This window comes from Nycticebus coucang, chromosome 4 (genome assembly GCF_027406575.1).
Source record: "Nycticebus coucang isolate mNycCou1 chromosome 4, mNycCou1.pri, whole genome shotgun sequence".
NCBI lineage: Eukaryota > Metazoa > Chordata > Mammalia > Primates > Lorisidae > Nycticebus > Nycticebus coucang.
Window position 1 is genome coordinate 99,420,283 of NC_069783.1, and position 72,089 is coordinate 99,492,371.

The 72,089-nt window shown below is 41.5% G+C and overlaps 1 long non-coding RNA gene and 1 pseudogene across 2 annotated transcripts; both read right to left on the bottom strand.

The window, feature by feature from the left end:
- Window positions 1-32,149: 32,149 nt before the first annotated feature.
- On the bottom strand, window positions 32,150-33,131 carry LOC128584116 (26S proteasome non-ATPase regulatory subunit 7-like; annotated as a pseudogene).
- Window positions 33,132-33,843: 712 nt separating this feature from the next.
- Window positions 33,844-42,890, bottom strand: LOC128583906 (uncharacterized). 2 transcript variants are annotated; one of them, XR_008379584.1, is made up of 3 exons: window positions 42,833-42,890; window positions 35,260-35,404; window positions 33,844-33,887 (listed from the first exon to the last, which is right to left on the bottom strand). It is a non-coding gene; the product is annotated as an uncharacterized LOC128583906 (long non-coding RNA). The 2 variants fall into 2 exon arrangements; XR_008379585.1 differs by lacking the exon at window positions 33,844-33,887 and having other exon boundaries at window positions 34,876-35,404.
- Window positions 42,891-72,089: the final 29,199 nt, after the last annotated feature.

Below are 72,089 nucleotides of genomic sequence, written 5' to 3' on the forward strand. Positions count from 1 at the left end.
AAGAAGATCACCCAGGAAGGCAGACCCAGCCTTTGTGTTGCTTAATCTCACAAATTACCTCTGATTACTTCTACCAAAACCTAGCCAATGAGGCCAGTCCACACACCAACAGAGGGGATTGCACAATAATGTGAGACCCAAGTAGCAAAAATGAGCTGGGGCTATCTCAGAGATTGCCCATCAGAGACAGCAAGTTATACACGGCTGTGAAGGTTAATCTTCTGGGTCAACCTGGTGGGGATAAGGGATGCCCAGATAGCTGGGTATATGTGTGAGGGTGTTTCCAGAAGAGATTTGCATTTGAACTATTAGACTGAGTAAAGCAGATCCCTGTCACCAATGTGGATGGGCCTCATCCCATTTCTGGAGGGTCCAAATAAGACAAAAAGGTAGAATAATGGTGATGTCCGACTCTTTTCTCCAGCTGGAACATCCATCTTCTCCTGCCCTCAGACAACAGAGCTTCTGGTTCTCAGATCTTCAGACTCAGACGGGACTTGCATCATCAGCTCCCCTAGTTTGGGGTGTTTGGATTTGGACCCAGCTTTCCTGGGCCTCTGGCTTGCAGAAGGCAGATCATAGGCAGATCACCCTCTGTAATCCCATGAGCCAATACCTTGAATAAATCTTTTCTTGTATATCTATATACCATATTTTGCTGTGTATAATTTGCCCCTGTGTTTAATACACACCCACATTTTTGGCCCAAGCTTTCAGTAAAAAATATTTTGTTTTAATTATTTAATTCAAACGTTTATTTGCAAATATTTAGGTACTTGTTTTTTGTATTATAAAGGAATTTTAGCATTTATTTTTAACATATTATGGTACAAGAAATTTTATGTAACACATAATTACAAAATACAAGAACAGATATAAGGTACAAAAATTGTATATACTGATACCAAATAGTATTACCCATGTATAGCACACATCATTATTTTTCCCTCAAAAAATTTGGGCAAAGAGGCACATATTATACGCAGCAAAATATATTGTATATCTTATTGGTTCTGTTTCTCTGGAGAACCCTGACTAATACAACTGCCCTCCTCTCAGGAGCTTATGGTATGGTCATAGAGGCAACTATTAATACAGTAATTCTACTTATGTTTGTTTATAATCGATGTATTCACCTGGGTGATGGGTCTGCTCCATGTCCCAGGAGTCAGGTTTCTTCTGTCTGAGCCCTTTCTCACCAGGGTAGTGTTCTTGCCCTCAGAGCTCATAGTGGTTTATCCCTAAATCTGTGTTCTGGGTGGCAGAATTGGGGAATTGGTCAAACAAAGGAATAAAGACATATCTTCTCCCTTTCAGAATATGACCTAGAAGTTGCACACTGGCCCAAATTTAGCTACATAGCCACACCTAGCTGCAAAGGAGGCTGAAAATACAGCCTTTATTCTTGGCAGCTATGTATCTCGATAAAAGCCAGAGACTCTATTCTTATGCAAGCATAATAATTTCTGCTATGTTTTGTTCTTTTGTCCAACCGAAAAGTCTTTACACGACCTTTGAAGGAAAGTACTACCAAATCCAAAAAGGGGGGGGGGACTAGATATGTAGCAGCACCCCTCGCCCCCTACCATAAGAATGTGACCTTTTGTAACTGTCCTAGGAAATAGCCCCAAGCTGAAGCAGATAACCGGTAACTGGTTCTGAAAGAAAAAAGCTAAGCAAATGTTTAACTGCTGATCTTGTCTTAAGACAGATGAGTAATGAACCAGAGTTCTTCTTATCTGGAAAAGCCCCTATGTCTGCTACCCCTCCCTAAAGCCCCTGCTATGTCTGCTACCCCTCCCTACTTTGTGGTTTTTGCCTTTATCAGCTTGTAAAACCTGCTGTTCAGGGCTTGACTCCTCGGCTCCTAAAAGAGTTGCAAGTCAAGCCCCAGCATGCTGGAATAAAATCCTCTTGCTGTATGCATCAAGCGCCATCTCTTGTGGTTGATTGGGGTCGTCATCGCTCAGGGCAGAGTGCGGGGTCCTGCCCCAAGTCTTTCATTTGGGGGCTCGTCCGGGATTTGATGACCACCCCTCACCTGCAGAGTCGACCTTGGAGGTAAGAAAGGGGTACCCCGAAAACTGTCTGGTCTGTGTCTTCAGTCCTTTGTTTGACTTTGTGTGCACGCTTTCGATTTCGCAGCGGTTCGGCACCTCGTGAGAGTGGCCAGACAGTGGTCGGTAGACGTGCCCGGAGGACCACAGGCTGAAATCCTGGGGGACGCCCCAGGAACTGAGGAGAACCAGGGACACCTGGTTGTCTCCTGCTGTAAGGGCGCTGATCGAGTCCAGTTGTTTGATCAAAAATTATGGGAAACGCGCCCGTCTGATTCTCTTGTAGGCTTGTGAGGGACCAAATGTGGTAGGTAGGTCCTTGTATCTGTAATATTTCTGTTATTCCTGTTATTTGTGTTTCTGACATATCTACTGACGATGGGACAGACTGTGACAACCCCTCTGAGTTTGACTCTAGATCATTGGACTGAAGTGAAGAGAAGAGGTCATGACCTGTCAGTAGAGGTTAAAAAAGGCCCATGGCAAACTTTCTGCTCCTCAGAGTGGCCCACTTTTAACGTTGGCTGGAGGAACGTTCCGTCAGGAGGAATCTTTGACTTATCTCTTATTTTTGCTATCAAAGAGATTGTTTTTCAGAGAGGACCGGGAGCCCATCCGGATCAACAACCTTACATCATAGTCTGGCAGGACCTGGTGCAGAATCCGCACCCCTGGGTTCGGCCGTCGACTGCCACATCCAGGCCCCCGTCTAATCCTCGGGTGCTCGCTGTCCAATCTTCCGGTTCCAGAAAAGGGGGCGACAGCTCGGACCCCCCTAAGAAGATCTACCCGGAAATTCAGACTGATCATCTTCTCCTCGACCCTCCGTCCCCCCCTCCCCCATACCCTCCCGTCTTGGCTCCTGTCGGGGGGCAGGGAGGACCAGCATCGCTGGATCCGGCGATTGCCCCCTCTACACCCCCGGGGGAACCTTCACTGGGGCCCGCACAAGGTACCAGGAGTTACCGCCAGGGAGGAATATCTCCCGACACTACTGTTGCCCTGCCCCTGAGGGCATACGGCCCCCCGCCGGTGGCAACAGATGAGGGACCACCTCCTCTCCAGCCCCTCCAGTACTGGCCATTTTCTTCCGCAGACCTGTATAACTGGAAAACTAATCACCCCCCTTTTTCAGAAGACCCCCAACGCCTGACTGGGCTGGTAGAGTCCCTGATGTTCTCTCATCAGCCCACATGGGATGACTGCCAGCAGCTCATACAGACTCTCTTCACTACTGAAGAGAGGGAGAGGATTTTACTAGAAGCTAGGAAGAATGTACTCGGGGCAGACGGGCGTCCTACCCAGCTCCCCAGCATCATCGAGGCTGCCTTTCCCCTCTCCAGACCTGACTGGGACTTCAACATGGCAGAAGGTAAGGAGCGACTGACAGTCTATCGCCAGGCTCTAGTGGCTGGCCTCCGTGGGGCGGCAAGATGCCCCACTAATTTGGCTAAGGTAAGAGAAGTAATACAGGGGGCCACGGAACCCCCCTCAGTGTTTCTTGAGTGCCTAATGGAAGCTTTTAGGCGCTACACCCCATTTGACCCTGCCTCTGAAGGACAGAAGGCTTCCTTGGCTATGACTTTCATAGGGCAGTCAGCTGTAGACATTAAAAGAAAGCTGCAGAGGATTGAAGGATTGCAGGACTATACCTTGCAGGATTTAGTTAAGGAAGCTGAGAAAGTATACCATAAAAGAGAAACTGAGGAAGAAAAAGAGCAGAGAAAGGAGAAAGAGAGAGAGGAAAGGGAAAATAGGAGAGACCAAAGACAGGAGAAAAACTTAACACAGATTTTGGCCGCAGTAGTAGGGGAGAAGAGCCAAGAACAGACCCAAGGTAGAACTAAGAAGTCAGGTAGCCTGGGCAACCGCGTCCCGTTAGATAAGGATCAATGTGCCTACTGTAAGGAGAAGGGGCACTGGGCCAGGGAATGTCCTAAAAAAAAGGAAGCAAGTACTGGCCTTAGAGAAAGAAGAAGATTAGCAGGGACGGGGCTCGGAACCCCTCCCCGAGCCTAGGGTAATACTTAAGGTGGAGGGGAAGCCAGTTGAGTTCCTAGTAGACACCGGAGCTCAACACTCAGTCCTACTCGAACCATCAGGACCCGTCTCCAAGAAAAAATCCTGGGTTGTAGGGGCCACAGGGCATCAGCAGTACTCATGGACTACCCGAAGATCAGTAGATCTGGGAGTGGGACGGGTAACCCACTCATTCTTAATTATCCCTGAGTGCCCTGCGCCCCTCCTTGGGAGAGATTTACTCACCAAAATGGAAGCCCAGATTTTCACTCCTAATGGCCCAGAGGTAACCCAGAATAAGAGAGTAACAGCCCTGACCATGCGTTTGGAGGATGAACATAGGCTCTTTGAAAAGCAACGGGAGAAAGGGACTAGTCTCATACATGACTGGCTAGAAAAATATCCCGGGGCATGGGCCGAAACTGCCGGAATGGGACTGGCCGCAGAAAGGCCGCCTATAGTCATAGAACTCAAAGCTACTTCCACTCCTGTGGCAGTGCGCCAGTAGCCTATGACTAGGGAAGCTCGGGAAGGGATTAGGCCTCACATTCAGCGTCTCCTACAGCTGGGCATCCTAGTAAAGTGCCAGTCACCATGGAACACCCCCTTATTACCCGTCAAGAAACCCGGCACAGGAGACTATCGTCCTGTGCAAGACTTGAGAGAAGTAAACAAGCAGGCACAAGACATCCACCCCACCGTGCCTAACCCTTATAATCTGTTAAGCTCTCTCCCTCTGGACCATATCTGGTACACTGTCCTGGATTTGAAGGATGCCTTCTTCTGCCTCCGACTACACTCCTCTAGCCAGAACATCTTCGCATTTGAATGGAGAGACCCGGACTCTGGAATGACGGGGCAATTGACATAGACCCGACTTCCACAGGGGTTCAAGAACTCCCCAACCATCTTTGATGAAGCCCTCCACCAAGACCTAGCTCACTTTCGCGCCAGCCACCCTCAGGTAACGCTCCTACAATATGTAGATGACTTACTACTAGCTGGAACGACAAAGTAAGAGTACCATCGGGGCACAGAACTGTTACTGGAAGAGCTAGCCCACTTAGGATATCGAGCCTCCGCCAAGAAAGCCCAGATCTGCCAGAAAGAGATAACGTACCTGGGTTACACCCTAAGAGGAGGGCAGAGATGGTTAACAGAAGCCAGGAAGCATACTGTGACTCAGATTCCAGTTCCCCGCTCGCCCCGCCAGGTGCGAGAATTCTTAGGGACTGCGGGGTTCTGCCGCTTATGGATATCCGGGTTTGTTACTCTGGCAGCCCCTCTCTACCCTTTGACCAAGGAAAGCACTCCCTTCGAGTGGGGTGCCAGCCAACAGCGGGCCTTTGACAACATTAAAAAGGCATTATTATCAGCCCCAGCCCTGGCTCTACCAGATGTAACAAAGCCCTTTGTCCTATACGTAGATGAGAAGAGAGGAGTGGCCCGAGGGGTGCTGACGCAGCCTTTAGGGCCATGGAAAAGACCGGTAGCATACCTCTCCAAGAAATTAGACCCCGTCGCTGGTGGTTGGCCAGCCTGTCTGAGGTCTGTGGCGGCAGTGGCGGTACTGGTAAAAGATGCAGACAAATTGACTATGGGGCAGAAGTTGACAGTCATTGCCCCCCATGCCTTAGAAAGCATCATCAGACAGCCCCCTGACCGGTGGCTGTCCAATGCCCGCATGACACACTACCAGAGTCTCCTATTAAATGGAGACAGAGTCCAGTTTGGCCCGCCTGTCATCCTCAACCCGGCTACCCTACTACCTGATACCTCTGTCCGGGAGGATGTATTACACACATGCCAAGAAGTATTGGCTGAGGAGACTGGAACTCGGAGGGACCTCTGTGATCAGCCCCTGCCGGATGCCCAATTGACCTGGTTCACTGATGGGAGCAGCTCCATAATAGAAGGTAAAAGGGTGGCCGGGGCGGCGGTGGTGGACAATAAGCAGACCATCTAGGCAAGTAGTCTGCCTGAAGGGACGTTGGCCCAGAAGGCCGAGCTGGTCGCCTTGACCCAGGCCTTACGTTTGGCAGAAGGAAAAAAAGTTAACATATACACCGATAGCAGGTATGCTTTTGCTACAGCCCATGTCCATGGGGCCATTTACAGACAGCGAGGACTGTTGACTTCAGCAGGAAAAGAAATTAGACACAGGGAAGAAATCCTAAGTCTACTGGAGGCTGTTCACCTCCCTAAGAGAGTGGCCATAATCCACTGCCCTGGACATCAGAAAGGGGGGTCCAGAGTTGCCGAGCGAAACCAAAGAGCCGACCAAGAAGCTAAGCTAGCGTCTCAAGGGCTCAACATCCTACCGCTATATGAAAACACTCTAAGACCTAGCCTTAAAGAAACAGCACCCCCCCTTATCAAAAACTTTAAATATTCGGAGCGGGATCTCGAGAGGATGGACAGATTAGGCCTCCACCTAGAATCCCCAGAGGGGATCCGAGAAACCCCGGAAAGGAAAAACATCCTCCCTGAGCAGCAGGCAATCACCTTTCTCAGGCAACTTCATAAATTAACCCATCTGGGCCCCAAGCATCTGAAAACCATTGTTCAGTCCTCTCCATACTATATTATAGAATTAAGTAAGCTCGTTGATGCAGCTGTAAAACAGTGCAGACCTTGCCAATTAGTAAGCACCCAGCCTAGCACACTACCTCAGGGAAAACGACTCTGAGGGGATCGCCCTGGAAGCTACTGGGAAACAGATTTTACTGAGATTAAGCCGGCTAAGTACGGATACAAGTACTTGCTAGTGTTCATAGACACTTTCTCAAGATGGGTCGAAGCTTTTCCTACAAAGAGGGAGACTGCTCAAGTTGTGGCCAAAATAATATTAGAAGAGATTTTTCCAAGATTTAGGCTACCCAAAGTAATCGGATCTGACAACGGTCCCACTTTTGTTGCCCAGGTTAGTCAGGGTTTGGCCAAAATCCTGGGGCTTGAATGGAAATTACATTGTGCTTATCAGCCCCAGAGCTCAGGGCAGGTAGAGAGGATGAATAGAACCCTAAAAGAGGCCATGACTAAATTATCCTTAGAGACTGGCATTACTGACTGGACAGTCCTCCTGCCCTTTGCCCTGTTCCGTGTGCGCAACACCCCTAGTACTCTCAAGCTGACCCCCTTTGAAATCCTATATGGAGCTCACCCCCCGCTCGTTGCCATGCAGCACCTCCCTTCCCCAGAATCTTACTCCTCTCAATCTCTATACACCAGATTAAAAGCCCTTGAAACTGTGCAAAAGGAAGTGTGGAGCCAGCTGATCGAAGCCTACAAGCCCGGAGATCTGCCTCACCAGTTCCAGGTTGGAGATTCGGTGTACATCCGGCACCACCAGACAGCCAACCTTGAACCACGGTGGAAAGGACCATACCTAGTACTGCTCACAACCCCGACCGCAGTAAAAGTTGATGGCATCGCAGCCTGGATCCATGCATCTCATGTTAAACCAGCACCGCCGCCAGACTCCGGGTGGAAAGTGGAAAAGACGGACAACCCCCTCAAGCTCTGCATCCGCCGCAGTAGCCCTGCTCCTGCTGATACAACTCCCGGTGATAAGTAGCTCTGGTCCCAATCCCCATGCCCCCCAGAGGTTAACCTGGCAGGTTCTCTCTCAGACTGGTGATGTAGTATGGAGTACTACAAAAGAAGACCCTCCTTGGACCTGGTGGCCGTCCCTCACCCCAGATATTTGCGCCTTAATAGCAGGGCTAGATAATTAAGATATCCCCAATGAGACCTTTAAAGAGGTTCCATCGAGCCTTGATCATCATTTGGCAAAGCGCTCGCTTACCCGAGGCTCCACATCCCAAGGCCAGTACATTGCAGATGCCCCTGGCTGTGGCAACTTGCCCGCCCAGCGCCAGATGCGACAAACGGAGTTCTATATCTGTCCCCAGGATGGGAGAACAAGAAGTCAGGCCAACAGATGCGGGGAGATAGAAAATTTCTATTGTAAGCAATAGAAATGTGAAACGACTGGGCAGGCCTCCTGGCACCCCATTTCCTCTTGGAACTTAATAACCGTAAAGAGAAGCAGTACCAGGGCAGGGTCAAACCCCCTAAATATTTCCTTCACGGAGAGAGGGAAGCAAGTCCGAGATTAGTTAAAAGGAAGAACATGAGAATTCCATTTCTATATGTCAGGGTGAGATAAAAGATTTACCTTCTTTATCAAATTAAAAATAGAAACCCCCGTCGCTGTCCAGATAGGACCCAACATCGTACTCTCAGGACAGCAGCCACCAGCCAGGCCGCCTATTTCCCCCCGTATGCCCCAGACCCCAGGGAGCACCCAATTAACTGGGGCCAGCACAGCCCCATCGCCTGCGGAACTGTCTCCCCAGGTAACATCCCCGGAGACTCCAAGCACCGGGCAGAGACTCCTTAACTTAATACAGAGGGCTTTCAATGTCCTCAATACTTCCAACCCTAATCTTACCGAATCTTGCTGGTTGTGTCTAGCCTCAGGCCCGCCCTATTATGAAGGGATCGCCTTCTCAGGTATCTTCCAAAATACCACCTCCCATAATTCCTGTGACTGGGGATCCAAGATCACCCTTACAGCAGTCTCTGGGTGAGGCATTTGCCTAGGCACGATCCCCGAAAATCGCCAGCATCTGTGTAATCAGACCATTAAAAGCCTGTTAACCACTACCAATTATTGTCTAGTGCCCCCTAAAGGAGGATGGCGGGCTTGCAGCACCGGGCTAACCCCGTGCATTTCCTCATCAGTGTTTAACTCCACTGCAGACTACTGTATCCTCGTACAGTTAATACCTAGAGTTATGTACCATGAGGCGAGTTCCTTCGAGGCAGAATTCGATCTCCGACCCCGTAGGCAGAAGAGGGAACCAGTCTCTATTACCCTAGCTGTCCTGATGGGTATAGGGGTGGCGGCCGGAGTAGGAACAGGAACGGCTGCGCTTGTCCAGACCCCACAGTATCTCGAAGAACTGCGAGCAGCCGTAGATGAGGACCTAAAAGCCATAGAACAATCAATCACAAAACTAGAAGAGTTACTGTCCTCCTTGTCTGAAGTAGTATTGCAGAATAGATGGGGACTCGATCTCCTGTTCCTAAAAGATGAAGGGTTATGCACTGCACTGAGAGAAGAATGCTGTCTCTATATAGATCACTCTGGCATGGTAAAAGACTCCATGTCTAAACTCAGGGAGAGACTGGAAAAAAGGCAACGAGACCGGGAGGCCCATCAAGGGTGGTTTGAAAGTTGGTAGAATCAGTCCCCGTGGTTCACCACTCTCGTTTCCAGTTTAATAGGTCCCCTTATCATACTGCTTCTAATTCTTACCTTTGGGCCCTGCATTTTCAACCGTATAGTCACCTTCGTCCGGGAGAGAGTAAGTGCCGTACAAGTGTTAATGCTCAGACCGCATTACCAGTCTCTCCACCGGGACGATAGCCACGAGAATGAATACATAGAGCCAGAAGTTCCATGATTAGAACTTCCCAAAAAAGAAATGGGGGAATGAAGGAAAGTACTACCAAATCCAAAAAGGGGGGGGGGGCCTAGATATGTAGCAGCACCCCTCGCCCCCTACCATAAGAATGTGACCTTTGTAACTGTTCCAGGAAATAGCCCCGAGCTGAAGCAGATAACCGGTAACTGGTTCTGAAAGAAAAAAGCTAAGCAAATGTTTAACTGCTGATCTTGTCTTAAGACAGATGAGTAATGAACCAGAGTTCTTCTTATCTGGAAAAGCCCCTATGTCTGCTACCCCTCCCTAAAGCCCCTTCTATGTCTTCTACCCTTCCCTACTTTGTGGTTTTTACCTTTATAAGCTTGTAAAACCTGCTGTTCAGGGCTTGACTCCTCAGCTCCTAAAAGAGTTGCGAGTCAAGCCCCAGCATGCTGGAATAAAATCCTCTTGCTGTACGCATCAAGCGCCGTCTCTTGCGGTTGATTGGGGTCGTCATCGCTCAGGGCAGAGTGGGGGGTCCTGCCCCAAGTCTTTCACCTTCTTCCACTTGGAATATACTCATTGATTTCCCAAGTGATAAAATCTGGAACTCTTATCTGGACACTCCATCTGGTTCAAAGTTTTAGAGCCCTCAGGGATGCTAAGTTCCCTCCATTGGGTCCAGATGCAGAACTCCTTTCTGGGGGATGCACAAACTAAGAGACAAATTATCTGTCCCTGACAGATTATACATAATTATACAACGGAGGAGAAGAAACAGAGTGTTGTGAGTCAAACGTGTCTTCCCAATACTCATATTTGGAAGTCCTGACCCACAGTCACTCAGAAAGCAAACTTCTTTGGAAGAGTCATTGCAGATGTAATTAGATAAAATGAGGTCATACTGGCGTAGGGTAGGCCCTGATCCAATAAGACTGGTGTTCTTATAACATGGGGACATTTTCATACAGACACACACATAGGGAGAATGCCCCATGAGCAGGAGGATAGACATGATTAGGAGCACAAAAGATTCCCCCCAAACCACCAGAAGCTACAAGAGGCCAGAAAAAGATTCTCCCTCTCAGCCTCTGTAGAAAACCACCCTGCCAACACCTTGATCTCAGACTTCCAGCCTCCACAATTGTGAGATAATAAACCTTTGTTATTTAGCCCATCTTTTTAAGTCAGCTTAATACCCAGAGTAATTGTAAGAATACCCTTTGCCACAGTTTGAAAGAGAAGGATGAAAAATGTATAGTGGTCACTCATTCATAAAAACATGGTAAGCTATCTGCCATTTGTAAAGTAAAATGCCTATGTGTGCACAAGTGTGAGGCTCCGTCTGGCAGCACCAGCTCCTGCTCCTGTCTCTGGTGTGACAGTGTCTGAGATGAGCATCGGCGAGTGTGTTCTTGGTGGCTGCTCAGCTTTCTCAGCCCACTTGCTGCCAGGGTCATTTCAGGGACCCAGCAGTGGCTCTAGGAGTTGAATCATCACAGGTTTGGTGGGTTAAACATCTGACATCTTTAAAAATGCACTTAACCTCAAAACCTCACTCATCTCCTGGTCTAGTTGCTTCTGCTCCGTGCCATATGCAAGTAGCTTCAGCCAGTTATCAAAAGTCTAAACCTGAAGGTTTTTTTTTTTTAATTTATTAGCCCCATGTTCTATCCACACCTTCTTTCAACTTAATGACACCAATTTGAGACCCTCTGAAACATCAGCCTTAAGAAGAATAGCCATACACTATTGATCTAGTGTTTGACACTGGCCTGGCATTTACTCCTCTCCCCTCCCCTGCCCTTCCATCCTTTCTCCTCCCCTCCCCTCATTGTGCCCTCCCCTCTCCAGCCCTTCTCTCCTCTCTTCTCTCCCTTCTCAGTCATCTCTCTCTTTTGCCCCCACCTCTTTCTTCTCTCCCCACCACCCATTATCTGGCAAAAAACAAAAACAAAAACAAAAAAACTCAAAAACCAAAACACAGAGGTGCCTGAAAAAAACTTTGGGTGGCAAACTTATCTCCTCCTCAGCCTGCAGCTTTACTTATAATGGTTTCTTTCTGGGGCACAGGCATGGGTGGCTTTTTAAAGCAGTCTCTCAGTCAACCTACATTTTATGTTACAGATATTGAGCCCTGCCTTTGCAAAGCAAAATCCCCTTCCGTCACTGCTTGCCTGCTGAATGTCTCTAGCCTGAGTTCGTCTGTCCCTTTTAGACCTTTGCAAGAAGCAGCCAACATCCACCAGAATTCTCAGTGTTCCCTAGAGCTAAGGTTTGGTCAGTATGAGATCGGACTCCCAGGTTATTGCAAAGGACAGTTTTACCAGGCATTTTTCTGTACCATAAAAAGGGACACTGGCCTGACAGCCTGTAATTTCTGAGTCTTTAAACTGGCTTACACTGAAAAGTCAATGCCACATATTTTAGGTACTTCCTGTATCAAATTCTGTTTTATTTGGATGTGATACATATATGTAGATGTATGTGAAAGGGATCTAAAATAAATGCTAGTTCAAGTAAATAGACGTTTATTCTCTTATTCTCACTTATGCAACAATCAGTAGGTAGGTGGCCTGGGGCTGTTGTGGGGCTCAGCTCCCTTAAGTTATCACAGTTGTCCAATGTCTTCAGGATGTTGCTTTTGGCCGTATGGTCCAAGAAGGCTTTCTTCACATCCAGGTTATTTGCAGCAGGCTCAGGACGACTTAGGAAGAAGGGCTGGTCTCCTCTCTTTAAGGACTCTGTCTGGAACTTGCATCTACCATTTTTGCATCCATCTTCTTGTCTAGCACTTAGTCAATGCTACCCCTAGTTGCTAGGGAGGCTGAAAAATAGTCTCCACTCCAGGAGATAGCAGACTCAGCTGAGCATGGCGGGGACCATAACTAAGAGAAAGGAGAAGAGACACAATGAGGGTGATCAGCCGTGTAGCTGAATGGTAGTGACAGAGGCAGGGTAGCCATAATAGGAAGCTGATGGTGTAGGCTTCAGAGGTCAGTGCTCAGACTGGCTGCTATGTTCATGAAAAAATGAACAGTGCATAGGTATTTGTGGGCCATCAAAAATCACACCAGGCCCACAAATACCTATACACTCAAGCCACATTTGACTTTTGCAGTTACAAGAAGTGCTCAAACATGACTTGTATTCATCTTTTGTTATTGGTATATATTGAGTACTGTAATTTTAATACAGTTTTCCTTTCTTAAAATGTGTATACATTTTTTTGCATCCTGTGTGTGTGTGTGTGTATCTATATATTGAGAGGGAGAATGAAAAAAATGAAGAATCACATTCACATAGGATTTCTTATCAAAAATTGCAAACCAATAATTGATACATGATTGATTTTTAATTTTTAAGTAAGAATTCTATATCCAGCCAAACCATAAATAAAATATAAAGGAAAACTAAATGCATTTTCTGACTTTCAGGGACATGAGAAGTTTTCTTTTTTGTGAACCTTCCTTTAGGAAGCCATTTCAGGATATACTGTGGCAAAAGAAGAGAATAAACAAGAAAGGGATGAAGATTCATTAAACAATGGACTTAACCAGGAGCGGTATGAAGACAAAGATGACAGTTTTGTACACATTAAGAGATCACTGAGCCTAGATGGAAGCAGAACGATAGAAGTCTTCATGTGGGAAATACGAAAAGCTGAATTATGCACTGAGATTTTGAAAATACAGTAAAACAAACTGACAAAGTCTAAAATGATGAACCTTCTGTATTTCTAGTTATATAAAAAAAAGAAAAAATAGGACCAGGCACAGTGGCTCACGCTTGTAACCCTAGCTTTCTGGGAGGCCGAGAAGGGTGGATTGCCTGAGCTCAGGAGTTCAAGACCAGCCTGAGCAAGAGCAAGACCCCATCCCTAAAAGACAGACAGATGTGGCAGGCATCTATAGTCCCAGCTACTAGGGAGGCTGAGGCAAGAGAATCACTTCAAGCCCAAAAGTTTGAGGTTGCTCTGAGCTATGACACCACAGCACTCTACCAAGGATGACAAAGTAAGATTATGTCCCCCCCCCCAACATTTTATTAAATGATGAATCTATTTGATCTCTATTTTAGAAACATTATGTTTTTAATTGCATGGCAAGCACAGTATCAGATCCAAACAAAAAGATAGTTCTTATAGCTAAGTGATAAGGCTCTGCAATGAGAAATACTTTGAGAAATCATCAGTCCCTGACAAACAGGAATTCTGCCACTCATAAGCCATGATCTTTTCCTATTGAACATAAACACTTATGAAATACTAACATCAGAAAGTATCACTGAGACCCTGATGTAGAGAAACCAAAATAAAATTACTTCAGACTTGAGCAGAGACAAAAGCAAGAAGGTCGTCCAAACCAAAAAAAAGGCCCCAAACCCCTTTCTTTGCTAATGAGTGAATGCTGCTTCTTTATCAATTATAGCTTTAATTTCACTTTGTTCTTTCCACCTCCTAAATAAAATTAAGATACCCCCCCCCCCCAAAAAAAAAATCACACCAGGATTGGAAACTGTTCTGGGAAGATGGCAAAGTAGGAAGCACTGGGCATCTGTCTCTCCACCTAGACAGCAGCTGCAGTGGCAGAACCTATCTGAGGCAACTATTTTGGAACTCTGAACTATGTTCGAAGTCTCTCAACTTCCAGGAGAAAAAAACTTGAATAGTAAATTGTGGTTAGTTTCGATCTATTTCAGTGCATAGACACCATCCATCCCCAGTTCCAGGGCTGGCAGCCATAGGTGAGTTCGTGTAACAGCTTGCCAGCATCTTGTGGTAGCCTGGGTAGGTAATAAAGACCCTGTCCTCCAACAAATTGGAGATCTGTGTTCTGACTGGGGATTGCTGCTTCTGATTTTGGAAGCACAGGCATATAGGCAAGCAGTCATTGTTGCACACTCCACCCTCCCCACTGCCAGCTATTGCAAGCCCCTTCCCCTCTGACTGAAGCAACTTTCATGGGATTTAAAGGGCCAGTGCCCATCCCACTTTATTGTTTTCTTTTTTCCTCTTTTAGGAGCCAAGCATTTAATGTCTAGGACATTCCAAAACAACCATATAATTGAGAATTTAGAAAGTCATAAAGTATATCCCCAGGGATAGATGCAGGCTTAAAAAAGACCTGAAGTTTATACCTCATCTTGATCTGTGGTCCAGACACATCTTATGATAGTTAAATAAATAAATAAATAAATAAAAATCAGCAAACACTGAGGATGGAGGGAGCATCTGCTTTCCAATTACATTACTAGACTCAAATGTCCTGTTTTCAACTTTTTAAAAAAAATCACAAGGCACAAGAAACAGGAATGCATAACTCATTCAAAGGAAAAAAAAAAAAAACAACAAAAAGTCAACAAAATGATGTATGAAAATATCAAGAAACCAAAAAGACATTCTGGAACTGAAAAGAACAATAATTATAATGAAAAAAATCACTGGAGGAATTCAAAGGCAAATTTGAGCAGGCAGAAGAAAAAAATTGGTGAAGTTGAAGATAAGATGATGGAAATTATTAAGTCCAAAGAACACAAAGAAAAAAGATGAAAGAAAAGTGAGCAGAACATAAGGAACATGTGGGACACCATCAGGTAGCTCAATATACATGTTGAGGAGTATAAGGAGATAAGAGAGAGAATGGGCCAGAGAGATTATTTGAAAAAAACAATAAACAAAATTTTCCAAAATTTGATCATACTCATGAATATAAATGTCCAAGAAGCTTTGTGAACTCCAAGTAGGATGAATTCAATGAGACTCACAACAAGACACATTAGAATCAAGATGTGAAAAGCCAAAACAAAATCTTGGAAGCAACAAAAAAGAAGTAATTTCTCATATACAAATATTCTTCAATAAGATTATCAACAGATTTCTCATCTAAAAACTTTAAAGGCCAGAAGGCAGTAGGCTGATATATTCAAAATGCTAAAAGAAAAAAAAAATAACTTTAAAGCAAGAATCTCATTTCCAGCAAAAGTGTCTTTCAAAAGTGAGGAAGAAATTAAGACATTCCCAGATAAACAAAAGCTGAGGGAATTCATTACCAAAAGACCTGCCATCCAAGAACTGCTGAAAGGCATCTTTTGGATAATTTAAGAGAATAATACATTTTTAAAAACCTGTTAGGTTAAAAGGCAGTATTATTATAACCCTGGTTTATAACTCCCATTTTATCTTCTACGTGAGTGAGAGATTAATATATTTAAAAAACTTAGTAGTTTATAATTTTGGAGACACAATGTAATTTTGTAATATCAATAACTGAAAGAGCAGATGGCATCCATAGCTCAGTGGGTAGGGCACTGGCCATATACAGCAAGGCTGGTGGGTTCGAATCCTGCCCAGGCCACCTAAAACAACAATGTCAACTGCAACAACAAAAATAGCTGGGCGTTGTGGCAGGCACCTGTAGTCCCAGCTACTTGGGAGGCTGAGGGAAGAGAATCGCTTAAGCCCAAGAGGTGGAGGTTGCTGTGAGCTATGATGCCACAGCACTCTACCCAGGGTGACAGCTTGAGACTCTGTCTCAAAGAAAATAAATAAATAACTGAAAGAGGGTAAGGAAGGAACTATACACAAGGTCTAACAATTAAGTTCACAAACTCATCCTAGAAAAAATGCTACATACCTCATTACTGAATAATACCATGGTTAACTTTGAAGTACTGCCCTTGAGAAGCTACTCACTGATGCCAGTGCCTAGTCCACATTTCAGGGCAATTTCGGAACTCTTTTTCTGGAATTGACCCTCGGAGCTGTCTTTGTATGGCACACAAAACCACACACCAACAATAATGAACACAACTCAGCGAGACAGCACCATACATCAACATGAACACAGCTATAAGACATTAATATACCAAGGTTATGAAATGGTACTGAGTTGTTTGTACAACTCAGTGTTGCCAATGTAAGTGCACGGTGGCAAGTTCATGAAATTAATGATTAATTGTCAGACCTTGTAGGATGACAGCCATGATGGCCATTCCGGAAAAAGAGCTTCAAATTTGCTCTGAAGAGTGGACTAGGCACTGGTGTCAGCCTTCCCGTGGGAGTATTTCGCAAGTGACCATAGTAATATTCAGCAATGAGACATATCGCACTTTTTCTAGGATGAGTTCACAAACCTAATTGTGAGATCTTGTAGAGGCAGAGTTTTTATATGTTATTGGAGTCAATGTAAGTTAAAAATGGAATGTTATAACATTAAAGTGCTAAATGTAATCTTAATGGTAACCACAAAGAATATAGCTGTAGAGTATATAACAAAGGAGAATGAGAATGGAATTCAAACATTTTACTGAAAAAAAAAAAAGAATCAACTAAACCCCAAAGGAGAGAGTAAAGCAAGGCATGAGGGACAAAAAAAGCTATAAGTCATATAGGAACAAATAACAAAATGACACCAGTAAATCCCTCCTTCTCAGTAATTACTTTAAATACAACTGGATTAGATTCTCTAATCAACAGAGCAAGACTCTGTCTCTAAAAAAAAAAAAAACCCTAGAAAAAAATGACTAAGATTTGCAGAATGGATTTAAAACATATGATCTAACTATGTGCTATCTGTAAGAGACTCACTTTAGATTTAGAGACCAAGAGGTTGAAAGTGAAAGGATGGAAAGAGGTATTCCCTGCAAATAGTAACCATAAGAGAGCAGGAGTGGTTACAAATAATCCAGCCACAAATAGACAAATACACTATGTTTCCACCTGTATGAAGTACCTAAAGTACCCAAATTCATAGAGATGGACAGCAGACTGCTGTTGCCTGTGTTGGGGGAGGAGACAGTGCAGAGTTAATGTTTAATGGATACAGAGTTTCAGTTTTGCAAGATGAAAAGTGTCTAGAGACAGATGGCAGTGATGGCTGCACGATAATCTAAATGTACTTAACACCACTGAACTATGTACTTAAAAATAGTTAAGATGATAAATTTTACCACAGTAAAAAATGTATTGTTAAAAAAATTACACCAAGACAAGAGGCACAAACCAGACTGTCCCAGACAAGCTTCCAACATATAGATGGTACAGATTTTGGATTTCTAGAAAAATGAGAAGCCATTGACCAATTCTAACTAGTCTACGAACATAATTACATTTATTTGAGTTTTTTTTTTTTTGTATGTTTGTTTGTTTGTTTTAAGAAGAGTATTTTTGCTGCTATATAGAAAATTTATATGGGGTGGGTGTTAAACTCCAAACCTTTGAACGTAATTGGTTATTCAAGATTATGGAAAGACTCGTTTGCTGCCAGACAGCCCTCCATCGTCCACCTGGAGGCCTTTGTTCTCATTCCTTTGGTTAAGAGTAAGATTTGTCTTTAAGAAGTATCACATTTCAAATTCTATCTGGACTTATATTAATGAGATTTTCAACAATATGAAGTAATTATTGATGCTTCGCTTTCGTAATTTTTTATGCATAAAGATACACCTTGAATTTATTATGAATGTAGTCAAATCTTTCGTACTTTTGTACTTTTTTTTTTAATTGGGTTGCTCAGGCTGGTCTTGAACTTCTGGCCTTAAGGGATCCTCCCACTATGGCTTCCCTAAGTGCTAGGATTACAGATGTGAGCCACTGTGCCTGGCCATAATCTCTTCTACTTTTTGTTGGGTTTTTTTTTTTGTTTGGTTGGTTGGTTTTTATTGTCGGGGATTCATTGAGGGTACAAGAAGCCAGGTCACACTGATTACATTTGTTAGGTAAAGTCCCTCCTACAATCATGTCTTGCCCCGAAAAGGTGTGGCACACACCAAGACACCACCCCCTCCCTCCTTCCCTCTCTCTGCTCTTTCTGTCCTCACCCCTCCCTCCTTCTTACTCTCTCTGCTCTCCCCTTCCCCCACCCCCACCATGTCATTAATTGTCCTCACATCAAAATTGAGTACATAGAATACATGCTTCTCCATTCTTGTGATGCTTTACTGAGAATAATGTGTTCCACTTCCATCCAGGTTAATACAAAGGCTGTAAGTCTTGTTTTGTTGTTGTTGTTGTTGTTGTTGTTTGTAGAGAGAGAGTCTCACTTTATTGCCCTGAGTAGAGTGCAGTGGAGTCACACAGCTCACAGGCTCACAGCAACCTCCAACTCCTGGCCTTAGGCGATTCTCTTGTCAGCTTCCCGAGTAGCTGGCACTACAGGCACCCACCACAATGCCCAGCTACTTTTTTGTTGTTGTTGCAATTTGGCTGGGCCAGGTTTGAACCCACCACCCTCAGTATATGGGACCAGCGCCCTACCCACTGAGCCACAGGCACTGCCCAAGTCTCCATTTTTTTAATGGCTGAATAGTATTTCCGTGGTATACAATACATATACCACAGCTTGTTGATCCATTCCTGGGTTGGTGGGCATTTTGGCTATTTCCACATTTTGGCAATTGTAAATTGAGCTGCGATAAACAGTCTAGTGCAAGTGTCCTTATGATAAAAGGATCTTTTTCCTTCTGTGTAGATGCCCAGTCATGGGATTGCAGGATCAAATGGGAGGTCTAGCTTAAGTTCTTTGAGGGTTCTCCATACTTCCTTCCAAAAAGGTTGTATTAGTTTGCAGTCCCACCAGCAGTGTAAAAGTGTTCCCTTCTCTCCACATCCACACCAGCATCTGCAGTTTTGAGATTTTGTAACATGGGCCATTCTCACTGGGCTTAGATGGTATCTCAGGGTGCTTTTGATTTGCATTTCTCTAATAATTAGGGATGATGAGCATTTTTTCATGTTTGCTAGCCATTGTCAGTCTTCTTTAGAGAAGGTTCTATTCCTGTCTCTTGCCCATTGATATATGGGATTGTTGGCTTTTTTCCTGTGGATTAATTTGTGTTCTCTATAGATACTAGTTATCAAGCTTTTGTCTGATTCAAAACATGCAAATATCCTCTCCCATTGTGTAAGCTGTCTATTTGCTTTGGTTGTTGTCTCCTTAACTGTACAGAAGCTTTTCAGCTTAATTAAGTCCCATTTGTTTATTTTTGTTGTTGTTGCAATGGCCTAGGCAGTCTTCTTCATGAAGTCTTTCCCTAGGTCGATAACTTCCAGTGTTTTTCCTTTACTTTCTTTGAGGAATTTTATTGTTTCATGCCTTAAATTTAAGTCCTTTATCCATCTTTTTTTTTTTTTTTGTAGAGACAGAGTCTCACTGTACCACCCTCAGGTAGAGTTCCATGACGTCACACGGCTCACAGCAACCTCTAACTCTCCAGCTTCCGCAATTCTTTTGCCTCAGCCTCCCAAGCAGCTGGGACTACAAGCGTCCGCCACAATGCCCGGCTATTTTTTTGTTGCAGTTTGGCCGGGGCTGGGTTTGAACCCACCACCCTTGGCATATGAGGCTGGCACCCTACTCACTGAGCCACAGGCGCCACCCACTTTATCCATCTTGAATCCATTTTTATGAGTGGAGAAAGATGTGGGTCCAGTTTCAGTCTTTTACATGTGGATATTCAGTTCTCCCAGCACCATTTATTGAATAGGGAGTCTTTCCCCCAAGGTATGTTCTTCTTTGGTTTATCTAGAATTAGGTAGTTGTAAGATGTTAGTCTCATTTCCTGGTTTTCTGTTCGATTCCAAATGTCTATGTTGCTATTTTTGTGCCAGTACTATGCTGTCTTGACCACTATGGCTTTGTTTGTATTACTAAGAACTGATTACAGCCATCTGATAAGCTGATACCCCCGGCTTTGTTTGTATTACTAAGAACTGCCTTAGCTATACAGGTTTTTTTCTGGTTCCATACAAAATGCAGAATCACTGTTTCCAAGTCTTGAAAGTACGATGTTGGTATTTTAATAGGTATGGCATTGAATAGGTAGATTGCTTTGGGAAGTATAGACATTTTAACAATGTTGATTCTTCCCATCCATGAGCATGCTGTGTTCTTCCATTTGTTAATATCCTCTGCTATTTACTTTCTGAAGATTTCATAATTTTCTTTATAGAGGTTCTTCACCTCTTTTTTGTTAGGTATATTTCTAAGTATTTCATTTTCTTTGAAGTTATGGTGAAGGGAGTTGTGTCCTTAATTAGCTTCTCATCTTGACTGTTACTGGCATATACAAGGCTACTGACTTATGGATATTGATTTTATATCCTGAGACATTTTTTGATGACTTCCAGGAGTCTTGTGGTTGAGTCTTTGGGGTTCTCTAAGTAGAAGATCATATCATCAGCAAAGAGGGAGAGTTTGACCTCCTCTGCTCCCATTTGGATTCCCTTTATTTCCTTGTCTTGCCTAATTGTATTGGCTGGAACTTCCAGCATATGTTGAATAGTACTGGTGACAGGCAACCTTGTCTGATTCCAGTTCTAAGAGGAAAAGCTTTCAGTTTTACTCCATTCAGTAAAATATTAGCTGTGGGTTTGTCATAGACAGCTTCGATCAGTTTCAGAAATGTGCCACCTATGCCTATACTCTTCAGTGTTCTAATTAGAAAAGGATGCTGGATTTTATCAAATTCTTTTTCTGCATATATTGAGAGGATCATATGGTCTTTATTTTGCTTCTGTTAATATGGTGGATAACATTTATGCACTTGCATATGTTACAACAGCCTTGAATCCCTGGGATGAAACCTACTTGATCATGATGAATGACTTTTTTGATTATAAGCTATAATCTATTGGTTAGGGTTTTGTTGAGAATTTTTGCATCTATATTCATTAGTGAAATTGGTCTGAAATTCTCCTTTTTAGTTGGGTCTTTTTCTGGTTTTGGTATCAGGGTGATATTTGCTTCATAGAATATGTTGGAGAAGATTTCTCCCTCCTCATTTTTTTGGAATAATTTCTGCAGTAGGGAAATAAGCTCTTCCTTGAAGGTTTGATAGAATTCTGCTGTGAATCCATCCAGACCAGGGCATATTTTTGTTGGGAGATTTTTTATTGTTTCTTTAATCTCAGTACTTGAAATTGGTCTGTTCAGGAGCTCTATTTCTTCCTGGCTAAGTCTAGGGAGAGGGTGTGATTCCAAATATTGATCCATTTCCTTCACATTGTCAGATTTCTGAGCATAGAGTTTCTGGTAGTATTCAGAAATAATCTCTTGTATCTCTGCAGCATCAGTTGTTATTTCCCCTTTATCATTTCTGATTGAGGTTACTAAAGATTTTACTTTTCTATTTCTAGTTAGTCTGGCCAAAGGTTTATCTATTTTATTTATTTTTTCAAAAAAACAACTCCTTGTTTTGTTAATTTTCTGAATAACTCTTTTGTTTTCAATTTCATTGATCCGATTTAATTTTGGATATTTCTTTTCTTTTACTGGGTTTAGGCTTAGATTGTTCTTCTTTTTCCAATTCCATAAGATGGCTTGTGAATTTGTTGATGCTCGCTCTTTCTGTTTTTCAAATGTAGGCATCTAAAGCAATAATTTTTCCTCTCAAAACTACTTTTGCAGTATCTTACAGGTTTTGGTAGCTTGTGTCTTCATTGTTGTTCTGCTCAAAGAAGTTAATGATTTCCTCTTTTATTTCATCCTTCACCCAACTGTCATTCAACAGAAGGTTGTTTAATTTCCATACCTTTGTGTGGGGTTGAATGTTTTTGTTGGAGTTGAGTTCCACCTTTAGTGCCTTGAGGTCTGAGAAGATACAAGGTAAAATTTCAATTCTTTTGTTTCTGTTGAGGTTTGTTTTGTGTTGTAGGATATGATCAATTTTGGAGAATGTTCCATGTGGCAATAAGAAGAATGTATATTCTTTATCTTTGGGATGGAGGGTTCTATATGCGTCTATCAAGCACAGTTGTTCTAGGGTCTCATTTAAGTCCCTAATGTCTTTGTTTGATATCTGTTTAGAGGATCTGTCCAGCTCTGTAAAAGGAGTTTTAAAGTCCCATGTAATTATGGTATTATAAGATATCATATTTCTCAGACTGAGTAAGGTCTATTTCCAGAATCTGGGAGCATTAAGTTGGGAGCATAAATATTTACAATTGAAATGTCTTCTTGTTATATTTTTCCTTTGACCAATATAAAGTGACCATCTTTGTCGTTTTTTACTTTAGTTGCTTTAAATCCACATGTTTCTGAAAATAAGATTGCAACTCCTCTTTTCTTCTGAATTTCGTTTGCCTGAAAAATTACCTTTCAATCCTTAACTCAGAGTTTTAATTTGTCTTTTGAAGCTAGGTGTATTTCCTGCAGACAGCAAATGGATGGCTTGTGTTTTTTAATCCAGTCAGCCAATCTATGCCTCTTTAGTGGGGAATTCAAACCATTAACATTTATTGAGATAACTGATAAGTGTGGTAGTGTTCTATTCATCTTATTTTGTGAGAGTCCATTGCTTAGTTTTATCTTTTGCATCATTGTGGAAGTTAGGTTCTGTCCTTTAATTTCTGAGTTCTTACTTTGCTGTTGATCCATCGTGATGGTCAGTGTGTAGAACAGGTTGAAGTATTTCCTATAGAATTGGTCTGTTGTAGCAAATTTCCTCAATGTTTGTATATTAGTAACTGATTTGATTTCTCTGTCAGTTTTAAAGCTTAGCTTAGCAGGATATAGAATTCTGGGTTTGGAAATTGTTCTGTTTAAGTAGATTAAAGGTAGATGACCATTGTCTTCTTGCTTCAAGAGTTTCATTAGCGAAGTCTACAGTCACCTTGATAGATTTACCCCTGTACATCAACTGGCAGTTACTCCTGGCAGCTTGAAGAACCTTTTCTTTTCTCTTGACTTTGGACAAGTTCATCACAATGTGTCTTGGAGAAGCTCAGTTAGAGTTGAGGCAAGCTGGGCTTCAGTATCCCTCTGAGAGCAGTGTGTCAGAATCTTTGGTGATATTTGGGAAATTTTCATTTATAATATTCTCTAGTATGTCTTCCATTCCCCTGGAGCATTCTTCTTCCCCTTCTGGGGTGCCTATAACTCATATGTTTGAATGCTTCATAAAGTCTCATAATTCTGTCAGTGAACTTTCTATTTTGTCTCTCTTCTCTTTTGCCTCTTTAACTATCTGAGTTATCTCAAGAGCTTTGTCTTCTACCTCTGAGATTCTTTCTTCTGCATGGTCTAATCTGTTGTTGATACTTTCTATTGCATCTTTAAGTTCCCTAATTGACTGCTTCAGTTCCTTCAGCTCTTGTATATCTTGTCTATGTTCTTAATATCATGCATCTCTTATTTGATTCTGTTTTTGGATTTCCTTTTGGTTATTTTCCACTTTATCAGCAATTTCCTTCATTGTTTCCATCATTTCCTTCATTGTTTTCATCATCTGTATTCTAAATCCCCTTTCTGTCATTTATAACATTTCTTTGTAGGTGGAATCTTCTGTAGTAGCTACCTCCTGGTCCCTTGTGGGGGTTGCTCTGGACTAGTTTTTCATGTTGACAGGATTTTTCTGCTGATTCTTCCTCATGAGTGTTTTCTTTTATCTGTTTCCTTGTCCTAATTTTCCTTTCACTTCCTCTTGCTCTTTAAGTTACTGTGCCTCTTGACTAGGGTTTCATTGAGTCCTTTTGGTACATGACCAGAAGGATGAGAAGATTGAAGAGCAAAAAGGGAAAAAAGAAAGAAAAAGAAAAAAGAGAAAGGACAGGGGGTGGATAAAAGGGAATATTGACAAAAAGAAGAAAGGCACAGAAAGAGGGAGACAGGAGCAATATTGGTGTACAATAGGGTACTTTGACCCAATCTTAAATCCCCCCAACCTCTGAGGGAGCCAGGTTGGGTGGTTCCCTTGAGGTCAGTAGCTCTTTGCGATCCTATTCAGACACAGTACCCCACCTCCATCAAGTAGAGAGGAAAGACAAAAATGCTATAAATCAAACCAAAATAAGCAAACAGCAATTTTTATGTGATATAATGGGGGGGAGGGGGTAACCTAATAATAGGGGTAAAAACACTAGCAAAAATGAAGTTCTAATTGTTAAAGAAGGCAACAATTGAAAATTATATTTAAAGTAGAAAATGAAGAAAAAAGAAAGGGAAAAAAAGAAAAATCTAGAGGGAAAATGTTGAAATTAAAAAATAAAACATAGTCAGGTGTTGTTGCAGGCACCTGTAGTCCCAGCTACTTGGGAGCCTGAGGCAAGAGAATCACCTAATCCCAAGATCTGAAGGTTGCTGTGAGCTGTGACATCATGACACTCTACCGAGGGTGACAAAGTGAGACTCTATCTCAAAACAAAAACAAAAACAAAAACAAAGCAGTATATATATCTTGCTTAATATTGTCTGGGCAACAGGTGTTCTTCTGGGGGTATGAGATGTTAATCACAATACTGATACGGCTATACAAGATGGAGACTGGAGGCCTATGCTGATTTCTCAAACTCTGCAGGGTGGAGAGCCTAAATCTCTCCTCAGCCCACTTAAAAGGCATTTTATACTGCTAACCTTGGCTAAGCAGAAGCTTTCCAAGGAAAGCACTTATCTCTGGGATCACTCCTGAAGTGGCTGCCTGCTTACCCAGTATGCCAAAACCAGTCTCACTCTATGCCCCTGAGGCTCAAGGCTGTAAGGCGTGTCAATCCCTGACTTTAGGCTGCTTAGTCACTAGATTGTTCACCCAAGGTCTCCTGTCCAGTCCTTGCTCTGCAACCCTGGGGGTGGAGCTTGTCAAGGCAGTTCTCCCACAACAGCTCCATGAGGCCCACAGTCAAATACTATTAGCTCCATCCAGCTCAGCAGCTCAGTCTGGGGCCCTAGAGAATGCTTAAAGACCTCTACACTCTTGCCCAAGTTCTCCCAAGGTAGTTCAACTGAGTGCCAAGTCCAAAAAAAAACAAAACAGCTCACAGGTAAGGCCTTTCCAGTTTGCAATCTCACTGCTGCTGTACTTATAGCTGCCGGCAGGATTGGATAAGAATGAGCACACACAACCACTTGCCAGTTCTCCATTGCTTTTGTCCTCCTCATGGAGTCCAGAAGTCTCTCACTGACTCCCTGTGTCCCCAAAGGGATGTTACTGGGCAGATCCCACCAGCCAGAAATGCCTGGAGTCTTTTCTTCCCAGTTTCACCATGCCCAGTTGCAAGGAAGCTGTTACTGAGATGCCATCTTGTTCCTCCACTTCTCTTTCATAATTCTTAACCAAAACAGCTTTCCAAATTATCTTTCACTGCCAACACTTCATAATCTCATCTCTCCATCTTCTTATCTACTCATTCACTCTTTATCTGAATTTAATTACTACTCTTAAATCTCGCCCTTTTGAGCTACCCATGCCTCTACCTGTTGGTTATGAAATGCAGACTCTGCAGGCTACAATAGTCACTAATTCTATAAGCCAGCACCCAAACTTTGCCAGTTTATAAAAGGTAATTAGTTTCACATTTCCCTTCCCAAATCTAGATATTGAACATAAGCTTGTGTATCTGTTAATTGGAGCATATTTTTGATAAAGTATGGAACACTAAGGTAATGATAATTTTTGCACTGCAAAGATATTTTAATCCACAAACTTTCAGGACACGAAGGGAACTTGCAATTTAGGTTCTGAAGCCCTTTGATGAGAAGGCAGTCACAGAAAAGGGGAATTTCATTCCCAACATACCTTGGAGTAATCTAGGTTTTCCTGCTTTGGATTTGTACACAAGTGACTAGAGAAACTGGGAAACCAGTATCTCCACCAGCATGTCCAATCTCCATTTCAGTGGGCATTTTTGAACATTAATTATGCCCAGGAAAGGTAACTTTTTATGTCTTCATCAGAGAACACTTACAGTGATTTTCACATTAGGTCTCTTTGCATGATAATATGATGAGAAGAATCTTCAATGGCAATGGACATTGAGTTGATCCTGGGTATTGGAAAGATGTGCTGGTGACATCAGAAATAAGAGAAGGGAAAAGAGTAATAAGAAATGCCCAATATTTCCTCTGGCTCTCCTGACTCATGCCTCTTAAACTAACCCTCAAACAGAAGCAAAAGAGGACCAGGGGTGGGGTGAGGGTGAATGTACCAGCCAAATACACTCTCTGGAATATGCAGAACTGGGCGCTGCAACTATGAACCATATAGAACCTGGAGAAGGTGTAGAAGAAAAGTCCTTAAACCCAGAAATAATTTTAAAACTGAGAAAAGTTAGGCCACAGAGGGAGGCTGATCAATTAGTGATTATATAGCCTTGGAGTAAAGAGAAAAGATTATTACATTTCCTCAAAGTTAGAATAGTTGCTGGCTGAGTCTCCACTTTGACAAAATCAGAGAGTATGAGCCAAACTATAAAGAGTTTAAACCATTATTTATTTCCTTTCCTTTTTGTTGTTTGTTTATTTATTGAGATAGGGTCTTGCTCTGTCACCCACACTAGAGTGCAGTGGCATCATCATACTCATTGTAACTTCAAACCCTGGGCTCAAACAATCCTCCTGCATCAGCCTCATGAGTAACTGGGACTACAGGCACTCACCACCACACCTGGCTAATTTTTCTACACTTCGTAGAGATGAGGTCTTGCTCTTGCTCAGGCTGGTCTTGAACTCTTAGCCTCAAGCGATCCTCCTGCCTCAGCCTACCAAAGTGCTGTGAATACAAGTGTGAGCCAAAGGGCCATCTTAGGTTTAGACTCTGAGGTAGAATTTTCTGATGGGGAGTTATTTTGTTTGTTTGCTTAAAAAAATACACTGGACTAGTGTCTTAGTCAATTGAGCCTTCTATAACAAAACATCATAAGTTGGGTTGCATGAACAACATTTAATTCTTCTTTTTCTGGAGGCTGGAAAGTTACAGATCAAGGTGCTGACAGATCCAGTTCTTAACCTGGTTCACAGGTGATGGTCCTCACTATGTGCTCATGCTGGAACAGGCAAGGGATTTTTCTGGGGTTTCTTTTTTAAGGGAGCTGATCCCCTTTATGAAGGCTCCACTTTCCAGACCTAAGACACCTTCCCAAGTTTCCTCCTCCTACAACCATCATCTGGGGAGATAGGATTTCAACACATGAATCTTGGGAGCACACATTCAGTTCTTAACAACCAGGTTTAGTATGCTTTCTTTTGCTAGATTTTTAAAGATACACACAAACACAGAGATGAGAGGACAGAGAGAAAGAAAAACAGAAGGAGTGGAGAGAGAAAAAGTAGTAGGGATTTAACTCTCTGAAAAACACAAGCATGGGGCAGCGTCTGTGGCTCAAAGGAGTAGGGTGCCGGCCCCATATGCTGGAGGCAGTGGGTTCAAACCCCGGCCGTGGCCAAAAGAAAACCATGAACATGTTTAAAATCATGAGTTGATTGGATAGGAATTAGGGGAGAGAAAGAAAAGCTAAGGTATCTTAACTCTTCCTCTTCCATTCTATTTCAGAGCTTACATGATATTCATAGCACATATAGAAGTAGACAAATGATCTGTCTTAAAATGAAATAAAGTAAGAGAATTGCTGCACTGAGAGATTAAATAACTTCCCCAAGGGCACAAAGCTCACTAGTGTCCAGACCAATGTTCAATGTCTAGTCACACTGAGCTCAAATTATACATGTCATAAGTAATTCCTGCATTAGGACAAGCTTCGGCCAGGAGCCAACACGCTTGGTAGCCCAGTGTGTCCCCACAATGTCCTTAGGTGGGCCAGGGGCTCCTCTGTACTTCTGATAAGCCCCCTTCATTCACACCATCTTGTCTTTCAGAATTCTGTGCTAGTTAATTTCAATTTATGGGTTAACGAGTATAATTTCATTTTATGGGTTAACAATGTAAAATGTACACTCATGCGCAGTAAAAATCCAAATGCTGCAGAAAAATACGAAAGATAGTTTTCTTTCCCTTTCCTGACTGTCTCTTTTCACAAAGGAAATCACTATTAAGAGTTTTGTGTGTTCTTCTTGATGTGTTAAATATATAACCAGGTCCATATTTAGTATATCTCACTGGGTCTAGGTATTTGTTTTTATTGATTATGAAGAAAGCAGGAATCTTAACATCCCTCTTACATAAAAGTCTTATAGTTGTTATTATTTTTGAAATGCATTTAAGGAAAATCTTCTGCCATAATGTTTTAACCCAAAGAAGAGTTCAATGTTATGAGAGTTTGAGACCCAATAATCATAAAGAAATAATTTCTTTTTGTGTTTTATGATATTTTAAATGCTAATATTTATCACAACCGATAAAGCTGATTAGTAATTCTTTTATGAATTAATTCTTCTAAAGTTACTTTTATTAGTAATTCTTTTAAAGTGGGGCACTGTAAATTTTACCGATAGAACTTGCAGAGATCTTGAACTGGGTAAATCTCTTGAGGTTGTACAGCACTAAGGGTAAAGCCGGGCACTGAGGCTGGACATCAGGACCTCTGATCCCGCATCGTTAACCACAACAATGGGTCACCATTTTCTGCAGAGATGTCATAGCCACCTTGGAAAAACAGAGTAGAAAAGAAAAACGCCACTCAGAAACATCCTGCCCAAATAAAATCCATATTCACATTTATTTTGATCTGTTTCCTATAGTGACTTTTTCCCTGAAATCCAGATCTAGAAACAGAACCCCACAGCTGATTTACCTGGCTGATGTATGGGCATATGCATGGTAGGAAAGGAATTCAACAGCTGTTGGCCATGCACGGAGTAACAAACCCACCTGGAAGAAGAACTGTTCTGGAAAATCCAGAACTTTCTCTGTCACTAAGTGGAGGAGGGGAACAAACAGTAGTTACGAGTGGCCAGTCTCAGCAGGGACCTCAAACTAGTTTGAGTGAATGAGGAGGCCAGGCTTCTTTGGGGAGCCAGAAAGGTGGCCGGACACTAGCTTCTTTGTCCCCCCTGACGCTGTCTGCCCCTGTCCTGCCACCAACGGGCAAGGAAGAATATTGACAGTGCTGCCAATCACCAGAACCTCCAATTTTTAGATTGACCCAGAACCAAAGGGTTGTTGCAAGGCTAAATAAAATAAAGTCATATTTTGAGTCCTTACAAGGTAAAAAAAAAAAAAAAAAAAATACTTGCTATACCTGAGCATAACTGTGCTTATAATGTAATTACTATTCAGGTGAGGATAGTAGCTAGGGAAATTGATTTACAAACTGTCTAGCTGGGTCTAGGTATTTGTTTATACTAATTATGAAGAAAACATAAGAGCTTATGGATATTATTGTTTTTTAAGTGGGTTTAAGGAAAACTGACTGAAAGTCATGGTTGCAGACAACATTCTGGGACTGCTGCTAGACAGTATGTATTTCTTACCACTCCTGAACGTGGTCAGATATAAATAGCAGCACAGACATTTAAGAGCTATTCTTGTTGGAAAAAAAAAAAAAAAGTAATTAATTGGTGTTATACACAGCAGACTTCTCTATTTATTATTAATTTTTTTGTAACCAACATAGCTTTAATTACCTGTAATTGTTCTCAAAATCAGGCTGCTCATAAGTTCTGCATTCTAGACAGTGATTATGCATCAATACCCTAATCTATCACTTTCATTATTTTAGTCATTTGCGTGTATAAATGTGTGCTTAATTCAGACAGCAAAGTAGGTACTTCATACTATTCCTTTCTAACAACGTGTGCCTTTTTAAGGCACAATGTGGATGATTAAGGTTTTTCTTCCTTTGCTTTTACTCAGATAAATAAAAGTACATTGCTGTAGGCTTTTTTGTTGACTATTAGGTAGAAGCAATGGCATTAGGTGTACAAGGAGCTGTGTTTGTTACTAATCAGAATTTTACTAGGTGTCTCCACAGAACTGCATTTGCTACCTCATTGTATGAGCTGAAGTCTGCAGAAATCCCCTTACAGAAATCTCTCAGTGGATTAACAGGAGCCCACTCCTTAACCTCATTCACAATTTGCAGGTTTCTGTCCTCCCAATTAGACACTAGAACTGTCTCCTGAATTACTGAACTCCACTACGCTATTTACTCTCGGAAGAGGCATTGTATGTCTGAGTGAATTTCAAAACTAAAATTCAAAAGCCTTCTTGGATATCTGATGGGAATACATTAGCTCCACCTTGTCCTTGTGGATGACACCACTATTTTGTTTCTGATCTCTTATGCACGCAGGTAGAAATTCTTTGTCTCCTGAATAAAATAAGTTTCCTTGAATGCTGGACAAATGATGGTGCCCTTTGTTCCTTTTCAAACTTGCTTTTGGATGTGATAGTCTAATTTGTAGGCCAAAAGGTTTTAAGTGAAAAAATGGAATTAAAAATTGCATTCATACTCATAAAAAAGAAATCAAGTCACATCTTTGGTAATCACTTACTTGGTTGAATAGTCTTCATAGAACACACACAATGTTTCAATAAGACTGGAGACTATATTATCTGATGATAAATTATGTTGCTATCCTTTTTAAGAAGTTTTAAAAATTAGATGGAAACCAAATTAGATTGAGCCAAATTAATGTTTAAAACTACTGATTTTCTTCATTAAGTCTTTTTTATAGGCTTTCATATTAAATGGGCACATACTATAGAGCTCAGAGTTAGTCTTATTCCCTTTCTTTTCCAAGTAAAGTTTTACTGAAGTCATAGGGATTTTTCCCTAAGTAAAAAAAATCCAGTAATTTTACATTTACTGAGGGACATTTGTATCATAGATATTCAGTGAGAATAGGACTCAATGAAAGAAACAATCATAAAGAAGACGCTGATGATAAAGGACCTCTCCTCGTCCTCCTGAAGGAATTCTCAATCCACACAATAACACATGCACTTGTGTGCACAGGCTCACACACACATACACGCGGAGTTCTTGTTTCAGGTAAGTATGAGAATATAATAAATACTGGAAAACTGAATGTTTAAGAACGGAAAGATCCTTTGGAAGTAGAGGGACCAGATTTACAGTGGGATTTATTTGTAGAGTTTCTAGAAATATCACAAAGTTAATAATAGCATAGCTTGTCAGCAGATAAAGTGGTCCCAAGTTTGATCAAGTAAATGTGATTGCACAAAGATTATTTAACCAATGCTTACTAGTTCTTTACTGGAGTTTTTGCTGAAATCAAAACTTTAGAAAGTTGTTTGGGGAAGAGGTGTAGGAAGCTAAGATTGGTGAAGCATGGTATCCATCCGTATAGAATAGAACCAGTAAAAACCAAGGCAGGAAAGTCCATGAGGAGAAAGCCAGAGGGATTGTCTCAACGGAGCAAGCATTGTGGGTCCCAGTGGCATTTTCACCGTCACTATTCTCACTTTAAGCCAGTTAAGTGAGACATACTATCGTATGTACTTGGCCTCTACCTACCCGTCAATTCAGGAGAAAATAAGTGGTTATCTGATATATATCTATACAGGGTGTCCATAAAATTAGTGATCAATTTACAGTGTGAAGTGTATGCTCACTTCTCAAGGAGCCCCAGAGAGGGAGAGCTTTCTTCAGAAGACAGCGGCTGGGCATTTGCAAGAGTGCAGAATGCCGCATGTTTAGGTAGCTATTGTGAAGGAGGAGGGGACAAGAGAAGGAAAGGGGTAGGTCTGTGACCCAGGGTTGGCTGCCTGAACAGAAATGTCCCCTATTCTCCACATGTGCTGTGTGCACAACCCAGGGTATGTTCACGGGTTCCCTTCCTCACCCTATTAATCATCTGCTGAAATGACAATCCACTCCAGTCAAGCAATGCTCACGGAGAAAAGGAAAGGAGATCAACTTTTTCTAAAAGTTTCTTTTTCTTTTCTTTTCTTTTTTTTTTTTCAGTTTGTAAGATTTTAATTTACAAATTCAAAAAGCTACATTGTTTACTTTTTCTCCATTTTCTCTTCTTTCTTTGCATCACTCTTCCTTATCTTTATCTTTCTCTTTGTCATTTTTTCTATCCCTTTTGCTCTCTTCTTTTTCCTGCCCTTCCTTCTTCTCTGCATCCCGGTTGGCAATCTTGCTGATGATGAAGTTGTGTAGGGCGACCACAGAACAGATCAGTGAGGCCAAGTACACCACCATCATCTGGTCGTTGGTCTTCAGATAAAAGGCCTTGACAAACTCCTGCAGGCTGACATCTGGCAGCAGGGTGAAGACATCCTGCAGCTGGTAGATGATCTGGCAGTTGATGGGCAGCTTGCCTGTGGCTACTTTTTCCAAGTAGCTCCTGATATCCAGAAGCTTGGGGTTCAGTCCCTTCAAACCATGGACTTGGTTTGGGATCCCTTGGGAAGAGTGCCCACTGTAGTGTCTTTGATATCTTGTAACAAGTGTTCCACTCCAACTTCTTCAGCTTCCTCTGCTCCAATTTCACTGGTTACCTGCTCAACTGTTTTTAAAGTTGGAATTCCATCACTGTGAACTTCATCCACTGAAATATACCGTTCTGTGGGAAGCCCAAGGTCCTTTGACTTCACATCAATAATTACCAACACTGAGTTAAGGCAGTATCTTTTCATGAGTTCATTGATGGTGATATCATTCTGGTGTAATTTAGGGCCTGTGTGGTACCAACCAACTGTTCTTTCCCTGGCATTAACTTTCTTAAACATTCCAAAAATATTTTCCAGATAATCATGGTCTAAAAACCAAATGAAATCATCCTTGTCATCTTCATCAAAGGGTACTGCAAAACTGTTGGATACATCAAGTACTTCCTTTTGCCATGACCCCAAGAGCATACGGATAACACACTTCTGGTTTCCAACCTTGCCAATTCAATTGAAATGATCCACCACACTGAGCAGCACCAGGGGGTGGACCACCACCTTCTGCACCGCCAGCTTGGGCATCATGACATACCCTGCCCACCAGGCCTGGCTCCCTGAGACCTGCAAAATCCAGCAGTGGCTCCTCCAGGTCCAGCTCCTCCTCTTCCTGTTCAACAGCAGCCCTCTTTTTTTTCTTAACACCATCTCAACCTTCCTTTCTTTTTAAATAAACTTATTTGCAAATAGGCCTAACCTCATTGGTCAGCCTCAGCTATTTGTAGGAGCAGGGAACCGTTCCTGCTATGTTATTATTATATTTTAATCTTCTTTTCCTATCTTTCCAATAGCATCTATACGACCTTTTGATTCTTGTCTGGTGATAATAAATCATTAAAAAATGTACCAGAACCTTATCTCTGAGCCATTTGGAACATATGTGAATAAATTGAACACCACTTGCTCATTGCTTTCCTTTCTTTCTCTCTCCCCTTGTTCTTAAAAGTCCCTAAAAGAGCTGGGCATCTGAGTTACGTCTGATGCTGGGAGGTATGCTTCAACATTTTCCACATGGCCTTGATCTAGACAGCGACCCACAATCTAGCTAGCCCATTTTTGTGGTTTAAGTGACCTAGAGTCTGGGGTCTTCCTTTGTTAATGATTTTCTTTAGGCCCCATGTTGCTCTTAAACACCCCAGTTTGAGCATTGCACAGATAGTTCATAGATGACCATGGGGAATCCAGCTACACTGATGGGAGTAGAAGCAAAAATATCTTACCCGGCTTGACATAGATCAAAGAACGTCTTTTCCTTTCCTGGAAACCCGGTTGCCAGCCCAGCCAGGGGCCCCTGGTAAGTGAGAAGAGAATAACTCAGGCTCATCCCAAGAGAGGCCTCCCTGGAAAACATGGGAAAGACTTTTCCAGAAGGAGTTTGCTCCAAAACATAAAAGGTTCAACCTCCAGCCTCTCACTCAAAAAAGTTTTTAAAGCCTTTTTAAGGAAACAATTTAAACCCAGCTGCACCTATCGATCAGTGATTTGATTCTGCTTTGTTAGGAGGGATTTGTAATCTGCTTTTAAATGTTTTTTGTTCCTGGTCTTCTTTGATAGCAAGTTCTGCCTGAGGCTACTTCTCAAAACTTGTCACTGGAGCTTTCAAGTCTATGTGAATAGCTAGAATAATTTTAATCTGTACCTTTCCCTTTTCCCCCCTCCTCCTCTCTTCTACCCCTCTGTATGCAGAAGAAAATTTTAGGGCATTGTCAGAATTTTTCATCACATTCTGCCAAACCTAAAACCTATGAAAAGGAATCAATCATTTGTGTGTGTGTGTGTGTGTGTGTGTTTAAAAGGAGAAAGCAAGAAAGCAAATTCTATTTACAAAGTCAGAGAAAGTCAATCAGATTTCATTTTCTCAAACACAATCAGTGAGTCTCAAAAAGTGTACAACTTCTAAAGTCTTGTCTCTGCTACAGTTAAAAAACTGGATTTCAAAAAAAAAACACCTCTGAGTCACTATAGAATGTACTATTTTCGTAACAGAGATAGGTGTTATGAAAACTTTTTTACTTAAAGCTTTTAAAGGTTGTAATCATGCCTTCCATGACATTGGGAGCTACTAATTTTGTCTTCTAAAACTACCAGAAAAGAGAGGTTGTTTTATTATTATAGCATGAATGAAAAAAATAGAAACTATGCTCCTAATTTAACTAATCACTTCTAATATTTCTCAAGCTTATGGAAACCAAAAACACTTAGAAGATAAATCTGTTTTTTTTTCTTAATGAAACGCACACATGCTATTTTTATAATGTAAGCATATGCTTACACATGTATGATCTCTACGAGTTTATTTAGCAAGAAACCAAATATGTGACAAAAACAGACTTTTCAAGTGGGGCTTTAATTGTTGTTCACGCACGTTCTACAACAGATCATTACTGAATGTTTATAGGTCCTACACAGAATGACTTTACACCCAAGAAGAGGATAACATATCTTCATTGTTTATAAAAATGACAGCTCCTAATGGGCCATATTAGCTTTAACACAAACTATTAAATCCCCTTCATTAAATTTTTTGTGTGTTCTATTTCAGCATCTCGTTAGCTCTGGGAAGTAGGTGCAAACTCCTAAGGAAACATGAGCACACATTGAGACGATTACAGATCATGGTTATTAGATAAGCCTCGGGAGGATGTTTTTCTTGGGTTGCTCACAAGCATTTTGAAAGAGTCGTGTTCCAGGTTTGAGGTCCCATGTTTCTTCCTCTTAAACTATGAGCAGCTGTAGCACATGACCTACTTCTGTAGAGCCCTGTAATGATTTCCTTCCTTCGGAGGCTTCAGGAGTCCTCCTTCTGCCCTGTGAAAAAAGGGACAAATATTTTAATCCAAGCAAAATGCTGAAGCAGGTTTTGTTGGTTTCAGGGAAGAAACTCAATACAGCTCCAGCACTGAGTGTAGGCCTCAAATTGGAACCATCTGGGCTGCAGAAGGGCTCCGAGACCTTTGGGGAAGCAGAGACAGCCTTGCCTAGGGCTGCGGCCCATACACCTGCAGAGATCGCCAACGGCTGGGCAAGCTCTGATGCACCCGGGGATCCGAGCTGTTGGCAGGGGCAGAGAAGCCCTCACTGCCTGGCACTCGCAGTGGGGACTATCGTGCAACTGCTCAGGGACGACTTGTTACCTAAATACTCCTCATAACGAAAGGAATGCCTTGTTATTTGTGAGGAACATATTTGACACAAATCAGTCAGAAACACATTTCCTAAATCTTTTTAGCAGAGAAGGTAGGGAAAGAAAGCAGTGTTTCAAAAGCAATGCACACCCATTTAGTATTCTCCACAATCTTTTGATATTTTGTTTGTTTGTTTGTTTGTTTAGAGGGCTATTATCATTGTTGGGTACTTTTTTTTCCCAACTAAGTGAAAGCACTTTTCAAGTGTGCTGTAATATCTAAACAGAAGGCTAGCTCCTGTGAGGTTATTTTAAATAAAGTATTTTTAAAAGTTTTTTTTTTTTTTTTGACCGGGGCTGGGTTTGAACCTTCCACCTTCAGCCTATGGGGTTGGTGCCCTACTCCTTTGAGCCACAGGCACCGCCCTTTAAAAGTTTTTTATTGCAAACTCTGTATGGGCGAGGAATCAGAGTATCAACTCAACTGTCTCTAAATTAAAAGGACGAGGACCTTTACTTAGTCAACGACCAGAAATCTTATCATTTAATTTTGAAACTAGCTTGGAATATATTTTCTGGAAAGGAAATGGGACATAAAGAACAGAAAGGAATTTTGTACAAGTTGTGCATTGATAAATATATTTTCCAAATATTGCTTGATGAGGAATACATCATTTACAATCTGGATCTTAAATTATTTACTGTGGTTGGAAGCATAATGATTCCAGTGTGGCCATTACAGAAACTTAAATAATATGATCAAATTTTATATCCTGAGAGTAGGAGCCTACGACAGTCTCAATGCCAAAGTCACATGGTGATTTATTGAGAAAGAACCGGTCTCTGGAAAAGGTGGTAATTCAGGGAAATTATAGGGGAGGCTGTTGAAATTTTGAGCTTTGTTAAATTCTTGGAAGTGTAAATTAATCTTGTTTCTTCTAACTAATCTTCTCAATAAACCGGTGGACCATATTTTCTGCTTATTATAAGTAAATTTATTAGCTTATTGTAATTAAACCTCTTGACCGATAGAAAATACAGTCACAATGTAGATTATATATGGGACACAAATTTTGTCTATTTTTAAAAATCAAGAAGTATCAGCAAGAATACATTCTTTTTAAATTCCTAAAAGAAAAATAAGCATTTAAAAATAATACTTAGAATGCAAGTCTCACAGAACATCTCAAATTTTTGATAAGTTCTGAGGATATAGGTTGTACAAGGCTTCCAAGCACATCGTTAGGAGCAAGGAGACGGTACTGCAATTCAGTACTGAGCTGATCTCATGCTCACTTCATCCAAAGCTGGCTAGGAAGGGACAGGAGGGTTGTGTGCATTGGGCTTACTTTTTTTGCCCTGTTCCAAATTTATATGCATGAATCTAAATTTTTAACCAAATCTTTGTTCTCTTTCCTCTTGAGGCTGCTTCACACTCCTGCCCACACACCCAGCTGTACCCAGCTTCTCCCCTCTCCCCACCCAACAGCCTGCACCGCTGTTCAGCTACAGGGTGAGACTCGTTGGAGCTGAGCGGGCTTCCTCCCAGCGTCCTGTGGAAAGCCAGTCAGCCGAGACTGGGAAAGGCCAGCTACCAACTGCCAGGAGCCAGGTGAAAATCAATTGGCGAGCCCGGTATGGGGGCAGCCTCCAGAAGTCTTCTTCCTACCATTTAAAGCTATTATTTTGATACCTATATTAAGGGCTTGGGTTTCTCTAGAGAACACTGGCGCTATCTCATTCTCGTAGCTCTGCAAGAATGCTCACACCCAGTGTCTGGGCCAAGTTGGCCCATTGGCTCCAATGAGTTGTGAATTTCTAAAAAGTATCAATGCCCAGACTCAGAAAAGGAAGACATTCTGTGGGTGTGTCTACATGTATACATTTAATAGGAGGTTTGATATCTTCAGCGAAGCCCCTATATGAAAGCAATGATTCTAACAATCGCAAAGCAACAATGTCAACATTCTGCCAGTTTTATGTGAAAAGCACCGTTCTCTACAACTGGGAACTAATCAATACAAAATATACATTTATTTGAGAGAAAAGCCCACCATGTTCTCAGGAAAGGCCAACAGCTGAAAGTGGACGATTGTAGACTGATTTATGAACTGGGAAGACAGTTCCAATTAGAAAAAAAAAATTTTTTTTTCTGTTGGCCAAACTGGTCAGAGGTGATGAAGACTGACTTCCCAGCCCTTTGCTGCCAAACCTTAACTGCCTGAAAACTTACAGAAATGCTTGATTAAAACTAGAATCAAAATCTCCAGTTGCCTTCAGCAAACCACAGCACAAGGGTGGGAAAAGCAGTGCCAGGTTGCAGTTTAAGTATAGTTACTTGGCGCCTGCTGAAAGTACTGCTCCCTTCCTGTTTAATTATTAATTCAACTTTAAAGCCCCAAGGATCTGGACTCAGCACCAGCTTCACAAGGCACTACAGAAACAAAATGCTTCCAGAATTGGAGGGAGGGGAATAGAGGAAGAAAGAATCTAACATTTCAAGCAACATCACCACATGGGGCCGGCAAGCGGGGGTGGGGTTTGGAGGTGGAAAGACGCAGGGTAGAGAAATTCAAAATAAAATAAATACACACAAAAGCAAGGTTATTCACGGCCACGGGCAGGGGGCTGGGTGCAGCATCGCAAGCCGGAAGTGATCTGTTCGGGAGGCAGGTTGGGTGCCCGCAGGCTAGTGGGGACCCCGAGGGTAATGGGCTCAGTCTCTGGAAAAGGAGAGACCCAGCCTCGCTCTTCATTAGTGGCCACTGCTCATTAGTCAGGGCACGGTGCTGGAAAAGGCATCAAAGGTGGGCACTGGTCCCTGCTGTCCCTAACTCATCCTCCACCCCACACCCACCCCAGCCCCAGCAGGGGGACGGCCGAGAAAGCCCTGATGCGAGGGCAGAAATCAAGCAAGTTTCTAGATTGAAATACCCAGTTACAGAAGTGCACACCCTCACAGCAGCAGGTAACTGCAAAAAGTAGCCCAACCCGGAGTGGGATACCTGCCTCGTGCTTTGTGATTTTTATAAAGTGTTTGCCTTTCTGAGTTGGTGAATCCACCATGGAAACTGAGACACTATAGATGCTAAAAATAGACAGAAGCCACCTAAAGCCGATCACGTCTCTCATCGCACACAGTGTAGGAGGAAGAACATTTCCAGACACAGCTGTGTGCAGACCCATCTCCGTGCAAGCACTCATCCGGTATCAAACCGTTTGGACTGTTCTTTTGCACACCAAGCAATCTAGGGTTCCCAAAGCATGGCCAAGGAGATGGTTGCAACAGCAGTGAACAGATTCATTAAAGGAAATGAAGGCCCCAGTGGCCAAAGAACAGAGGAATGCTCTTTAAACAACAAATTGTATTTACTTTTTGTTTATTACTAATTATTATAAAGAAGACGGGGCTCACTCATATTCTCTGAGATTGTAGTTTGACATTTCGAAAAAGATTTTCACATAATTCAGGTCAATATTTTCCCTAATCCTTGTAAAGGGATGTTTTGAATACTCTACAATTATCAGTTCTTTATATTTTACTTGATACCCACATGAGTTATAAAAGTTTAAAGTGCACCTCCTTTGTATCTGTCCCCCTCCACTTCAGATGGACGGCATTGCCTTGAAAATGCAGCGCCTGTGCTTTAAAAATAAGGTTTTGTATTTCTTCTTGACTGACCCCTTAAAATTGCGCCAAACTTAAATTTGAAATTGAAATTGGTTTCCAGTTATTAAACAATTTCAAACCCAGAAGGTCAACATGTCTTTTCTAGTCTTAAGTCAGTGAATGTCTAGCTGTTGTATTTTATTTTTTGATTCCAAGTTTGGTGTCAAGCTAATACCCTCATTTTCTTGCAAAGCTCCTAGTGGCCTGGGTCGGTGAGGGAGCTGACCTCAAGGCAGTTACCTAACCTCTCAGTGCCTCAGTTGACTCATCTATAAAATGGTGATAATCATCTTTCTTATCTCACAAGGTTGTCATAAGGATTTAGTGTCTTCAGGCTCACCTCCCACTCCAGAGCAGTGCAGTGCTCCCCTCCTCCATGTGCACTGCTGCTGAAGGAGGAGGTCATGGCGCTTCTCAGGATATACTGCGTCTGTGGGGAACCGCATTTCAGTAGGGTGGAGGGGAGACCCAGTCTCACACACAGAGGCCCTCTACATCTGTGCAGACTATGATAAGGGGTGAAAAAGAGCCAGGAATTAATTACGTGGACCAGAAGATTTACAAGGCCGCTACAGCTCCACAAGTCTCCAATTCCACCTGAATCACAAATTCACCAATGTCCAGGTTCGTGCACAGTCACTGACTCTGCCACTAGACGCTCACTGGGTCCTGTTCACTCCTCTCCATCCTGACCTCTTTAATACAGTCTACAGGCAATTGGCGGTATCAGGACTTCAACCGTAACTTGAGATAACCAAAGTATTTCCTGGGGCAGATGTATTCTGATCAAGATTTACCCACAAGAGGTTAAAATGTGTCAGTAATTAGAGGATAAAACAGAGGAACATGAAGGAAATGGCACACCCTCTTTTCTACCTTTTTGTGATCCTCCATCCCTGGGTTTGAAAGACGGTGCACTAGAGGTCACGAGTGAGCCCTGAGGGCTGATGGGGCTGATCTTCCCCTGTTTTCTCATCTGAAAAGTGGGGGATTTCGGCCTCTGAAAGGAAGGTTGCTTTAATAACCATGTAAAAGGATGATGTCAATCTCTTGGTAGAATATGCAGCGCTTACCAAGTTTTCAGTTGGTGTCAGCCATTATGATTGAGATATGAGCTGTGTCATCAAAGAGCTAATAACTAATATTACATAACTGGTATTACCAGGCTGAGTTTGTTTGGCCTCCATATTAGTTTGCTAGGGCAGCCATGACAAAGTATCCCTGGGAGGCTTAAACACAGAAATGTATTTCCTCACAGTTCTGGAGGCTGGAAGGCAGAGGTCAAGGTGTGGGCAGGGCTGGTTCCTTCTGGGGCCTCTTTCCTTGGCTTGTAGGTGGCTGCCTTCTCCCTGTGTCCTCCCAGGGTCTTCCCTCTGTGTGTCTGTGTCCTCATCTCCACTTCTTATTTGGACACCAGTCAGACTGGATTAGGGCCCACACCAATGACTTCATTTAACCTTAATTATCCCTTTAAAGATCCTATCTCCAAACACAGTCACATTCTAAAGGACTTGGGCTAGAAATTCAGCATCTGAATTTGGCGGGGAGGACACAATTCCACCCATGACAGCCTCCGTATCAGTAAAAGCATGGCTTGAGTTCAGTATATAAAAATAACAGAAGCTCGGATTTATATACATAGGTATATAAACAAGAAGACGGATGAACCTGGAGGACATCGCTAAGTGAAATAAGCCGGGAACAGACAGACACTGCCTATCTGAAAAGGTTGGTTGCATAGAAGTAAAGAGTAGAGGCTGGGGAAGGTAGAGGGGAGGTAGAAGGATAAAGGTTAGTAAATGGGTAAAAAGTTACAGTTGGGCAGGAAGAATAAGCTCTGGGTTTCTATTACACCATAGGTGACTAAAGAAAAGAGCAGTGCAGTGTATATTTCAAGATAACCAGAAGATAAAATTTTGAATGTTATCACTACAAAGAAATGATAAATGTTTAAAGCGATAGATATGGTAATTGTTCTGCCTTGATCATTATACAATGTCTACATGCATTAAAACATCACACTGTACCCCATAAATATGTACAATTATTGTGTCAATTACACATTAAAAAAATAAAAAGAGAAACTTAGGAAAACAGGCTCCATCCAGATCCTTGAAATACTCTCCCTGAGATGAAGCTTTCTGCACCCAGTAAAGACACGGCTCTTATAGTCTGTAGATGAGTTAAAATCAAGCAAAGGTGGGGACTACTGTAACATCAGAGGAGTTGACAAATGCGATATACTTGTTGACAACTTACAGAGCTTTGGTAGCATAAGCAACAGAAATCTGCTTGGACCCAGATTCACCCAGACTGGGGAGGAAGCTGCCAAAGCTGCCTTGGTCCTCGGCAGACTTCACCCAGCCCTGAATTTAGCAGCCTATCAGTTGGTGAGGAGTCAAGAGTGTTTCACACAGTCCCACACTTTGTGGGCCTGGAGTTCAGTGACTGGTGGATCTTCCCTTCCCCACAGTCTTCTTTGGGCATTGTCCCTTAAACACCTTGTCCATAGCTGCCTTTTTACACCATGGCTATGACACGCTTGTTTTTGTGCCAGAGAGGACTGGGTTAAGTAGTGAACTAAATTCTATATTTAAATGCCTTAACTCAATCCGTTTAGATGCATATTCATGTTTCTATCAAACGCTTCTCTTTGGGGCTCTTTTAGGCTCTCATTTTGGGATTTGCCAAATATGTCAGCCCAAGGAAGGATTTGAGCAGCATATAATTTCATTAGATAGTGATCACCACGTTGCTTGAGCACGAAGCTTTCAAAGAAAATTAAAATGAAGAAAAAAAAAGATCTAGTATTGGTTATTAACTCCACCTCAGGGTGACTTCTCTTCAGGGGCAATTAAATAGCAGCTCTGGGCTGTTAAGTTTAGTGGCTTTCCTCGTAGGTGGCACACTCTTCTTCAAGGACAACCTCGGTTCAGACCTGCTTTGGCTTTACGTAATGACGCCAAGCCTGCCTCTGTGAAACCAGATTTTGTTTCAAATTGTAGATGTAACCGCATCTATGTGCTCTGACCTTCCTTCTTTAAGAAACAAGTTTTGCATTACCAGGTAAATGCCCTTTCAATACAATTTTCATGGAACACTGGGGACATCCTGTGGTCAGCTTGGTTTAAGGCAGCCAGTCTTTCTGAGCAACTATCTCAGGGACTAAAGAAAACAGAAAGTCCCACATAAACCCTACTTTGTTTTACCAGATCAAAAAGGAAAAGTTAAAAAAGAGACAAGAAATAAAGAAGTATATTCTTTTTCCTAATTTTTTCTACCATCCATATAAATATCTCTTTTTTCTTTTGAGCAAGGCAATTTTTCAGTAATCACGAATGAAACCAGTATTTTTGTTAAGGATATTTCATTGAAATGAAATACAGCTTCATCAAAACAGAAGAAGGGCACCGTGATGTCAGGCGCTGCTCTGTTACTGTACCTGGCTCTCACCATCTGCGAGTTCTCACTGCACCTTGGCTCCAATTCCCGTCCTCACAGGAGTCAGCTTTCTGTAAAAGAGCACACAGCATGGCTTAAAGGGAAAACAGTGGGTATTTTGGCAGTTTTACACCACAGATAGTGCACCCGTGACACTGAACTGAAGCCATTTAGTTGTAAATGTGATATTACCTTTGACGGTTTTCCCTTGGCAAAGCGCTGAGCTGCCCACGTTGAATAGAGGTTTGAAAAAAAAAAAGGAACGTGGGGAGCAAAGCCAGTCACCAGAGTAGCAGACCAAAGGAGCTTGTAAAAGCATTTGTCAGGCACTTAGGATCATAACTCAGCTCAACGCGCATGGTACCAGGAGCAACCGGCTCGGTTTCAGCCGTGGAGAGCTGGCAATGGGGTTTATGTTGTTCTCCTGTTTATTAAAAACGGATGGCAGCACCTGACAGAAAAATCAAACTTCTGGTCATGGCTCATTAGTCCCTGTTGTATCTGTCAGGGGTGTGTGCTTGGAGTTCCAACAAGCCCCTAGAAGTAAGATCACTGCTGAGCTTTGATATTTTCTCTAATTTTGAATGGAAAAAGAGATGCCAGTCACTTCAAAAGAGAGATAGACTACGAGGTTCTCTTGAACCCATCCACGCTAGTGGTCATTACATATAAGTGAGTTGGTTTAAGATAACAATGATGACAGTTAATAATTTTATTGCCAAATTTTGGCATAGGGCTTTCTTCAGGAGAAGCAGGAAGGAAAGGGGGAGTGTGGAGGAAAGCTGGATGCTGAGGCTCCCTCACAGAAAGTGCAGCTCTTAGAGACAGATCTTCAGGGGAACCTTCCCAGACCCTTTCCATGTGCTTGTGGTCACTGAAGTGCAGCCCTCTGTGAAATGATCTCCGGCCTCCTGGGCCGGAGATGGAGATAAGACCTTGGTCAACCCAAACTGTTTATATCAACCCAGAAGACAGGACAGCAGTATTCCAGTCCCTCTGCTGGGAACAATGACCCTTTGTGTTTCAAAGCCTCCACATTGTGCCTGCCACACAGTCACAGTCCTCCAGCAAGGCCACAGGACAGGAGAAAGGCTGTTTCTCCTGCTGATTCAGGGCTTGGGCTCTGAGACCCATATTTCTGAATCTCCCAAAGCCTCAAGTTTCTTATAGGTAAAGGTGCTTAGCAACTCAAATTTAGCACGTGCCTTAGAGGATTCTTAAGGATGAAATGAGATAACACACAGGAATCACTTAAACACAGCACGGGGCCTACAGGCAGCGCTCGGTAGCCGCTGTTCTGGACATTGCCAATAGTAACAGCATCACCCCCACCCTGTCCATTTTGGAGGGCACTGCTGGCTGGCGGTTGTGACCTCTTCACACAGTATTCTCAACCTGTGTGTCAGGTGGCAGAGAGAGAGGGACATTGGAGAAGGGTCCTGCTGGGTCAACTTATTCCACTGGTGGGGCAATGATTGAACTGGTACCTTTTGAACTCTGTTCTGAGCTATGTGCTGTGAATATACAGAGAAGTTTTGAACATGGTTTCTGCACTCAATAAACTTAAATCGAATCCACGTTGGTGGATACAGGAAATTCTCTGTGCCAATCTCAAGTCCATTTGCTTTAAAGCAAAGTCAGTGAGGCCCCGAAGGGAGACCAGCACTGAGCTGACTGAGCTTTCAGGAGGGGGCAGGAATCACACTAAGCACCTGCTACCCATTTGGCTTTGGCCCCCAGGAGTAAGGATTAGCTGGAGTCATGCCTTCAGGTCCTCCTTGTGTATTCCCGGGCTTTTTCAAATTTGGTTTAAAAATACACCCAGTGGGTCCCTTCCATTGCCTAAAATTCTCTACCAATGGAGAATCGAAACCAAATCATCTGGGTGTGAAGCAAGTATGAGATAAATGCTCTCATAACCTTTACTACTTTGGTCTTTTCTTCATCTACAACCTAAACTCCATGTAAATCCTTCTAAAAATAATTACCAAGCATCTACCATGGTGGATATAAACTGTGAGGTCAGAAGGGGTGGGAGACACCCAGGCAGCCTGGGGTTGTGTATTCATAAATAAGCCCCGTGGGTGGCAGGCAATATGAAAATCCAGCAAAACAGGACATAATTCAGAGCAGGAGGGAGCACTTCTCTTGAGACCAGTCAGGAGAGAAATCTGCAGAGATTTTGTTTTAACTGGCCCTGGAAGACAGGGAGGAGCTGGACATGTGTGACAAGAGGGTCTACCAAGTGGAGAGAGCAGCAGAGCTGAGGCTGGGGTCAGGATGCTGTGGTGTGAATACAAGAAAGAATGTTAGGAGACCTGCAAAGAATCTGCTGGAAAAATCTGCGCGGTAAGGACAAACAAAATACAAGAAAGAATGTTCTGCATGGGAAATCTTATCCTGCTCATCTGTCAGAACCAAAACATTTCACCCAAAGAGGTGAATTTATATTTGGACATCTAATGAACCCTGTGGCTTTTATTCCTGTTGTAACTCAAACCTGCTTACCTCTCTCTTCCTCACTCAGCCAGAGGCCGGGCAATCTAAGGACAGGGGCCAGGCGGCAGTGTCGTGAAGGACCATCACGGCTGGGAGCTGGATTTTCAATTTTTATTAACATTTGTTATTTGCCCACAGCCTGATTTCTTTTAGGCTTGATATAATTTGCATGATTGAGTTAATCCAAGTGTGAAATGCAGTAGGGACTCCATTCAATGGGTGGCCGGAAAGGCGGCATTATTAGGACATAAAAGAGATGGGGCAGGGCGCTGCCCCCGCAGCTCCAGGTGCAAACAGACCAAGACAGGAGCTCACACTGGTCTCCGGGAGAGAGTGCGCAGCACGGAAGCTGCTCATCTTCACCAGATATTTCTCAGGCACAGACTCTTTCCATGTGACACCAACATCTCTCCACCTGACTCTTCTAACACTCCTTGTGAAAGCAAGGTTTTATATATATATATATAAGATATATGATATATATATATTTACTTTTTATTTTACACTTGACCCTAGCCAAAAGGCCTAGAAGCAATTGTACTTTTCTTTTTTTTTTTTTTTTGCAGTTTTTGGCCGGGGCCGGGCTTGAACCCACCACCTCTGGCATATGGGGCCTTTGAGCCACAGGCACCGCCCTGTACTTTTTATTTTAAAATAATTTTACATTTACAGAAAGGCAGTACAGAGAAGCTCTGTATACTCTTCACTCACCGTCCCCTAAACGCAAGCATCTGCGGTACATTTGTTACAATTAAGAATTTAAAATGAGCACTACAGACTTTACCTGGATCTCTCCTGATTTTTTTTTCTCTCTAATGTCACTTTGTTCATTTTAAAATGTTACCCCTACTCATTTTGCTAATTATCTTTAACCAACAGAAAAAGTCATTCTTGATTCCAGTTTGCAACCTGCTGGCCTGGCTTGACCTTTGAGCTCATCAGGGTGCAGCGCATGCTCCCTGCAAAGCCAAGCACAGCACCAGAGCCTCCCAGGTGCACTACACAGCCTAGCTGGGATCTCTGGGGAGGACAGGTTTTCTGCTCTGCATTCCTGGAGAGTGGAGAAGTCCAGAAAGCTGGCTCCAGGGAGCAGCTGTAAATTCTCCCACAATCAGCAGATTAGGGCTAAGGAGCACCAGCTGCCCTCAGAGATCTTCAGACCCAAAGGAAAAACCTCTAAGGGTGTGGTGAGAAGACTTTCAAAGAGGGCACACTCAGTGGTGATCTGAAAAACAGTGGTTCTTACCTTTTCTTTTTTTATTACAAATTCCTTTAATAGTAATACATAATTCCTTATATCCTCTTAGGAATTTTTTCAAAGAGCTCTACTGTTTTATGATAAAATTGTGTTTAAAAATTTGTGAATGTTATTCAAATTATATCTTAGAGTTCATATTTAATAATCTTTAAATTATTATCTATTCACTTTAATTATACCAAGATAAATGATAAAGGATGTTTCATTCACTTCAAATAATAATTCTGGAGAAGCTAATTGTTGACCAATTTGTTTTAAAATGATATATTGTCTTATCATTAAAAACTGAATATGTATCAACACATATATAATAAATATATAATATAATTATAATACACAGAAAATATAAAAGATATTTTACATGTTGTGATAATAACTGCACATTTCTGTGTGCAGTACTAGAAAACTATTTCATAGCCTGATATTTGGAAATCTTGTATGTTGCCCTTAAAAAAAAAACTGATTTATTTTTATAAGTTTTGTTTTCTCCTCAATGCTAAAGGAGAGAATCTCGCACTGATATTTGTAAAAACTTTGCAAATAACACATGGAGGTGTTCAGGGGTGTCCAACCTTTTTTTCTTTTCTGCCACACATTGCAAGAAAAAGAATCGTCTTGGGCCACATGTTAAATCTACAAACACTAACAAAAGCTGATGAGCAAAAAACCCAAAAGGTCCATGCATAATTTTCACAATGTCCAACACCACAGATAAGCAAAACAGTCTTCAAATAATCTGCATGCGGCCCACAAGTTGCAGGTTGGACACACCTAGCAGATAGTTTTACACTTTCAATTCCTAATAAGTAACAAGTGGCACTGAATGTATTTTATCTTTTCCACATGGAATTTTAAAGTCCTAGTGATGCCAATGGGTGCACTACAAGACACACTGCAAACAGGTGTAAGAGAAATTTGCAGACTTATTACTGTTTTATGCTCCTTCTTATTAACTATTTTGCAACATCAGTGTTCCTGGTGCTTTTCTCCCTGGCCAAATGGCCTGATATAAGTTGAAACCATGCAACATCTAACTAAGAGTAAATGTAAGTTAAACCTGCACAGAGGTGAAAACCACTCGGCAGTGGGATGTGTTCTGACACATCACTAGATAACTACTAGAGGGTTCGCAAACTGCTCAAGGGAAAAATAGTCCGTGAATTATTTTGTCTTTAAATCCACTGAAGAATGTGGTATTTCAAACTCCAGGTTGGGGAAAGGCCCATGAACAGGGACAGGGAAGGGGCACAGACAGGAAGTGCAGGGCCCCCCTCTGTGGAGGTGCTCCTTCCGATCCCATCACTCCTTTCTCTTCCTGTATCTGAACATTATCCCCAAATTTACCCAAACTTCCTGAGAGATCGTTCCACGTGGAGGGGGAGGGGTCACTTGGGGTAGAAAAGACAGCAGAGAGAAACTAATGTACTCAAAAAAAAAAATCTATGGTAATCTCTATTCTAGAAAGAAAAAATGTAACCCTTTTAATCTGGTAGTAAAAGCTTGAAAATATATGTGACACTGGATGTGGAATATTGAACTATCCCTTGTCATAGCCCGAATGCTACAACAATACCCAAGGTTACAGTTTGGCATTTTGATTTTCTTTGCTTTTTCATTTTATCCACAAAAAGTAAAGCAACACCTGAATTATTATATCAGTTCTGCTTTCCTCTTTCTAAAGACACAAATGAATAGTTGAGTTTCCAGGTCTTATCATGAGCAGGTTGTTAAAAAGCTACCTTGCATGTTAGCATGTGATACAACCTTTAGTAAAAGGAATGATTTTTTCACATCTTATAGGAGTTAACTTTCAAATTCTGGAGAGGAGAAATGAACAGGGAAATCTGTACCAGGACAAATTGTAAAAGGAAATGTTTCTATTATACCCTGGCTAATTCTCAATAGATATGCGACTTTGGCAAGCTCAAGTGTGATGGTCAGTTTCCATTTGGTATTTGAGCTGAGGCTGGGCTGTGGGTGGACAGACAAGTCATGAGGCTGTGGGAGGAAACTGGTGGTCTCTGAACTACCCAGAGGGGGCGTCTATGGCCCCTCATTCATCCATCACTTTAGGTTTGGGACCGTAGGTGTTAAGAGGGCATATCCTTGCCTATTAATAGAAAGAACTAGTAAACAGGCTACACTTTTCCCAGGCCAGTAATTCATAAAGTCGGACCTGCAAATGCTATTTAAAAAAATAAAACAAACTGGCAAGACATCTGTTCTGCTGACTGTGGGAAGAAGAATATTTGTAGGAGACTATTTCTTTTCTTTTTTGAAAAATGTTATTTTTATTATGGAAATATAAAATATATATTAATATAAAAGTAAAAAGAGTAATACGAAGAGTCCCCATCATTCAGCTTCAGTTATAGATTATCTATACAAAGCTAAACATCTGTACTCAACTCACTCATTGGCCACCCCAACCTGCATTGGATTATTATTTTTTTAATTGTAGCAAAAAAAAAAAAAAACCAACATATACACAACAAAAAATTCACCCTACCAACAATTTCCAAATGTACTTTACGGTATTGTCACCCACATACACATTGTTGTGCAACAAGTCCCCAGAGCCCCCATCTTGCCCCTACACGCACTGGGCAACACCTCACTTCTCACTCTGTTTCTATGACTATGTTAGATGTACGTAAGTGGAATCATGCAAGTGGAATCATGCAGTAGTTTTCTTTTCATGTCTAGCTTATTTATTTATTTATTTATTCATTTATTTATTTTTTTGAGACAGAGTCTCAGTTTGCCACCCTCTGTGGAGTGCCATGGCGTCATAGCTCACAGCAACCTTCAACTCTTGGACTCAAGCAATTCTCTTGCCTCAGCCTCCCAAGTAGCTGGGACTACAGGTGCCCACCACGACACCTGGCTATTTTTCAGAGACAAGGTCTCGTCCTGGCTCAGGCTGGTCTCCAATCTGTGAGCTCTGGCAATCCACCCACCTCGGCTTCCTAGAGTGCTAGGATTACAGGCGTGAACCACCGCGCCTGGCCTAGCTTATTTTATTTAAACATAATGTCCTCAAAATTCATTCATGTTGTAGTTTGTGACAGGATTTCCTTTTTTCAATCGCTGAATAACGTTCCATTGTGTATATGTACTGTGGTTTCTTTATCTATTCATCTGCCAATGGATGTTTATGTTGCTTCCACCTCTTGGCTATTGTGAATAGTCCTGCAATGAGCTGGGTGTGCAAATATCTCTCTGAGTCCCTGCCTTTAATTCTTTTGGTCATATACCCAGAAATGGGATCACTGGATCATATGGTAATTCCCTTTTTAATTATTTGAGGAAACTCCATACTGTTTTCCACAGTGGCTGCACAATTTTAAATCCCCACAAAGAGTGCATGAGGGTTACAATTTCTCCCCATCCTCATCAACACTTTTTATTTTCTGTTTTGTTTTGGCTTTTGATAATGGATGTGAGGTTATATTTGATTGTAGTTTTGATTTGTATTTCCCTGATAATTAACAACGTTGAGTACACATATCTCTTTATATGCTTGCTGGTTACTTTTTAACTGTGGCAAAAAAAAACAAACAAACAAAAAAAAAAAAAAGAAAAAGAAAAACCCTCCACATTCATATAACAGAAAATTCACCCTAGGAACAATTTCCAAGTGCGTGTTACAATGTTGTCAACCACATGCACATTGTTGTGCTAACAAGTCCCCAGAGCCCCCCATCCTCTCCCTATATCCACTATAGGCTGTTACCTTCTTTGAAGAAATGTCTCTTCAGGTCCTTTGCCATTTTTTAGTTACATTTTTGAGGGAGGGGTTTTGTTATTGAGTTGTGGGAGTTCTTTATATATTCTGGATATTAACCCCATCCCTTTTCAGACGTATGGTTTGTAAATATTTTCTCCCATTCTAAAGGTTGTCTTCTCACTCTGTTGATTGTTTCCCTTGTTGTACATACGTTTTAAAGTTTGAAGTAGTTTCATTTGTCTGTTTTTGCTTTTGTTGCATGAGCTTTGTTGTCATATTCATGAAACTACTGCCAAATCCAATGGCATGAAGCTTTCCCTTGATGTTTTCTTCTAGGAGGTTTAAACAGTCTTACCTTTAGGTCTTAATTCATTTTGAGTTAATTTTTGTATGTGCTATAAAATCAGGATCTAACTTCTGTCTTTTGTATGTAAATATCCAGTTTTCCCAACAAAATTTGTTGAAGAGAGCATCCTTTTCCCATTGTGCAGTCTTGGTATACTTGACAGTAATCACTCAACCATTTATATAATGGGCATATTTCTGGGCTCTCTATTCTGTTACAATTGTCTATACTTGTTTGTGATTATGTCAGTACCATACTGTTTTGATCACTTAACTTCGTAATGTATTTTGAAATCAGTAAGTATGAGGCCTTCAGCTTTCTTCTTCTTTCTTGGGATTTTTTTTTTTTTTTTTTTTTTTTTTTTGCCTACTTAGGGCTTTTTGAGATTCCATATGAATTTCAGGATTATTTTTTCTATTTCTGAAAAAAGTGCTGCTGAGATTTACATAGGAAATTAATTGAATCTGTAGATCAGTTTGTGCAGTATGGACATTTTAATAATATGAACTCTTTCAGTCTGTAAACATGAGGTATGTATTTATTTGCCTTCTTTAGTTTCTTTCAGACATGTTTTACAGTTTTCAGTGTACAAGCATTTCACCTCTGTGGTTAGGTTTATTTCTAAGCATTTCATTCCTTTTGATGCTATTATAAATAAAATTATTTTCTTAATTTTCTTTTTGAATTGTTTATTTGTAGTGTATAGAAATACAACTTATTTGTGTGTGTTGATTTTGTATCCTGTAACTTTTTGGAATTTGTTTATGAGTTCTAACAGGCTTTCTTGTGGAATTTTTAAGGTTTCTACATATATAACAGATCATCTGTGAGCAGAGATAATTGTACTTCTTTCTCTCCAATTTGTATGCCTTTTCTTTCTTTTTCTATTACCATGTTGGATAAAATTGGTAGGAATAGGTATTTTTGCCTTGTTCCTAACCTTATTTTTTTTCCTCTGTCTTTCAGTCAGTAGAGTGCTGTGGCATCACGGCTCACAGCAACCTCCAGCTCTTGGGCTAGGATGATTCTCTTGCCTCAGCCTCCCATGTACCTGGGACTACAGGCACCCAGCTATTTTTGTTGCAGTTGCCACTGCTGTTTTAGCTGGCCAGGGTCGGGTTCGAACCCGTCACCCTCGGTATATGGGGCTGGCGCCCTACCCACTGAGCCACAGGTGCCGCCCTTGTTCCTAATCTTAAAGGAAAGCTTTTAGTATTTCACAATTGAGAATATTAGCTTCAGTCTTTTCATATATTGCCTTTATTATGTTTACGTAATTTCCTTCTATTCCTAGATGACTGACTATTATGAAAAAAGTCTTGAATTGTGTTAAATGCATTTTCTGCATTAATTGAGATCGTCGTGTGATTTTTATATATATATATTTTTTGTAGAGACAGAGTCTCACTTTATGGCCCTAGGTAGAGTGCCGTCACCTCACACAGCTCACAGCAACCTCCAACTCCTGGGCCTAAGCGATTCTCTTGCCTCAGCCTCCCGAGTAGCTGGGACTACAGGCGCCGGCCACAACGCCCAGCTATTTTTTGGTTGCAGTTCAGCCGGGGCCAGGCTTGAACCCGCCGCCCTCGGCATATGGGGTCAGTGCCTTACCGACTGAGCCACAGGTGCCACCCCGTCGTGTGATTTTTATACTTCATTCTGTTAATGTGGGGTTTTATATTAATTGATTTTTGTATGTTGAACAGTCCTTGCATCTCAGGGATAAAGCCACATGGTTTTGATGTATAATCTTTTTCATGTGCTGTTGAATTTGGTTTGCCCATATTTTGTTGAAGATTTTTCCATCAATATTCATCAAAGATACTGGTCTGTATAGTTTTCTTTTCTTATGATATATTTATCTGGCTTTGGTATCAGGATAATTTTGGCCTCATAAGTTTCATAGTGTTCTCTTTTCTTCAATTTTTCTGGAAGAACTAGGAAAGGATTAGTATTAATTCTTCTTTAAAAGTTTGTAGAATTCTCCAGTAATGCTGAGCTTTACTTTATTAGGAGGTATTCAATCATGGATTCAATCACCTTAGTAGTTATAAGTCCATTCAGACTTAATTATTTCATCATGCTCAAATCTTAGTCTATTTTGTTGGATGTAAGTATGGCCACCTTAGTCGTTTTTGTTTTTGTTTTTTGTTTTCTGAGATAGACTCTTATTCTGTTGCCCTGCATAGAGTGTGGTGGTGTCATAGCTCACAGCAACCTCAAACTCCTGAGCTCAATTGATCTTCCTGCCTCAGTCTCCTAAGTAGCTGGGACTACAGGCATCCACTGCAATGCCCAGGTAGTTTTTCTATTTTTAGTAGAGACAGGGTCTCACTCTTGCTCAGGCTGGTCTCAAACTCATGACCTCTGGGGATCCACCTCCCTCAGCTTCCCAGAGTGCTAGGATTACAGGTGTAAACCCCCAAGCCCAGCCTTTTTGGGTTACTCTGTGTGTAAATGATACTTTTCCCATCCTTTCATTTCAGCCTAGGTGTATACTTAAAACTAAAATGAATCTCTATAGACTGCATAAACTTGGATCTTGTTTTTCTTTATCAATTCAATTCTCTCTTTTGCTTGGAGATTTAATTCATTTACATTTAAATGATAATTATTGATTGGGGCTCAGCACGTGTTGCACAATGGTTATGGCGCCAGCCACATACACTCAGGTTGGCAGGTTTGAACTGGCCCAGGCCACCTAAAACAACAATGACAACTGCAACAACAACAAATAGCTGGGTGTTGTGGTGGCGCCAGCCACATACACTCAGGTTGGCAGGTTTGAACTGGCCCAGGCCACCTAAAACAACAATGACAACTGCAACAACAACAAATAGCTGGGTGTTGTGGTGGGCACCTGTAGTCCCAGTTACTTGGGAGGCTGAAGCAAGAGAATCACTTAAGCCCAAGAGTTTGAGGTTGCCATGAGCTGTGATGCCACGTACTCTACTGTGGGCCACATAATAAGACTCTGTCTCAAAAATAATAATAATAATTATTATTATTATTGATTGGGAATCACTTTCTATTTCTATTTTGTCAATTGTTTTCTGCCTGTTTTATAGCTATTTTGACTGTTTTTTCCTCTATTGCTGCTTTCCTGGGTGCTTTTGTTGGTTTTTTGTAGAGACATACTTTGATTATTTTCTCATTTTCTTTTGTGCACCTAGCACATGTATTTCCTTTATGGTTACCATGGGGCTCACATAAAACATTATAGTTATTACAATTTATTTTAGGCTAATAACTTCACTCACAAAAACTCAACTCTTTTACATCCCCTCCATTTTATGTTATTGATGACACAAATTAATACACTCAGTCCATTATCTGTAAGTTCCATATCCACAGATCCAACCAGATGTGAGTCAAAATATTTTTTAAAAACAATAAAAAGAGTAATACGACAATAAACACAAATTTAAAAGCAATACAGTATAACAACTTACTTATGTAGTATTTGCATTGTATTAGGTAAAAGTACTAAGTAATATATTAATGTATGAATAATCTAGAGATGATTTAGTATTATATGCAGATACTATACCAGTTTTAATAAAAGACTGAGTATCCATAGATGTTGATATTCCTGGGAGCCCCTAGAACAAAAATCTTGTAGAGATGACTGTGTATTTATATGTGCATCCATTAACATGAGTTCATAGTTATTTTATACTTTCATCTTTAAAATTTTATACTAGAATTAAAAATGACTTATGTACCACCATTACAGTAATATAGTATTCTGTATTTGACTCTATATTTACCTATACGAGAAAGGTTGCTGTTTAATGTCCTCTTGTTACAACCAGAAGGACTCCCTTTAGCATGTTTTATAAAGGAGGTCTAGTGGTGGTGAATGCCCTTGGCCTCTGTTTCTCTGGAAACATCTTTATTTCTTCCTCATATTTTTTTCTGTTTTTTATTTTTTTTTAAGATCTTTTTTATTATTATTGTTGGGGATTCATTGAGGGTACAAGAAACCAGGTTATACTGATTGCATTTGTTAGATAAAGTCCCTCTTACAATCGCATCTTGTGCCCAAAAGGTGTGGCACACACCAAGGCCCCACCCCTCTCCCTCCTTCCTTCTCTCCATCCCTCCCTCCTTCTTTCTCTCTCTGCTTTCCCCTCCCCCACCCCCACTGTGTCCTTAATTGTCTTCATATCAAAATTAAATACATAGGATTCATGCTTCTCCATTCTTGTGATGCTTTACTAAGAATAATGTCTTCCACTTCCATCCAGGTTAATACGAAGGATGTAAAGTCTCCATTTTTTAAATGGCTGAATAGTATTCCATGGTGTACATATACCACAGCTTGTTAATCCATTCCTGGATTGGTGGACATTTAGGCTGTTTCCACATTTTGGCAATTGTAAATTGAGCTGCGATAAACAGTCTAGTGCAAGTGTCCTTATGATAAAAGGATTTTTTTCCTTCTGGGTAGATGCCCAGTAATGGGATTGCAGGATCAAATGGGAGGTCTAGCTTGAGTTCTTTGAGGGTTCTCCATACTTCCTTCCAAAAAGGTTGTACTAGTTTGCAGTCCCACCAGCAGTGTAAAAGTGTTCCCTTCTCTCCACATTCACGACAGCATCTGCAGTTTTGAGATTTTGTAACATGGGCCATTCTCACTGGTGTTAGATGGTATCTCAGGGTGGTTTTGATTTGCATTTCTCTAATAAACAGGGATGATGAGCATTTTTTCATATGTTTGTAAGCCATTTCTCTATCTTCTTTAGAGAAGATTCTATTCATGTCTCTTGCCTATTGATATATGGGATTGTTGGCTTTTTTCATGTAGATTTATTTGAGTTTTCTATAGATTCTAGTTATCAAGCTTTTGTCTGATTCAAAATATGCAAATATCCTTTCCCATTGTGTAGGTTGTCTATTTGCTTTGGTTGTTGTCTCGTTAGCTGTACAGAAGCTTTTCAGTTTAATGAAGTCCCATTTGTTTATTTTTGTTGTTGTTGCAATGGCCAAGGCAGTCTTCTTCATGAAGTCTTTCCCCAGGCCAATATCTTCCAGTGATTTTCCTATGCTTTCTTTGAGGATTTTTATTGTTTCATGCCTTAAATTTAAGTCCTTTATCTATCTTGAATCAATTTTTGTGAGTGGAGAAAGGTGTGGGTCCAGTTTCAGTCTTTTACACGTGGATATTCAGTTCTCCCAGCACCATTTATTGAATAGGGAGTCATTCCCCCAAGGTATGATCTTGTTAGGTTTATCGAAGATTAGGTGGTTATAAGATGTTAGTTTCATTTCTTGGTTTTCTATTCGATTCCAAATGTCTATGTCTCTATTTTTGCGCCAGTACCATGATGTCTTGAGCACTATGGCTTTGTAGTACAGCCTAAAATCTGGTATGGTGATGCCCCCAGCTTTATTTTTATTATCAAGAACTGCCTTAGCTATACGGGGTTTTTTCTGGTTCCGTACAAAATGCAGAATCATTTTTTCCAAATCTTGAAAGTACAATGTTGGTATTTTAACAGGAATGGCATTGAATAGGTAGATTGCTTTGGGAAGTATAGACATTTTAACAATATTGATTCTTCCAAGCCATGAGTATGTTCTTCCATTTGTTAATATCCTCTGCTATTTCCTTTCTTAGGCTTTCATAATTTTCTTTATGGAGGTCCTTCACCTCCTTTCTTAGGTATACTCCTAGGTATTTCATTTTCATTGAAGCTATGGTGAAGGGAGTTGTGTCCTTAATTAGCCTCTCATCTAGACTGTTATTGGCGTATACAAAGGCAACTGATTTGTGGACATTGGTTTTATATCCTGAGACATTACTGTATTTTTTGATGACTTCTAGGGGTGGTTGAGTATTTGGGGTTCTCTAAGTATAAGATCATGTCGTCAGCAAAGAGGGAGAGTTTGACCTCCTCTGCTCCCATTTGGATTCCCTTTATTTCCTTGTCTTGCCTAATTGTATTGGCTAGAACTTCCAGCACTATGTTGAAAAGTAATGGTGACAGAGGACAACCTGGTCTGGTTCCAGTTCTAAGAGGAAAAGCTTTCAGTTTTACTCCATTCAATAAAATATTAGCTGTGGGTTTGTCATAGATAGCTTCAATCAGTTTCAGAAATGTGCCACCTATGCCTATACTCTTCAGTGTTCTAATTAGAAAAGGATGCTAGATTTTATCAAATGCTTTTGTTGCATCTATTGAGAGAATCATATGGCCTTTTTTTGCTTCTGTTAATATGGTGGAAAACGTTTATGGACTTGCGTATGTTAAACCAGCCTTGCATCCCTGGGATGAAGCCTACTTGATCATGATGTATCACTTTTTTGATGATAAGCTGTAATCTATTGGCTAGGATTTTGTTGAGAATTTGTGCCTCTATATTCATTAATGAAATTGGTCTGAAATTCTCCTTTTTACTTGGGTCTTTTCCTGGTTTTGGTATCAGGGTGATGTTTGCTTCATAGAATGTGTTGGGGAAGATTCCTTCCTCCTCAATTTTTTGGGATAATTTCTGCAGTAGGGGAATAAGCTCTTCCTTGAAGATTTGATAGAATTCTGGTGTGAAGCCATCTGGACCAGGGCATTTTGTTGTTGTTGTTGTTGGAAGCTTTTTTATTGTTTCTTTAATCTCAGTGCATGAAATTGTTCTGTACAGAAGCTCTATTTCTTCCTGGCTAAGTCTAGGGAGAGGGTGTGATTCCAAATATTGAGATCCATTTCCTTCACATTGTCAAATTTCTGGGCATAGAGTTTCTGGTAGTATTCAGAGATGATCTTTTGTATATCTGTGGGATCAGCTGTTATTTCTCCCTTTATCATTTCTGATTGAGGTTACTAGAGATTTTACTTTTCTATTTCTAGTTAGTCTGGCCAAAGGTTTATCTATTTTACTTATTTTTTCAAAAAGCCAACTCCTTGTTTCATTAATTTTCTGAATGATTCTTTTGTTTTCAATTTTGTTGATCTCTGATTTAATTTTGGATATTTCTTTTTTTCTACTGGGTTTAGGCTTAGATTGTTCTTCTTTTTCCAATTCCATAAGATGGCTTGTGAGTTTGTTGATGCTCTCTTTCTGTTTTTCAAATGTAGGCATCTAAAGCAATAATTTTTCCTCTCAAAACTGCTTTTGCTCTATCCCACAGGTTTTGGTAGCTTGTGTCTCATTATTGTTATCTCAAGGAAGTTAATGATTTCCTGTTTTATTTTTTCCTGCACCCATCTGTCATTCAACAGGAGATTGTTTAATTTCCATGCCTTTGTGTGGGGTTGAATGTTTTTGTTGGAGTTGAGTTCCACCTTTAGTGCCTTATGGTCTGAGAAGATACAAGGTAAAATTTCAATTCTTTTGATTCTGTTGAGGTTTGTTTTGTGTCCTAGGATGTGATCAATTTTGGAGAATGTTCCATGGGGTGATGAGAAGAATGTATATTCTTTATCTTTGGGATGGAGTGTTCTATACACATCTATCAAGCACAGTTGTTCTAGAGTCTCATTTAAGTCCCTTATATCTTTGTTTAATTTCTGTTTAGAGGATCTATCCTCTGTAAGAGGAGTGTTAAAGTCCCCTATTATTATCATATTATACGATATCATATTGCTCAGACTGAGTAAGGTCTGTTTCAAGAATCTGGGAGCATTTAAATTGGGTGCATAAATATTTAGAATCAAAACGTCTTCTGGTACTTTTTCCTTGACCAATATAAAGTGACCATCTTTGTCGTTTTTTACTTTAGTTGCTTTAAATCCACAAGTATCTGAAAATATGATTGCAACTCCTCTTTTCTTCTGAATTCCGTTTGCCTGAAAAATTGTCTTCCAACCCTTAACTCAGACTTTTAATTTGTCTTTTGAAGCTAGGTGTGTTTCCTGCAGACAGCAAATGGATGGCTTGTGTTTTTTAATCCAGTCAGCCAATCTATGCCTCTTCAGTGGGGAATTCAAGCCATTAACTTTTATTGAGATAATTAATATGTGTGGTAGTGTTTTATTCATCTTATTTTGTGAGAGTCCATTGCTTAGTTTTATCTTTTGCATCATTGTGGAAGTTAGGTTCTGTCCTTTAATTGCTGAGTTCTTACTTTGCTGTTGATCTATTGTGATGGTCAATGTGTAGAACAGGTTGAAGCCATAAGATGGCTTGTAGAGTTGGTCTTGTTGTGGTGAATTTCCTCTATGTTTGTATATTAGTAAATGATTTTATTTCTCCATCAATTTTAAAGCTTAACTTAATAGGATATAGAATTCTGAGCTGGAAATGGTTCTGTTTAAGTAGATTAAAGGCAGATGACCATTGTCTTCTTGCTTCAAAAGTTTCATTAGAGAAGTCTGCAGTCACCCTGATGGATTTGCCCCTGTAGGTCAACTGGCACTTACTCCTGGCAGCTTGAAGAATCTTTTCTTTTGTCTTGACTTTGGATTGGTTCATGGCAATGTGTCTTGGAGAAGCTCTGTTAGAGTTGAGGCAACCTGGGGTCTGATATCCCTCTGAAAGCGGGGTGTCAGAATCTTTGGTGATATTTGGGAAATTTTCATTTATAATATTCTCTAGTATGGCTTCCATTCTCCTGGTGCATTCTTCTTCCCCTTCTGGGATACCTATCACTCGTATATTTGAACGCTTCATAAAGTCCCATAATTCTGTCAGTGAACATTTTGCTTTCTCTCTCTTCTTTTCTGCCTCTTTAACTATTTGAGCTATCTCAAGAGCTTTGTCCTCTACCTCTGAGATTATTTCTTCTGCATGGTCTAATCTGCTGTTGATACTTTCTATTGCATCTTTAAGTTCCCTAATTGACTGCTTAAGTTCCTTCAGCTCTACTATATGCTTTCTATATTCTTCATATCGTTCATCTCTTATTTGATTCTGTTTTTGGATTTCTTTTTTGTTATTTTCCACTTAATCAGCAGTTTCATTCCTTGTTTCCATCATTTCCTTTATTGTTTTCATCATATGTATTCTAAATTCCCTGTCTGTCATTTCTAACATTTCTTTATAGGTGAATTCCTCTGCAGTAGCTACCTCACAGTCCCTTGGAGGGGTTGCTCTGAACTGGTTTTTCATGTTGCTAGGATTTTTCTGCTGATTCTTTCTCATGACTGTTTTCTTTTATCTGTTTCCTTGCCCTAATTTTCCTTTCACTTCCTCTTGCTCTTTATGTTGACATGCCTCTGGACCAGGGTTTTGATGAGTCCTTTTTGGTACAGGACCAGAAGGATGAGAAGGTTGAAGAGCAAGAAGGGAAAAAAGAAAGAAAAAAAATGAAAAAAAAGAGAAGAGAGGGAGTGGGTAAAAGGGAATATTGACAAAAAGAAAAGGGGCACAGAATGAGGGAGACAGAGCAATATGGGTGTACAGTAGGGTACTTTGACCCAACCTTAAAAATGCCCCAAACTCTGGGGCTGCCGGGTTGGGTGGTTCCCTTGAGGTCAGCAGCTCTTTTCTAGCCTGTTCGGACACCACATAGAGAGGAAAGACAAAAATGCTATAAATCAAACCAAAACAAGCAAACAGAAAACTTCACAGGATAAAATTGGGGGGGAAACCAAATAATAGGGGTAGAAACACTAGGAAAAATGAAGTTCTGATTGTTGAAAAAGGCAGCAATGGGAAATTATATTTAAACTAAAAAAAATGAAGAAAGAAAAGAAAAATCTATAGGGAAAATGTTGAAATTAAAAAACGAAACAACAACACAACCAAAAAAAAAAAAAAGCCCCCAAACAAATCAGTATATATCTCTTGCTGAATATTGTCTGGGCAACAGGTGATCTTCTGGGGTTTGAGATGTTAACCACAATGCTGATATGCCTGTACTAGATGGAGACTGGAGGCCTCTGCTGATTTCTCAAACCCCTCAGGGTAGAGAGCCTAAAGTAGAGACCCTAGATCTCTCCTCAGCCCACGTAAAAGGCACTTTAAACTGCTAAACTTGGCTAAGCAGAAGCTTTCCGAGGTAAGTGCTTGTCACTGGGATCACTCCTGAAGTGGCTATCCACTTAACCAGTGTGCCAAAACTGATCTTGCTTATGCCCCTGAGGGCTAAGGCTGCAAGGCATCTCAGTCCCCACCTTTAGGCTGCTCAGTCACTAGATTACTAGCTCTTGCCCAATCCTTGCTCTGTGACACTGAGGGCAGAACTTGCTGGGGCACTTGTCCCACAATGGCTCCGTGGCCCACAGCTGAACACTATTAGCTCCGACTGCCTCAGCGGCTCAGTCTGGGGCCCTAGATAATGCTTAAAGTCCTCCACACTCTTGCCCAAGTTCTCCCAAGGTAGTTCAATTGAGTGCCAAGTCCAAAAAAACCAAAGCAGCTCACAGGTAAGGCCTTTCCAGTTTGCAATCTCACTGCTGCTGTACTTACAGCTGCCAGTGAGATTAGACCAAAGGAACACATGCAACCACTTGCCAGTTTTCCACTGCTTTTGTCCTCCTCCTGGGGTCCAGAAGTCTCTTGCTGACTCCCTGTGTCCTCAAAAGGCTGTGTATAGGCAGATCTCACCAGCCAGAGATGCCTGGAGTCTTATATCCCCAGACTCACCGTGCCCACTTGCAAGGAAGCTGTTACTCGGCTGCCATCTTGCTCCTCCTCTTTTTAAATATACCAATTCTTCGTTATAAAGAAGCTGTATCTCCAGGTGGAAGGTAACTCAGAAATGGGAGCTACCAGGATCAGTAGCCTATGTATGTGGGAGGCACTTTATGGACAGAGCTTCTTCCTCATTTTTAAAGAACAGTTTTAAAGTATATACTATTATTGGTTGGCAGTTGTATTCTTTTAGCACTTTGAATATATTGTCCCACTCCCTTCTGACTTGATAGTTTTCTGTTGAGAAATTTACTAATAATCTCATGAGAGCTCCTTTGCATGTAACAAATAGCCCCTTTATTGTTGCTTGAAAGATTCTCTTTTCAATTTTTGACAGTTCAATGTGAGAATCTTTCAATTGAGCATCTTTCAGTCGGGCATCTTTCAGTTCATTCTATTTGGAGTATTTTGAACTTCTTGACTTTGAATATTTATTTTTTTTCCTTCAGATTTTAGGAGTTTTCAGCCATTATTTTTAAAATAACCTCTCTTTCCATTTTTCTCTTTCTTTTCCTTCTGAAATTTCAATGATGTGTATGTTTATCTGCTTTATGGTGTTTCATCAATCTGCCATGCTTTCTTCACTTTTCTTAATCTCTTGACTCAACAGTTTCAGATAACCTGTCTTCAAGCTTGCTAATTCTTTTTCCTGCTTGCTGAATGTTGACTCCCTCTGGTGATTTTTTTTCTTTGAGACAGTGTCTCACTTTGTTGCCCTTAGTAGAGTGCTATAGTATCATAGCTCACAGCAAACTCAAACTCTTGTGCTCAAGTGATCCTCTTGATTCAGTTTTTTGGTTTTAGTAGAGTCAGGGGCTCACTTTTACTCAGGCTGGTCTCAAACTTCTGAGTTCAGGCAATCCACCCACTTTGGCTTCCCAGAGGGCTAGGATTACAGGCATAAACCACTGCACCCGGCCACCTCTACTGAATTTTTTAATTCAATTATTATGCTATTTACTTCCAGATTTCTGTTTAGTTCTACATATAGTAGGCTCTAGCTCTTTAGTTATATTCTCATCTTGTTCATGCATTACTTTACAGATTTTGTTTAGCTAATGGTCTGTGCTTTTAATTCATTGAGCAATTATGTTAAATTCCTTTTCTAGTGACTCATTTATCTCTGCTTCTCATTAAGATTTTGTTTGTTTTTCTTGAGATTTCTTTATTTGTTTTATTTTGTTTTGTTTTGTTTTGTCTAGAAACAGGGTCTCCCTGTGTTGTCTGGGCTAGTCCCAAACTCCTGAGCAAGAGTGATGATCCTCCCACCTCAGACTCCAGAGTAGCTGGGTCTACAGGCATGAGCCACTGTGTCTGGTTTATCTCTGGTTCTTTGGGGTTAGTTCTGGAAGTTTAATTTGTTCCTTTGATTGGGGTATGCTTCCTTGTTTCTTTGTACGGCTTATTATCTTGTGTTGGGACCTTAGCATTTGAAAAATCAGCCACTTCTCCTAATCTATACAGTCTGGTTTTATATAGGGGAAGTTTTCACTGTTCAGTCCAGCTAGAGATTCTGAGGATCCTAAACGATCCCTTTTTAGGATATGTCCTCTCTGGGCTTGTGCATGTGTATAATCTCCTAATTGAAGAGGTTTGCCAGTTTCTTTTGCCTGTCTATGGTGCTTCAGACTCTCATGCTTGATCAAGCCACATTTATTGCCTTTATTCTCAGTGGCCCCCAATTCATTTCCCTGTTTCTGTCACCACTTAGATTCAGGTAAGACAGAAACCAGTCTTTCAGGTAGCCCCAATCAAAAGTCAGAACAATGGACATATATTTCTTTCCCAAGGGAAAAGTCAGGAGTTGGGAGTTTTCTCCCAATTGTACTATGCTGCGCTGAGAGTAGGGACTCTGGTGAGTCCGTGCCTCAAATTTTCCAACCAGGTTTTGATGCCATTGGCTTTATGTTTATCTGAGATACAGAATCCTCTTAACTTGTTTTTGAATTTCAGCGTCTAAAAGAGGGAAGAAGGGTCCGGAGCTTCCTATTCTACCATATTGATGATGACATTTATTTATTTATTTATTTAGAGACAGAGTCTCATTATGTCACCCTCGGTAGAGTGCTGTGGTGTCAGAGCTCACAGCAACCTCAAACTCTTGGGCTTAAGTAATTCTCTTGCCTCAGCCTCCCAAGTAGCTGGGACTACAAGTGCCCCCGCCCCCGCCCCCCCCCAATACCTGGCTATTTTTTGTTGCAGTTATCTTTGTTGCGTAGCTGGCCTGGGCTGGGTTCAAACACACCAGCCTCAGTGTTTGTGGCTGGTGCCATAACCATTGTGCTACAGGCACTGAACCTACACTGAATTATTTAAAATCAAATACTAGACATTATATAATTCCATCCATAAACATTTCAGAATAATCCCTGAAAATAATTACTATTATTATATGCAACAGAATTAACAGAAAATTCCCTAATATTATCAAATTTCCAACTGCCATTAAAGCTGTCCACATGGTCTCATAATTTTTTATTAACACTTTGTTCAAATCAAAATCTAAACAAAGTCCAAATTGCATTTAGCTGATATGTCTTTTAAGTCTTTTTTAATCTTTTTATTGTTGTTGTTGTTTGTTTGTTTTTGAGACAGAGCCTCAAGCTGTTGCCCTGGGTAGAGTGCTGTGGCATCACAGCTCACAGCAACCTCCGACTCCTGGGCTAAAGTGATTCTCCTGCCTCCACCTTCCAAATAGCTGGGACTATAGGTGCCCACCACAACGCCCAGCTATTTTTTGGTTGCAGCCGTCATGTTGTTTGGCAGGCCTGGGCTGAATACAAACCCACCAACTCAGGTGTATATGGCTGGTGCCTTAGCTGCTTGAGTCACACAGGTGCCGAGCCAGTCTTTTTAAATCTGTTGGTTCCCCCTGTCTCGTTTCTCACAATTTATCTGTTGAAGAAACCAAGTTGATTACTTTATGGAATTTCCCACATTCAGGATATTTACTGTATTCCCATGATGTCTTTTAATGCGTTCCTCTGCCTCTGTATTTCCTATAAACTGGTAATTAGATTTAGAGGCTTGATGAGATATGTTATATACTTCCTCTTATAACACACCAAGGGATCAAACTATCTGGCTGCCATACTTTGTTGTGATGTTACATTTGATTAATAGGTCTAGGCATTGTCAGCCAAATTTATCCACTATAATGTTCCTCATTAGGTATTGACCTGATAGTTTGGCAGACATTAATGATCATCAGCTAGATCGTTCCTTTATTTGGTATTTTAAATTGGTGATATTTTACTTCTAATATTCCTTGAGGAAGCACATTTCTTAAGAACAAGGAAGTATCCTATGTGCCTCAGTCATTTCATATAAAATAGGAAATAACACCTGCCTTACCTTACTTAGACCTTGGATGGAAACAAAAAGCATTCAGTAAGCTAAAGTTAGTATACAAATGGCTAACAGATTCATGGTTGATCAAGGTCCATTCCACCCCCAGAGGAAGCACAAAAAATAATCATGCTAGTAGCTGACCTGGGAATGGGCTTGTAATCCTACTCTCATGGATAAATCATGATGGGAGGTTCCTAGGAAGCTTCTGGGAAAAGGTCAATTCTTCTCAGATAAAGCCATAGAAAGAGACGACAACTCTTCTTTTCCCTGAATGGTGTCACATCTGGGAATGTCACTTGAAAAGGGTGTTCTTACTTACTACCAGCATTGCTATTACAATGAAGAGATCTTGCAAGGACTTGGATACTTGATGACAACACTAATTCTTTTGTTTTGGAGACAGAGTCTCTCTCTGTTGCCCCAGGCTACAGTACTATGGCTGTCAGCCTAGCTCACAACAACATCAAATTCCTGGGTTCAAGACATCCTCCTGCCTCAGCCTCCTAAGTAGCTGGGACTATAGGTGCTTGCCACAATAGTAGAACTGGGGGTTAGGCTTGTATGGAATTCCCGAGCTCAAGTGATCCTCCCAGCTCAGCGTCCCAGAGTGCTAGGATTACAGGCACGAGTCACCATGTCCAGCCAAGAGCTTATCACTATTAAGGTGACTCATGCTTATCACTATTAAGGTAACTCATTCTTATCACTATTAAGAATTCCCTAGGGGCGGCGCCTATGGCTCAAAGGGGTAGGGCGCCGGCCCCATATGCCAGAGGTGGCGGGTTCAAACCCAGCCCCAGCCAAAAAAACAAAAAAAAATTCCCTAGGATACATGTGAAATTTACTAGGTGTAGAATATAAATGTCTTAACACAATAACTAAGAAAATGGCATGAAGGCTATGTTAACCAGTTTGATGAAAACATTTCAAATTGTATATAAAACCAACACACTGTACCCCATGATTGCATTAATGTACACAGCTATGATTTAATTTAAAAAATTATTTTAAATTTAAAAAATAAAAATGAAAATTCAATTCTATTTAATAAAAAAGAATTCCCTATTAAGAGAGATATAGTATTTATTATTTATCTAGTTTGAGTTGGAGTTTCTCTTGCAATGAAAGTCATTCTAACTAATACATAAGGTCAAAAATTATAATGGTGATACTGGTGATGAATATAGCATTATATAAAATTACCAGGATAAAAGTTGATATTGATGTCCTGAATAGAACTTTTTTTTTGAGACAGATTCTTGCTCTGTTGCCCAGGTTAGAATTCAGTGTCATTTTCATAGCTCCCTGTAACCTTGAACTCCTGAGTTCAAGTGATTCTCCTGCCTCAGTCTCCTGAGTAGTTAGGATTACAGGTACATATTATCATGCCCAACTAATTTTTTAATTTTTTTGTAAAGATAGGGTCTCACTATGTTATCCAGGCTAGTCTAGAACTCCTGGTCTCAAACTATCCTCCTGCCTCATGATCCCAAAGTTGAGCTACCATGCCTAGCTTTAAATAGAATTTGATTGGGGGCACCTGTGGCTCAGTGAGTAGGGCGCTGGCCCCATATGCCGAGGGTGGTGGGTTTAAACCCAGCCCCGGCCAAACTGCAACAAAAAAAAAAAAAATAGAATTTGATCAAGTAAACATTTGCTGTTAGTCAAGCTTTGTGTGTGTGCACTCTACATAAAGCATGACATAAAATACTAATGAAATTTTATACAGAGAGATTCCAAGGCTGGCTGTTCATGATTGCTGATTAAAAGCCATCAGCTCTGATTTCTGACCTGAGAAAAGATGGTAGCAGCTCATATCTTCATGGTTCTTCATGAATTTGGTTTTCTCTTTTCTGTGGGACCATCTTGAAATTTTTTTGTAGGGTAATAACATTTATGAGTAGAGAAAGTATTGAATTCAGTTTTAGCTCAGGAAAGTGCTAGATGGCTTCCCAAAATTGTGACTCCCCACACATGGCTTGTGAAACACTGTCAAAAGCGCTTCAAAAATGTATGGTGTCTTTCTCATTTCATGGATTTTTTTGGACACAAAATAATGAGATGCATCCTAAAAGATACATCTAAATACCAGCAATACCCTGTATGCATACCATCTTATATCTAACTTCGATGAAGCATCTCCTCATTTTAAATTAGAATATAAAGTTGTGTATTTTGAAAAATGTAAGAGAATGAGTCTGAAAAATCTTTAAGATATTTTTTTAAATCTCCTAAATGCTACTAAAAGGGCTTTCCAGTTAAGAGCCAGGCTGGATATGGGGTGTGATGGAAACTATCACCTAGCAGAAAATATTACAACTCATCTCCTTCTCTGGAGATGGAAATAGCAGAGACCCAGCTTAAACCAAGAGAAAAGTCCAAATCAGACAAAGGTAATGGATGTGAATTTACAAAAATAGAAAGAAAAAAAAAAAGGTAAAAATGAGAAACAGTTTTTGGCTCCAGAGAGTACCAAACTAAAGGGTTGAGAAAAATAAATGAAACATAATAGTGGATACCAGGGTTTCTAGACAATAAAGCCAAAGACTAAAATGCAGGGTACATTATTCTGGATATCTCAAGAGAGAGAAAAGGCCTTGTGCTTTGTGCAGGGAGATAGGGCCCGATGAAGCGAACTGGGTTACTTACAAAAGGTGACCAGGAGGCCCAGCCATGGGACTATTGGCTCTAGGATTGGTTTAGATTTTACTTTAAGCCAGTGTGATGATCCTGGCACTTAAAGATATGACCTTACTTTCCAGGACCCAAGCACCAGAGTGACTTAAAATAAGTAATAAGTATAGGAATGGATAGACCTGGGAATGAGTCAAGACCCCCAAGACATAAAGTGTGCAGACAGAAAGGTCCTGTCTTACTGTTTGAGATGAGATCAAACCACTTAGGTTTGATAAGAACCAAGATGAGGGTGCCAGCAAGTTAGCAAACCAACATTTAATGGCAAAAGGGATGCAGGCAGTGTCCAGAACTCAACCCACCAACCACAGGGAGTCAGATCCTTAAGAGTCTGAAGTAAAGATCCTGAGGAAATCTTAAGTCAAGGCCATGGAGCACTAACAAGGGCCAGTGTTACTCTTCTGTCACAACAGGTAGCTGCTACAGACGTCTACCTGCCAGAGCGTCTCTTCGAAGGCCTGGGGCCCAACCCCAAAAAGCCTTTCTGTCAGCCTTAAAGTCCTGGGTGTTGAGAAGAGCAGATAACAGCTTTGACTTCTAAATCACTTTGCAAAGAATATATATGACATTGGTCTCTGAAAATCCTGGCAAACATGACAAAGTATCTATCTAGGATCAGGCTGGAAGATCTTCTATTTAGCCCTGCAGGTGTACTTCTTGCCCTTCTCTGATCTGCTCAGTGACCATGGAGGTTGACCTGTGTGGACTGCATTGAGGACGCTATTGTCTTCTGGCTGCTGGTTGGTTCAGCCACTAAAAGATGACTGCAGGAGGGTGAAGAGTAAAGGAAGGACATTTATCCCCTCACCATCTTCCCTGCTAGGTCACTGTCTCTACAAAACGCCACAAACCCCATCAGATAGCTCATTCAGCCAACTCACATTCACACTTTGCATGTTCTCTCTCTCTCTCTCTCACACACACACACACAGCCACCCCTAGTCATCACTCCCTCCCGTTTTCCCCACTCAAACACAATCGTGATCAGACTCCTGCTGTTAGTACCACAGGACTGTGCCATCCCTTATGACTTCTCCTGAACTTTCCCCACTTTGCAAGATAAATCCCTTTGTGAAGCTCTGCTCAGTCACCTAGCCCTGAATGTGCCACCAGATAGGATTCTGGCTGATATACTAACTGAGCTAACCATTGCAAGTGCAATTGTTTTTCTTTCCTTGCAAGATGAATTTTTAAGAGGAGTTGGTAAAGCAATCTCCTAGCTGGTGATGAAAAAGAAAGGGCAAGATGACCCCCTTGTGGGAGCCAGTGGGCAGCAGAGATTGAAGGTTGAGCAGAAAACCGGGACCCCCTGCTTCCACCTCATGCCATGGTGATAATAAGAAAAATCAGCCCAGAGACACAGCAGCAGGCCCCAGAGACTGCCACCACACTGGGAGGTGTTCCTGTGCTCACTCTCCGCCAGGCAGGTCCATTCCTGCCTCGAATGCTTGCTTCACTAGGACAGCTGTGGCCAGGACACTGAAGCCCCAGCATTGCAGGAAGTGCAGGACATGGCAGCAACATTATTTGTTGCTGCTTTTATACGACCTATCGGAGCTGCTGTTTGGCAAAGCTCCTCTCCCTATTACTGGGAGAGATGCAGACCCCACTGCCAGCAGCACACACACTCAGGAAATCAAGTCACTGCAAAGGAACCAGAGGCCAGCAAAGGATTCTGTCTTCTCACAGCCTTCTTCATCTTACAGTCTGCAGTCTGGATTCCTGCAGGAGGCCGGCACATCCTGACACCCTGCCATTCAGCGAGACTCTCGTGTCTCTTCAGTGACTTCCACAAGAATCAGTTCTCTGTGATCAGATTGATGACTCAGTAGGGTACAGTCATCAGCAAATACTCCTTGAGCTTTTTAATAGGAAACATCCTACATGTGGATTGTTCTGATGGCAACGTGGGTTTCAAAGATACGGTCTAAGCATTCCAGTCCACTCTTTCTAACCTATGATAGCTGATCTCTCTGACAGCCCAAATACACCTGCTGTTTGCCCGGCTCACTTTAGTTTATACTGTAAACCATTCTTCCATCCATTCATTCATTCACTTGTACATTCAATAAATATTTCTAGTTTTCTGAGTACTGAGTCTATACCCAGTTATCAGAAGAGATGAAGCCTTAGTCTCTGCCTGGAAGAGCTCAAACTCTGCCTGGAACCCAGAGAGCCTTTCAACACAGAGCTGACAGAGGAGGAAGTGACGGATTCTGCTTGGCTGGGCTGGGGCTGGAGGGTCAGCAGAGGCTCCCAGAGGTGGCAACATCTGAATTGTGTTATAAAAGACGAATGGAATTTTACTAGTCAAAGAAAAGGAAGGATGACATGTAAAGGAATGCCTCAGCCAGCCTGGCTCCAGCCCTTGTCTTTCCAACATCCTCCAAACCGTGGAGGCCCCTGGACCTTAGTCCGGGGCTCCCATCTGTCCTCTATTGCACACTCTCTTTAGTGAGTACACTTGATCTTGTGCATTTGATCTCTATGCTGGTGTCTCTAGAACTCTCCTCTGTGTTCCACCTCATGTGGCCAACTATGTACCTGACATTTCCACTCGGGGACATCTATCATCCACTCAGTAAAGGGCCACACAATTCTGAAGAAATCCGAGAGCCTTCCCCTTGTTCCCATTGGTAATATAGCCAAATACACCTCGGGTCCACCAGTGCCTCCATCCCCAGCTGCACTCATTGTGTGCAAGCTGCCTTCCCACCTTACCTAGACTGTAAGATAGTCTCACAGCTCATCTCCCCACTTATGTTCTATTCTCCATACAGTACCTAGGAAGAAGCTTTCAAAACATAATTTTACTCTCCAGCTTAAAATCCTTCAATGACTTCCCATTGTACTTAAAATATGCACCCTGGCCCCCAAACTGCCTCTCAGGGCTGCAGAATCAGGCCCTGTACACTTTGTCTGTGCCTGGGACTCACAGACGGGGTGTCTCCTCCTCTAGAGCTCTATCTGGCTGCCTCCCTCTCACCCCTCATGCTTTAAACATGACATTTCATCCTCAGAAGGGTTGACTACCCTGTCTAAAATACTGGCCCATCCACCTGCTTTCTGGGACATCCTTTGTAGAACTTATCACAATGTAAGTATCATGTGGATTTTTAATTTAAAACTTATGTGTCTCCCTCACTAGAAAGTAGGCTCCTGAGGGTGGGAGCTCTGACTATCCTCTGATCCATCGTAGTCCCAGTGTCAGGGTCAGTGCCTGGCACAGACAAGGTTGTATGTAAATACTTGTTGGTAAGTGAATGAATGAATGAATGAATGAATGAAGGCCCTAGATCCTCAGTGAGGAACCCTTACCTGTTCCAGAGGCATCCTCACTTCCTTACCTTCAGTCCTGTACCAGGTCCCACACGGTGCAGGAAGTGGTTTCCCTAAAGATTCAGATGTGGGGCTGACATCTGGATGGACATTAGGAGTTCAAAACTTCCTCGAGTCCCCTTTGCTGCAAATTTAGGGAAGACTCCATGAGGATGGGGATGTCTTCAGGATTTTTTTTTTCTAATGTAAATCCAAGCTCCCCTCGCTGTCCCTCCCCCTCACACCTCCCCATTCCCATGGACAAGGGTCCTTGATGGTTTGGGGCAGGACTGACCTACCTACCTCCTGCCTTGTTTATGCTTCCCACGTGATAGGTCAAAGTGCTTTCCCTGAGAGATAAAGAAGGATGGATTTGCTGGTGAGCTGTCTACCGGCTCTCACTCAGTGGAAAAGATGAAACACGAGCAAGTCGGACAGAGAGTGAATGTTAATATAATTATTTGCTCCCCTAGAAAGACTAAGAGCAGCCTTCGGCTGGCTCTATTTCTACTTTCAAAAATTTTAAATTATTTTTAAATTTCAATTTTAAAAATGGAGTTGAAAAGAGGAAGACATATGATTAGGAAATGTGTCATTCAATGCAGTTTTTAATCTGACCATTAGCTGACATTCTCCCTTCTCCATTTACATTCATCACAATCCATTTACTGCACCGGGATACAGTGTGATTTATGGTGGTTGAGCCTTTACAGAGTACACATTATATGCTGGGTGGTAAGAATACAAGGCACAAGGGAAGGAAAGATGAATTAGACATCCTAGCTGCCTTGAAGGAAGCTCAGAGGCCAGGCAAACATGTAAACAATTAATTAAAACAGTATGATGCTCACGATGGCAGGAATGTGCACAAGGAAGGGAGGAGGTGAGTGTATTTTGCACATAAGAGAAATATAAATACTTCTTGGCCAGAGCTCAGACTATGACCTTTCGTAAACATGGCCTCTGAATTCTTGGAGACTTTTTCCATTGAGAGAGGGAGATCTGTATCTACTGCCCTTGAACTGGGGCTCTGGGACTTCTTGGCTGAGAGAAGACAGCAAAAGTGAGGTTATACCAGTTTCCAAGTCCAGGCTTTAAGGAACTGTCAATTCTCCTTCCTGTCTCTTGGGTTGTTTGCTCTGCGAAGCTAGCAGCAGGCTTGGAGGAAGCACAAAATAGCCTCCATGGAGTGAACACACAGTGAAGCTAAGACTTCCTAGAGAGACATGCTGGCCAGTGACCACCTGCTCAGCTCCTCACTGCTCCAGCTGCAACCACTCTCTGACTGGGCTCCGCGGAGGAGTTCTCTTGGTCACCAGGGTCTCTGGTGCACATGCTTTTGGTGGCTGGCTGTGGCTGCAGTCACATGAGGGCTTGACTGGGACATGGGGTATAATCTGTGTCTTTCTATGTAGCTACCTTCACCTTCCACACAGCATGGAGGCATCAGGAGTGGGACCCAAGAGAACAGAACAGAAGCTGCAACC